Here is a 72,089-nt window from a genome sequence, read left to right as displayed (position 1 = left end):
GCTTTCCACATAATTTACACGTCTCTCCTTTAGTACATGCATATAAACACATTCCCCTCTAATTTACTTTCAGAGATGATTTTTCACTCTCTATAATGTGGCCATGATATGTAGCATGTGTAATCAGGACTCTTCAGACCTTGAGAAGAATGGCAGCATCTCAGTTCATTTCCACACTTCAAAGTCTTGTCAGTAAAACAAAAGTCTGGGGATCCTTACAATTGGCACCATTCCAGCCGTTGGGTTAATAGTTGACTGGTCTCCTCAGTTGCTGGTAAGATAGGAAGTCTATAGCCTGTATCAAAAGCAGCACAAGTGTTGGGATAAGCATGTCAAACATCCATTCCCTAGATTTCTAAAAGGCTCTCACTATCTTCTCAGTTCATCTATCTTAGTCCGGCTAAGTCATGTAAGAATTTTCAAATCTTCTCCTCACTGAACTTTTCCCTAAGTTCTCTACATAATTGGTACAAAATAGCTAAATGTATGAATTCAGCAAGCTTTGTATCCTTTAGGAATGAGAAATGCTTCCCCTCCTTCCCCCAGTTCTCTCTGTAGGTCCATACAAGACAGTGTGGTGAACCAAATGTTACCCTAATTAAGGGCTTTCCCAGTAAATAAAGCTGGAATAGCACTCACCTGTATCCAGTGTGGTACAGGGATTGGGACCCAGTCCTCAGAGCAGACACATCTCTTGGTCCTTTGTGGATCAGCAGGTGAGTCCACAGGGCTGTATTTGGGTATGTCTGTGCTGCAGTGTATACCACATACTGGCTTGTGGACATGTGGAAACATGTTAGCAAAGCCTGCCTCAAAGAGTCCACATTGCAGAGCTACACATGACCGCATCCTGTATACCGACTGGTGCTGCAGTTACACAAGTTTGGTGCTAGGATTTGTGGGGACATATCTGATGGTCCTTAGCACCAGGCCAGCTGTAGCTGCTCTAGGAATTGGTTCACAGAGTATTGTGGGAGACCTTGTCAGTTCTATCTGCACTCCTGTTTGAAGATGGATTTAAACCAAAAAGCCATTTAGCTGAGGCACTTCCAACTCTACTTACTCCTTACTTCTGTTCCAACCAGGGGACAAACCAGTAGTATAGTCAAGGGTAAACACAGGTAAACACGGATTATCCATTTCTCATTTGGGGAATATGGAGTTTAGGTTAGTTTACCCACTCTTTTTTTTATCACTGCATCACTGGGACAAGCCAAGGATCCATTGAATGAGTTGCTCCTATAACTCTTATATTTGTTAACCTCTGAGCTCTGATAGGTTCTGCTCTCAAAACGTGTGGGATGTGCACGATTGTTTGACATAAATGAAAGCTTATACATCTTTAGAAACAGCTACCGGGCATGTCTAGTAACTGTCATAGATGTTTTGGGGCTCTTCTAGTTGAGCCCTGCACACTGCACATGTGCAGAGATCGTTTCTACCAATTCATGTATTCAGATAAAAATCCATCTCTCTCTTTCTTTGGACTTAAAAAAACCAAACATATACTACAGTATAAAGCAAATGGGAAGGATTAAAGACATAACACCAGTGGATGATTATGTTCCATATCTGCCCAGTCTCTCAGCTTGGTCTGTTTTCACATGGCTGAACTATGACCCTATGGTTTTTCATTTTTCAGTATGCTTCAAACTCTTTTTTCTTTCTAAACAGTGAGGAAAATCCTAATGAAAGAGCTAGAAAAGGCAAACTGGAAGCGAGGATTGTCTCTGACATAAAGTAGGCTCATGAGGAACAGCTGAAACTGATGCCAGAAAAGCTTTAAAAAGGAAACAGAGGGGTTCAAAAAGCCCTTGAAGAGTGCCAATGATCCACCTACAGTAAGGAGCATAATAGAACCAAAAGAAATATTAGGATGTCTCAAAGCAAATGGTAGAGAGGGAGAAAACAACCTCTAGACTTTTCCCTTAGGTGTTTTCTGCCTGTCTCAACTCCTTACTACTGTCTTCTCCACCATTTCCACAGATCCAAACACTTTTAACTATTTAGACGAGTGTCATCCTGATTCCCATGTTCTTTTTTATGTATTCTGTCACCCTTTTCTTGGTTGTTCTTGTCACAAACCCACAGGTCTTGAATCTGGGTCCACAGCATTCCCAGTTGACTGTTGCCTCCTTGCACCTATCCAGCAGCTTACTATGAACTAGCGAAGCAGGCGAGACCATGAAACCTGAAGTTACATTAGGGAGTGCTTCCCTGGGCCTGACTTGAAGGAGACCTGATTGGTCAGGGCTTCCTATTTAAATCCTAAGAGAGGCACAGGATTGTGGGATGTGTGTCAGTTACTTTGAGTTGTGTGTGGTGCATTTATTACAATACCTATGCGCATGCTACAGATCACTTCTAGTGAAATGCCAGTTACACTACGAATTAAACTACCAGACCTAATTTTCTCAGCCAAAGTTAGTGAGAACCACAGTGATGAACGTATCAAATAAATATATGAGGAATGTCAGGAATTCAGTCGGTGAACTGTAGCACACAATGTTAGAATGCCAAACACTGTTCAAGTTAAAGTGCGGATGAAGGAGTTGAAAGATAAGGAAAAGCTGAACAAAGTCAAAACTTTTAGTCATGTAACAATTAGTTATGAATGGAAAGTTGAATGACCAAATGTAGATTTAGATTTATTTTATAAACCTAAGGATACAAAAGAGACAGCATTAAAAATAAAATGTACCAGTATATAGTGGAGTCAGTTTTGTCAAATATATACAGATGGGCCCAAAAAAGCAGGGGGGGGGGAAAAACAACAAAAACCAGGAAGAGTAGAGATGGCAGATTGTATACCAAAATTGGGTATTGCTCAACGGCTCGATGTCTAGTTGGCAACCAGTATCAAATAGAGTGCCCCGAGGGTTGGTCCTGGGCATGGTTTTGTTCAACATCTTCATTAATGATCTGAATGATGGGATGGATTGCCCCTCAGTAAGTTTGCGGATGACACTAAACTGGGGGGGGAGAGGTAGATATGCTGGAGGGTAGGGATAGGGTTGGAAGTGACCTAGACAAATTGGAGGATTGGGCCAAAAGAAATCTCATGAGGTTCAACAAGGAAAAGTGCAGAGTCCTGCACTAAGGAAGGAAGAATCCCATGCACTGCTACAGGCTGAGGACCGACTGGCTAAGCAACAGTTCTGCAGAAAAGAACCTGGGGATTACAGTGGACGAGAAGCTGGATATGAGTCAGCAGTGTGCTGACAAGTGTTGACAAGAAGGCCAACGGCATATTGGGCTGTATTAGTAGGAGCATTGCCAGCAGATTGAGGGAGGTGATCATTCCCCTCTGTTCGGGACGGGTAAGGCCACACCTGGAGTATTGCATACAGTTTTCCCTCCCCACACTACAGAAGGGATGTGAACAAATTGGAGACAGTCCATCGGAGAGCAACTAAAATGATTAGGGGGCTGGGGCACATGACTTACAAGGAGAGGCTGAGGGAACTGCGTTTGTTTAGTCTACAGAAGAGAAGAGTGAGGGGGGATTTGATAGCAGCCTTCAACTATCTGAAGGGGAGTTCCAAAGAGGATGGAGCTCAGTGGTGGCAGATGACAGAACAAGAAGCAATGGTCTCAAGTTGCAGTGGGATAGTCTAGGTTGGATATTAGGAAACACTATTTAACTGGGAGGATGGTGAAGCACTGGGATGGGTTACCAAGGAAGGTGGTAAAATCTCCATCCGGTTTTTAAGGCCCAGCTTGACAAAGCCTTGGCTGGGATGGTGTTGGTCCTGCTTTGAGCAGGGGATTGGACTAGATGACCTCCTGAGGTCTCTTCCAACCCTAATATTCTATGATTCTATGACTAATGAAGTGATTTAGTTTGGAGTGCTAACTGGCCATTGTGGCTTAGACAAAAATCTTTTTCAAATAAAAGACAAAGATGGACTCTGTGTACTACGTAAGGTGGAAGAAACAATTTATCACCTTTTATCGGTGTGTAAGGGCTTTGATAAAGAAAGAGAAAAGCTTTTTGAAAAGTTCAAACATCTTAATGTAAAAAAAATGTTATTGAGTAAAAATTTCAGGGAAAAAGATTATTATTAAAAAGGCACTGTTACATTATCTGCAACGTTAGAGAGAAAGGATGTAAGCCACTAAGTATTGAGGAATTATAGTTGGTGGTGGGTATAGATTATTGGGGTAAATCTGCTTCACCTTAAAAAAGAGAAAAATAAAAAGAAAGGAAGGTGTCTGCACAACTGGGCTTTTCCTGGCTGGTATATTGGACCCTGTTTTCTCTCCTGACTCCTAAAACCAGTTTGCCTGCCTTGCTTCTGGTTCCTGCTTTTCTGTCTTGTTCCTGATTCTTGCCCCTGGTCTCCAGCTTTGACCCTTGGGTCAACTCTCAATGTTCTACGCTTTTGTATCAGATTTCTTTGGGGTGTTTTCTTTTTACTGTCACCACTTTTCTTCTGCTGGATCTTGCCCCCACCCTATAATCTATACTCCCCATTTACTCCTACCTACATCTGACCCTGCCTATCTTCTCACCACTAAACATTGGTGGGTGTGTCTTTCTGCTCCCATGCCTCACCCAAATGCCTGTCAACATTTCTTTGTCTCTCTGACATTAAATCTATATGTTTCTCTTTCTGTCCTAACATTCTCCTTGGATCATGTAAAAGCCCCTGAGCTGGACCTCCAAGAAATTGACTTCATGGAATTTTGGGCACTTGAGGGGTTGAAACAGGGTAAAAGCCACTTTTTACAACAGTATTATTCCTTGCAAACCACATGTTTTTTTTTTTAATCCATACAGGAATTGATGAAGCTTCAGAGTTTCCTCTGTGGCATCCCTTCCTACTAGCGTCACTGCACCTTTAGTTCTGCCTCTTTCCTTCCCCAGACATCCCCAGATCAACAGGCAGACCTTACCTCTGCCCACTATATAACTACCCACGCAGAAGGGGTAAGTCCCTGAAAACTTCACTCTTAAAGCACTTTTATTCTGAGGTGCTATGGAAACATATAAAGGGTGCCTTGTTAGTGAATTTCTCTTTTCCTCTCAATCCCCTTTCCCCCAGATAATAAAATTAAAATTTTACAGTTTTTGCAACATTAAGACTGAGAAATTAAGCATGAAGAATGCAGAAAGCCAAAAAGTTAAGGTTCCTACAGCAATACTCTCTTGGTCGCATTACACAAATATCATATTTTCTATTCCTGCTTTCCTGTTAAATTAGTACCTTGATATATCCCTGATTCTCTTATTAAAGGTATACCACCAAATAGATGTGTAGTGCAATATGGCCCCAATAATGTTGTTGTAATTGGAGTTTTGACACTGATTTCAATGGACCCAGGATTTCACTCCCAGGGTCAGTACAGTCCACTTGAAGGATTTAGTGTGTATGTGTGTATGTAGGGGGTAATAATGAAAATATTTCATAGTTTGCTCGTCAATGCAATTTAACGTCAACTTGGGAAAGCCACTAAACATGTGCGTAAGTCCATCCCTATTCAGAACATGCTAAAAGGTAAGCAAGTGCTTTACTGAATAAGGATACATTCCTGAATCTTGAGGCCCTTGTTATTATGTACTAAACTTTTTTTACTATGCAGTAAATCTTAATATTCGATATTAAAGTTTCAAATCTAATCAGATTTAATTATTATAATCACTACACTCTCATCAAATTATTAAACAAAGGGATTAAAAAGAAATTAGTACTTATGGAAATTAATTTATGAGACATTAATATGAATTTCTATTCTGTAAGATGAGTGACACAGACACTCAGTGACGCTAGGCAAGCTAAGAACACAGAAACAGCAAAAAGCTGGGAAAGCCAAAGAATGCCAAAAACTGAAGAGAGAGGAGGGAGAAAGTGAAATTTGAATGTAAACATCAATTCAGTGAACATATACAGGTTACCCATCTGTTCTCTTGAAGATGGTGATGTGAATGCTAATAATACACTTCACTATTTAAAAACAACAACAACAACCAAACACTTTTTGTGACTGATACATATCTGTATCAAATGGTGATGCTCAACTGACATCGTAAACAACATTTTGAAGAACATTACGTATATTTTGAGCATGTAACTGTAGCTGCCTAACACTGTTATGGACTGACCAAAAGCAGTTTTTTGTAATACCTGACACTCCCTGAAGGGCCAACACAAGAGTCAGGAGCTGTGATTGTCTGGCTAGGCCGAAAGAATGACGGGAGACGTTAGATATGGGTTTAATCAGGCCACAACTTTATAATTAGGTGTCTGGGACTAACCCAGCAGATAAAATGTGCAGTGCAGGTGAAAACCATCACAATTCACCGGGGCGGAGGGGATGACAGCTTTTTTCAGCCCCAGCCTCCCCCCTCCATTTCCGTTCATGTCCCTCTAGCAGATCCACTGCCAGGAACCCCGTGTGTGCCAACTGAGTAATGCTTCACCACCGAACCCCACATGAGAGCCCTCAAGCAACCTGGATGCATGCCTATGCACCCAAAACACAATACTGTGCCCACAGGTCCACACCCTCGTGTGTATAGCCGGCTGTCTCGTATCTGAAACAAGAGCCCAACCGATTAATATTGATTTTCCACCTGCGGTCTTACATACATTCAATATGCATTAGACTGCCAGCGTTCAATTGCCTGAATAGCCTCTGCTTCCATACCTATCTGTGCTGCTGCTGTAGCCACCCCTATTCTGAATGAGTGAAACCCAAATTTATGGGCAGGCTGCCCCTACCTCGTTAGCCCCCATCTCAACATGGTAATCAGTTAATGTGCTGTGAGGGGTCTCCTGTCTCCGTGTACAAAAAGGGGGCCTTCTCCCTTCCACCTTACTGCCATGTAGGCCCTCAGATCCTGAACAGGGCAGACCCCAGGCTCACCACCCTCCCATAGGGTAATGAATGAACCCGGAAGACTTGATCAGTCTTTGACCTTCGCAAGTGTGATATCACTGCATGCTTGTGCCGGCTTATGTCATGAAATTCCAAAGCCCTTCCCATAGAATTCTGGATGGACCCAGGCACTAGCTCAGTGATCCTGACAGCACCAAAAAGTGCTGTCAAGAATGCTACCCTGAATAGGGACACCTCCTGTGCACTATGGCATATGACACCGAAGATGTGAAGGAAGTCTCTGAGCATGAAAACCCTGATGGGACGACGGGAATCCTCCGTGGATCCACCACTACGTGACCATCCCGCCAAACACCTTTGAACTAAGAAACCCCGAATGGATCTGGGTAGCCATTTAGCCTACTGACAAATGTAATTACCGAAAGGCAATTCGCAATTATGGAGGATGCCAATTGACAGGTTGCCAATGACAGCATGTACCGCAGCACCTGTTCCTCTGTAATGGGCTACATTGCTGGCTGGCCTTCCTGCTCCTGAAATACTATGAATTCATTAAAACTTTTCTCGTAGCTGTGCCACGTGTGTGGTGCCACTGATCTCTGGACCACACTGACAACTGTCCTATGCCAAGGTTCCCTACCATGAACAGCATTTGTCTGGGTTTGTGGATGGTGATCCCTGTCCTGTGTGTCTACCATTGCTCCTGAAATCACCGGAGCGGGATGTTCTGATCTGCGTGACCTGTTCTGCTTTGTACAGCCTGTAGTGCTGTGGAAACAACCTCATATGCAATATATTTAATTAATCATATCAGCTGCATGCTAATTGGCCCCCCATCAGATGCTGCTAGCTCAGTTGGGTGAGCGAGAGCTGCACCAGGAGCCCCCACTTCCCCAAGCCTGATAGGCCGTCTGTGATAATCCAATGCACTCGGGTGAGCAACTGCTGCTCCTGGTGCCCCCATTTCCCCAAGCTTGATAGGCTGACTTTGATACTCTGGTGCATTACCCCAAGTGTTCTTATAATATTTGTCAAATAATAACTTACTATTATTCAGCAATGCATTTTTTATCTGTTGAGTAGTCACAAATTATTTTTCTTCCATACCAGTTGGATTCTTGGTTAGTACAGAAAGAAGAAAAAAATCCCAACCCTGAGAATATTTTTTTTCCCAGTTTAAACTGTATTGTGTATTTTAGCTATTTTCTTCCAAGTTGATATTTTAAACACATTTACCTGAAGAAATTGTTTCAGTATTTATAAAAATCTTCTTTGAGATTCTATCCCATGTTTCTGTCATTTTGAATTTGTGACCAAGGAAAAGTGTTGCATGTCTGGATACCTCTTGTTTGCTCTCACTTCATGTATCATCATTCTACCATTTACACAGTCTAAATCCTTTGCCCAGCCCTTGAATAGGGAAGTTCAAAGGAACCTCTCCTTTTCAAGATGCTATGAAGGAACTGAGCACAGTCATAGTCTGAGCACTGAAGTATGATTTCATGCTTCTAGTGTTATCAGCTAGCACAATGGGAGTAAGGGATCAGGGCTATAGCCCAGCCCTTCTCTTCACATCCACTATTAGATCTGACAAGCTAAAGAATGGGGTTCACACTCTACCCCCAATATGCACTAGATAACTCCATATTGATGTACATCCTCAATCTGCCTTTCTTTCCATTCTGTAAAGGCTCTTGAGCTTTATTTTCCCCTCTCCTGAGATCATTATTACTAGCTCCAATTACAACGATTTACCGGGTCCCATAAGATGAGCGTGGGAATAGAACTCTTCCTTTAACAACAATCCTAAATTAGGCTGCATACACTGGTCAATGGGATGGTATTAGAAAAATGGTTTAATATACATTCTGAAATTTCAGACTCCCCCTCAACCCCTTCTTTACACCAAAAGATATTGACAACCCCAGATTTCTTTCCAAAGACAGGTCTATTACAAGGCGCCATAATAGGGATGGATGGATAGCTTTAGTTACAAATAAGAAACCTTCTAAAGACTTTCCAGAATGTATTTATTGCTAATTATTTATTATTCATTATGAAGCACCGATAGTTTCTAGGTGCTTTTGCAGACTAGTATGAAGGCAAGGCATGAACTGAATCCATTCTGAGCCTGACATCCCATTTTCTACTGATCTCCCTGTTTTGCATTTTTATACTATACATACTCTTTCCAGGCAGACAAACAATGTCTAATGAACTGAAATAAATTGAAACTTTCATAATCTCTTTAAAAATGTATACAGTGTTCTCTTTCTGAATGTTTGATGACCTTCCATTTCACAGAAATTGAAAGAAAAATGTTTTAAAAGGTAAAAGTATTATAGTATGCAAAAATGACAGGTTTCAGAGTAGCAGCCATCTCAGTCTGTATTCGCAAAAAGAAAAGGAGTACTTGTGGCACCTAAGAGACTAACAAATTTATTTGAGCATAAGCTTTCGTGAGGTACAGCTCACTTCATCGGATGCATTCAGTGGAAAATACAGTGGGGAGATTTATATACATAGAGAACATGAATCAATGGGTGATATCATACACACTGTAATGAGAGTGATCACTTAAGGTGAGCTATTACCATTTAAAAATGTATACAGTGTTCTCTTTCTGAATGTTTGATGACCTTCCATTTCACAGAAATTGAAAGAAAAATGTTTTAAAAGGTAAAAGTATTATAGTATGCAAAAATGACAGGTTTCAGAGTAGCAGCCATCTCAGTCTGTATTCGCAAAAAGAAAAGGAGTACTTGTGGCACCTAAGAGACTAACAAATTTATTTGAGCATAAGCTTTCGTGAGGTACAGCTCACTTCATCGGATGCATTTAGTGGAAAATACAGTGGGGAGATTTATATACATAGAGAACATGAATCAATGGGTGATATCATACACACTGTAATGAGAGTGATCACTTAAGGTGAGCTATTACCAGCAGAAGAGCGGGTGGGGGGGGGGGGAAACTTTTGTAGTGATAATCAAGGTGGGCCATTTCCAGCAGTTGACAAGAACGTCTGAGGAACAGTGGGAGGTGGGGGGGGATAAACAAGGGCAAATAGTTTTACTTTGTGTAATGACCCATCCACTCCCAGTCTTTATTCAAGCCTAAGTTAATTGTATCCAGTTTTCAAATTAATTCCAATTCAGCAGTCTCTCATTGGAGTCTGTTTCTGAAGTTTTTTTGTTGAAGAATTGCAACTTTTAGGTCTGTAATTGAGTGACCAAAGAGATTGAAGAGTTCTCCAACTGGTTGTTGAATGTTATAATTCTTCACGTCCGATTTGTGTCCATTTATTCTTTTACGTAGAGACTGTCCAGTTTGACCAATGTACGTGGCAGAGGGGCATTGCTAGCACATGATGGCATATATCACATTGGTAGATGTGCAGGTGAACCAGCCTCTAATAGTATGGCTGATGTGATTAGGCCCTATGATGGTGTCCCCTGAACAGATATGTGGACACAGTTGGCAAAGGGCTTTATTGCAAGGATAGGTTCCTGGGTTAGTGGTTCTGTTGTGTGGTATATGGTTGCTGGTGAGTATTTGCTTCAGGTTGGGGGGCTGTCTGTAAGCAAGGACTGGTCTGTCTCCCAAGATCTTTGAGAATGATGGGTCGTCCTTCAGGATAGATTGTAGATCCTTAATAATACGTTGGAGGGGTTTTAGTTGGGGGCTGAAGGTGACGGCTAGTGGCGTTCTGTTATTTTCTTTGTTAGGCCTGTCCTGTAGTAGGTGACTTCTGGGTACTCTTCTGGCTCTGTCAATCTGTTTCTTCACTTCAGCAGGTGGGTACAGTAGTTGTAAAAATGCTTGATAGAGATCTTGTAGGTGTTTGTCTCTGTCTGAGAGGTTAGAGCAAATGCGGTTGTATCGTACAGCTTGGCTGTAGACAATGGATCATGTGGTGTGGTCTGGATGAAAGCTGGAGGCATGTAGGTAGGCATAGCAGTCAGTAGGTTAGTAGGATTCTGGTGTAGGATCAGAGGGTAATGGGAAAGATTAAGAATGAGCTCTCAAAACTGGATACTCTCATAAAAAACTAACTTTCCACACAAACTTCCTTGTGACTGGACTTTTCAAAAACTAGACAAGCCATTTACACACACACAGTTTGCTTCTCTACAAAAGAAAAAGGACACTAAATTATCTAAACTACTACATGCCACAAGGGGCCACAACAGTGGTTCCCTTAACCCACCCAGCAATATTGTTAATCTATCCAACTATACTCTTAGCCCAGCAGAAGAATCTGTCCTTCTCGGGGCCTCTCTTTCTGCCCCTCCACCCCCACAAACAGTTCTGTGGTGAACTAGAATCTTATTTTCGACATCTCCAACTCAAGCAATATTTCCAACACACCTCTGAACAATATACTAACCCACAGAGACCTTCCTACCAAGACTACAAAAAGAAGGATTCTGGGTGGACTCCTCCTGAAGGTTGAAACAACAGACTAGACTTCTACACAGAGTGCTTCCACCGACGTGCACGAGCTGCAATTGTGGAAAAGCAGCATCACTTGCCCCATAACCTCAGCCGTGCAGAACACAATGCCATCCACAGCCTCAGAAACAACTCTGACATCATAATCAAAAAGGCTGACAAAAGAGGTGCTGTCGTCATCATGAATAGGTCAGAATATGAACAAGAGGCTGCTAGGCAGCTCTCCAACACCACTTTCTACAAGCCATTACCCTCTGATCCCACTGAGGGTTACCAAAAGAAACTACAGCATTTGCTCAAGAAACTCAAGAACAAATCCACACAGACACACCCCTGGAACTCCGACCTGGGGTATTCTATCTGCTACCCAAGATCCATAAACCTGGAAAACCTGGACGCCCCATCATCTCAGGCATTGGCGCCCTGACAGCAGGATTGTCTGGCTATGTAGACGCCCTCCTCAGGGTCTACGCTACCAGCACTCCCAGCTATCTTCGAGATACCACTGACTTCCTGAGGAAACTACAATCCACCAGTGATCTTCCTGAAAACACCATACTGGCCACTATGAATGTAGAAGCCCTCTATACCAGCATTCCACACAAAGATGGACTACAAGCCGTCAGGAACAGTATCCCCAATAATGTCATGGGAAACCTGGTGGCTGAACTTTGTGACTTTATCCTCACCCATAACTAATTCACATCTGGGGACAATGTGTACCTTCAAGTCAGCGGCACTGCTATGGGTACCCGCATGGCCCCACAGAATGCCAACATTTTTATGGCTGACTTAGGACAAGGCTTCCTCAGCTCTCGTCCCCTAATGCCCCTACTCTACTTGCGCTACATGGATGACATCTTCATCATCTGGATCCATGGAAAAGAAGCCCTTGAGGAATTCCACTGTGATTTCAACAGTTTCCATCCCACCATCAACCTCAGCCTGGACCAGTCCACACAAGAGATCCACTTCCTGGACACTATGGTGCTAATAAGTGATGGTCACATAAACACCACCTTTCAGAGAACAGACGTGTTAGTCTGTATTCACAAAAAGAAAAGGAGTACTTGTGGCACCTTAGAGACTAACCAATTTATTTGAGCATAAGCTTTCGTGAGCTACAGCTCACTTCATCGGATGCATACTGTGGAAAGTATAGAAGATCTTTTTATACACACAAAGCATGAAAAAATGGGTGTTTACCACTACAAAACGTTTTCTCTCCCCCCACCCCACTCTCCTGCTGGTAATAGCTTATCTAAAGTGATCACTCTCCTTACAATGTGTAAAAAGAAAAGGAGTACTTGTGGCACCTTAGAGACTAACCAATTTATTTGAGCATAAGCTTTTGTGAGCTACAGCTCACTTTATTGGATGCATACTGTGGAAAGTGTAGAAGATCTTTTTATACACACAAAGCATGAAAAAATACCTCCCCCCACCCCACTCTCCTGCTGGTAATAGCTTATCTAAAGTGATCACTCTCCTTACAATGTGTTTGATAATCAAGTTGGGCCATTTCCAGCACAAATCCAGGGTTTAATAAGAACGTCTGGGGCGGGGGGTAGGAAAAAACAAGGGGAAATAGGTTACCTTGCATAATGACTTAGCCACTCCCAGTCTCTATTCAAGCCTAAGTTAATTGTATCCAATTTGCAAATGAATTCCAATTCATCTATCTATAAATTCATATCTATTCAGGGGACAGCATCACAGGGCCTAATAACATCAGCCACACTATCAGATGCTCGGTCAATGTGATATATGCCATCATGTGCCAGCAATGCCCCTCTGCCATCTACATTGGTCAAACTGGACAGTCTCTATGTAAAAGAATAAATGGACACAAATCAGATGTCAAGAATTATAACATTCAAAAACCAGTTGGAGAACACTTCAATCTCTTTAGTCACTCGATTCCAGACCTAAAAGTTGCAATTCTTCAACAAAAAAACTTCAAAAATAGACTCCAACGAGAGACGGCTGAATTGGAATTAATTTGAAAACTGGATACAATTAACTTAGACTTGAATAGAACTGGGAGTGGCTAATTCATTATGCAAGGTAACCTATTTCCCCTTGTTTTTTCCTCCCCCCCCCGCCCCGCCAGACGTTCTTGTTAAATCCTGGATTTGTGCTGGAAATGGCCCACCTTGATTATCATACACATTGTAAGGAGAGTGATCACTTTAGATAAGCTATTACCAGCAGGAGAGTGGGGTGGGGGGAGGTATTTTTTCATGTTTTGTGTGTATAAAAAGATCTTCTACACTTTCCACAGTATGCATCCGATGAAGTGAGCTGTAGCTCACAAAAGCTTATGCTCAAATAAATTGGTTAGTCTCTAAGGTGCCACAAGTACTCCTTTTCTTTTTGCAAATACAGACTAACACGGCTGTTACTCTGAAACCTTACAATGTGTATGATAATCAAGTTGGGCCATTTCCAGCACAAATCCAGGTTTTCTCCCCCCCACCACACACAAACCCACTCTGCTTTTGGTAATAGCTTATCGAAAGTGATCACTCTCCTTACAATGTGTATGATAATCAAGTTGGGCCATTTCCAGCACAAATCCAGGATTTGATTATCACCTTGATTATCATACACACTGTAAGGAGAGTGATCACTTTAGATAAGCTATTACCAACAGGAGAGTGGATTTGTGTGTGTGCGGGGGGATTAAACCTGGATTTGTGCTGGAAATGGCCCAACTTGATTATCATACACATTGTAAGGAGAATGATCACTTTAGATAAGTATTGCCAGCAGGAGAGTGGGGTGGGGGGAGAGAAAACCTTTTGTAGTGGTAAACACCCATTTTTTCTTGCTGTGTGTGTATAAAAAGATCTTCTATACTTTCCACAGTATGCAGCCGATGAAGTGAGCTGTAGCTCACGAAAGCTTATGCTCAAATAAATTGGTTAGTCTCTAAGGTGCCACAAGTACTCTTTTTCTTTTTATAAATACCACCCTATACCGGAAACCTACTGACCGCTATTCCTACCTACATGCCTCCAGCTTTTATACAGACCACACCACACAATCTGTTGTCTACAGCCAAACCTTCAGCCCCCAACTAAAACCTCTCCAACGCATCATCAAGGATCTACAACCTATCCTGAAGGATGACTCATCACTCTCACAGATCTTGGGAGACTGGCCAGTCCTTGCTTACAGATAGCCCCCCAACCTGAAGCAAATACTCACCAGCAACCACACACCACACAACAGAACCACTAACCCAGGAACCTATCCTTGCAACAAAGCCCGTTGCGAACTGTGTCCACATATCTATTCAGAAGACACCATAATAGGACCTAATCACATCAGCCACACTATCAGAGGCTTGTTCACCTGCACATCTACCAATGTGGTATATGCCATCATGTGCCAGCAATGCCCCTCTGCCATGTACATTGGTCAAACTGGACAATCTCTATGTAAAAGAATAAATGGACACAAATCAGATGTCAAGAATTATAACATTCAAAAACCAGTTGGAGAACACTTCAATTTCTTTAGTCACTCGATTCCAGACCTAAAAGTTGCAATTCTTCAACAAAAAAACTTCAAAAATAGACTCCAACGAGAGACGGCTGAATTGGAATTAATTTGAAAACTGGATACAATTAACTTAGGCTTGAATAGAGACTGGGAGTGGATGGGTCATTACACAAAGTAAAACTATTTGCCCTTGTTTATCCCCCCCCCCACCTCCCACAGTTCCTCAGACGTTCTTGTCAACTGCTGGAAATGGCCCTCCTTGATTATCACTACAAAAGTGATATTTTGTTGATAATATTGATTATCACTTCCCCGCCCACCCGCTCTTCTGCTGCTAATAGCTCACCTTAAGCGATCACTCTCATTACAGTGTGTATGGTTTCACCCATTGTTTCATGTTCTCTGTGTATATAAATCTCACTGTATTTTCCACTGAATGCATCCGATGAAGTGAGCTATAGCTCACGAAAGCTTATGCTCAAATAAATTGGTTAGTTTCTAAGGTGCCACAATTCCTCCTTTTCAGTATGCAAAAAGAAATCTTGTTTCTACACTAAAGGTTGTCAGCTTTCTACTACACATGGGAGACATGTAGAATGGGGACACAGCTCAGGACTCCTGCTTCACTGGCAGGTGAAGACCACTGCCATGTTGAAGATGAAGTGACCTATATTTTTCTTTTAAGCCAGAGACTATTTCACACAAAATACTCCAATTTATATTCATATCAGCCTCAGTGAATGACAGAGGTATTGTATAATGCTACTAATGGTAGCTATTTAATGGAGGGTAATGGAGCAGAAAATATGTTCATTATTGAAGAGGTGGAGACGAGATGCTTTTATGCCTTTAGCCTCAACTTCCCAAATAGAATGACTAAAAGTAGTTTTCTGCAGTGTGCAAAAAGAGAAAAAAAAAAAAAAGAAAGCTTTAAGGCATTTGTTACTGCAAAATGACTCTCTTATTACTGCACTTTCCCCTGTCTCTTTTTCCTTTCTTTTCTCTTTGATTGGCTTAATATTTTTTTTAACAATGTATATAATCATTTGACTCCAGGACAACACTCGGTACTCACGCATACTGCCAATATCTCCACATAAATATAATTAATCATTAGCTGCCAATTTATTATGTTTAAAGTATAAAAACAAAATTAAACTGCATTTATTATTATTAAATTTATACACAGAATATTTATAGTATAGTTTGAATATTCAATATCAGTTTTGTGCTGTAGACAGCACCAAACCCTGAAAATATAGATAGCCAACAAAAACAAAAACAAAATAGATGTAAAAACATTTCCCCCTCTCTTAATTGATGGTTGTTACATCCAGTTATAGCTAGTTTCTGACTTCTAGAACGTATATAATACTTTCTTCTTTTGCAGCTGTTAAGGAGAACCAAATATGTCCATGTTAAAGTGAGCTCCCTGCCAAAAAAGGGAGCATGTAATAGACTTTGATGGAGTTGTAAGTGAGAATATGACATAACCTTGCTACACCGTCTATCACTAAAGTTGTCTAATGAAAGGGCACTATAATGTGTCTAGTTTCTGTCCTTTAGATCCTGCTTTCATTCACTTAATTAGGAACAGGATTGGGCCTTATATGTTTTTGACGGATAGTTGAGCCTGTTTATGTCAGTACTACTAATCCAGAGGCAGCAGTTTTCTGTGCAATGTTGTCTTAATCGCTTTTTAAAATCTTCTTTAAATGACTGTGGCAAGATACTTGCTGATGTCTCCCACAAAGATATATTAGCTCAGCGATCGTAGCAAATTAAACTGCCATCTTTTATGTTTGATGCAATTAACTGTGCTTTTCCTGCTAACATTTTGATGCTCAAAGGAGTCATTGAATATCACCACTTGTGTTCACCATCTCACAGCCATCATTAAAAATAAAGACTACATATGGAGACATTCCTTTCTCTTCCTTTAACAGCTACTAATAGAACAAAAATATGCAGGTCTAAAGAAAGCTGTAAAATAACTAATACAAGAAAATTTATTGCATTTGTTGACCCTGAGCCAATTTTTAGATGTATTTGTTTAATTTCTGTCTAAACTTGTGCACCTCTGTTAGTGTGTTGATTAGCACACATTAATCAGATAATAAATAAAAGTTAAATTCTAACATTGTACCAGTTTATGAGGCTCTGTGATCAGGTGTGTACCTCCACACAGGCACTGAAAGGGTCCATATGGGCCTGAGGCTAATTGGAGGATGGGCCAGATTTAATTAAAGATGAAGCCCAGAGGGGAAAGGTGCTGAGTCATGAGTATAAATAAGGGAACTACAGGTTGGAAAGGGGGTGCAGAGAAAAATTCTGAAGTCACTCTCTAAGACTGGAGAGGAGAGTGGCTGGCAGGATAAAGAAGAAGCTTGAGGGAGAATTGGCCCTGAGATCCTCTCCTTAGTAGCTGAGTGTGGCAAGAGGCCAAAAGAGACTTGGAGCAGCCAGCAGGGAGGAGGAAGCTCCAGTGGTGAGCCCTGATAATAGGGTAGTATCTGGCCTTCCAGGGAGATATTCAGCGGGGAACTGAGCAAGCTGGAAAGTTAAGCCTGAAGAGGGAAGAAGTGGGTTCAAGTTTGTATTTTTGTTTTGGGATTTCTTTATGGATTCCAGTGGAGAGCCCTGGCCCTGCGAGAAGGGTGAACTTAGAGAGGCTCTGGGAGAAGCCTGTTGACAGGCTATAGTATGAAGAAGTCCAAGGAGGCAGCATCAAGAAGACTGGAGGAACAGACCTTGGCTGCTGGTTATAGACTGGAAATCAGGGTAGTGGGAGTGCCTGGGTTCCCTCTACCAGCCACTGGGGAAGGTGATGAGAGGCCCCTAAAAAGGGAATAAGAACAAAGCCTTGAGAGAAGGATGTGGGGATCACAGGGACCAGAGCTGGTGGCTGAAGAACTTTTGTAAAAGCCTTAGTCTTGTACTGTTACACTGATATGGGTGGAACTAAACATAACCTAGCCAGAGGGCTGAGTCATGGAAGAGGTAGACCACTGTGGGGTCAGAGTGGCCCTCGGCAGGAGATGCTAGAGGAGGAGAGTTTGCTAGGCCACACCTAAAAATGAGGGGGTGCTCCAGCAGTGAGTATACTCTTCCACTGTCTACCATGGTGGGAGAGGTGAGTGTGAGACGCCTGCATTAGAGACTTAATTGATTATTATCCTTTCACTACGGTTCATATTTGGACCAATCTAATTCCCACTAAAATCAGTGGGAGCCTTTCCTTTATCTTCAGTGAAAATTGGAATGTGCTCATGGTGCGTATTGCAATAGATTGTAAACTGCCCATACTGGGACTTCTGAATGCTGCAACACCAAAATAATAGTAAGTCTATTTATGCTGAGTCTCTTTCTTTCTCTTTCTCTCTGTTTGTTTCAAAGTTTTCCTCTGTTTTGTGTTTTACTTTGGAAGTATGTCTGGTCTTCTGTTTTGCTAAAGGGAATTTGTGGATGAGTCACAAATAAACAATGGTCACATAAACACCACCCTATAGCGGAAACCTACTGACCGCTATTCCTACCTGCATGCCTCCAGCTTTCACCCTGACCACACCACACGATCCATCGTCTACAGCCAAGCTCTGCGATACAACCGCATTTGCTCCAACCCCTCAGACAGAGACAAACACCTACAAGATCTCTGTCAAGCTTTCTTACAACTACAATACCCACCTGCGGAAGTAAAGAAACAGATTGATAGAGCCAGAAGAGTTCCCAGAAGTTACCTACTACAGGACAGGCCTAACAAAGAAAATAACAGAACGCCACTAGCCGTCACCTTCAGCCCCCAACTAAAACCCCTCCAACGCATTATTAAGGATCTACAACCTATCCTAAAGGATGACCCAACACTCTCACAAATCTTGGGAGACAGGCCAGTCCTTGCCTACAGACAGCCCCGCAACCTGAAGCAAATACTCACCAACAACCACATACCACACAACAGAACCACTAACCCAGGAACTTATCCTTGCAACAAAGCCCGTTGCCAATTGTGCCCACATATCTATTCAGGGGACACCATCACAGGGCCTAATAACATCAGCCACACTATCAGAGGCTCGTTCACCTGCACATCCACCAATGTGATTTATGCCATCATGTGCCAGCAATGCCCCTCTGCCATGTACATTGGTCAAACTGGACAGTCTCTACGTAAAAGAATAAATGGACACAAATCAGATGTCAAGAATTATAACATTCATAAACCAGTTGGAGAACACTTCAATCTCTCTGGTCACGCAATCACAGACATGAAGGTCGCTATCTTAAAACAAAAAAACTTCAAATCCAGACTCCAGCGAGAAACTGCTGAATTGGAATTCATTTGCAAATTGGATACTATTAATTTAGGCTTAAATAGAGACTGGGAGTGGCTAAGTCATTATGCAAGGTAGCCTATTTCCTCTTGTTTTTTCCTCCCCCCCCCCCCAGATGTTCTGGTTTAACTTGGATTTAAACTTGGAGAGTGGTCAGTTTGGACGAGCTATTACCAGCAGGAGAGTGAGTCTGTGTGTGTATGGGGGTGGGTTTTTGGAGGGGGGTGAGGGAGTGAGAGAACCTGGATTTGTGCAGGAAATGGCCTAACTTCATTATCATGCACATTGTGTAAAGAGTTGTCACTTTGGATGGGCTATCACCAGCAGGAGAGTGAATTTGTGTGGGGGGGTGGAGGGTGAGAAAACCTGGATTTGTGCTGGAAATGGCCTAACCTGACGATTACTTTAGATAAGCTATTACCAGCAGGACAGTGGGGTGGGAGGAGGTATTGTTTCATATTCTCTGTGTATATATAAAGTCTGCTGCAGTTTCCACGGTATGTATCTGATGAAGTGAGCTGTAGCTCACGAAAGCTCATGCTCAAATAAACTGGTTAGTCTCTAAGGTGCCACAAGTACTCCTTTTCTTTTTGCGAATACAGACTAACACGGCTGTTACTCTGAAAAATGTGAACTGGAAGCTGTCTCAGCCCTTAATTGAAAGCATGACTGCCGCAACATTAACAAAGGCATCTTTTGATACATTGTTTAAGTTAAAATAGATGTTGACACAACAACCACAAAAAAGAGCTTTAACAGTTTGACTAAAAGCCTCACATTCTCCAGTTGTCCATTGCATTTTCTAATACTAAAAATATAAAATAAAAAACAAAAACAATATTTTCAAGACTTTTTACATGTAAATGAAGCAGAAAAGGGCGCATGGTTTTTTTTTTTTCCTTTTTTATGTTTTATTTTTATTTTGCAGATCACATTTAAAATCCTCACATACTTTCTTTCTGCATTTCTTGTGTCTTTGGTTTTTTTTTTTTTTTGTTTTTTTTTGTTTTTGTTTTTTTTTTACATTGTATTTTTGTAAGAATGTGTGTAAACTAAACATCAGTGTCCCATAAGCCTTGTGTGTGTTCTACCTAACCCTGGATTCAGATTTTGCAGTTGGTCGCCCCCCACCCCCTTTTTTTTACAGTGATAAAAAACTAAACCAAAACCCAGGATTCAAATTCCCCTAATTTTAATGGACTTATGATTCAGATTTATACATTGAAGCCCTTGCCCATCCACACATGAGACACATCTTTTCAGACTCCTTTCATAAATGAATTTAGAAGAAATAAATGAAAATATTATAATGCATTCTTTCCTATAAGCATGAGAAATAGTTAATTCAAGGTCCCTTAGGTCTATCTGAATGCTTCCTCCAGTGATTTTTGCTTCTTTAACATATATATATATATATATATATATATATACTGCTCCTTCGTCCCTATGTGAGAGGAATATTTCAGGAGTTCCCCTAAACTTTCATTTTTCCATAGATTTTCCATAGATTTCCAAGAAGTCAGCAACAATCATCTAAAAATAGTATATATTATCTACTTATTCAAGCTGAATTCCCCATCTGATTTCAAAAGTTCTGCTTGAAAGTGAATGGCACAATATGCCCCAATATTAGTGTGTTAAAAAAGAAGGGGGGGGTCTAAATCCTGTCTTATTCTTTAAAATGTTCTGGTCCCAGACATATGAAAACCCATTTGCTGCAAATATATGTTGAATGGGTATTTGTTTTTTTGTGATTGTTTCTGAATAGCAGAAATATTGTAGGTAGAAGCTCTGTGAAAGAAAACATTAGAAATCAATTTTCTTTCCAGAGAAAAGGACTTAGCACTAACAAGAACAATTCTGAGCTGAAAGAGACTTACATAACTACACACAAATGAAGCAATTCTGAATTTTATAGCTCTCTGAACATGGTTGATTTGAGTATTTTTTAACAACTCGACTTTCGCAAGCTGCTTTGCTCAGTATGTTTGTGTGTATCTCAGTATGTGTGTATCTCAGTGTTATCGGTTATGGGTTTAGACTCTTGCATACTTCAAGAGGTAATTTGGCCCTTCCATGTGAGCTTGTATATTCATTTGCATCAAGTTCCATTCCATGAGTTGCATATCTTTGCAATTTCTCACTCATTTGTTCTTTCTAATATCAGGATATTTTCCATATCCATTTTTGTTAGCGGTTGGTCACTTATTTAGCTATAATTGCATGAGGAAAACCAGCTAGTCTAACATTTATGATAGAATTTCTTCTTAAGCAGTGTATTTCTACTTTATCACAGCTATCTGGTACTGCTTATCAAAATGAATATTGTTGTCTTTTCTATGCTGCTTTTGCTAAAGTAGTATTTCTGATCCACAGAAAAGTACTCGCAAATATATTACATGCAATCTCTAATCTACTAGTTGATGTGTTAACCAAAGGTCCTTGATCCTTTGTTTAGAGTGGTGTCTGCCTATTACATAGCTGTCATTTATTATAGCAGCTAGGCATCCTTGTCATGGACTAGGACTCAATCGTGCTAGGCACTGTACAAATGTAGAACAAAAAGATGGTCCCTGCCCCAAAGAGATTAAAATCTAAGTATAAAACAAGAAACAACAGATGGGTGCAGACGGAAGAATACAAAGAAACAATGAGACTACAGGTCAGCAGAGGCTGTGGTTTTAGCATGCCAGTGACCTAATCTCTTGCAGGCATCATGGCAAAGGAGAGATAATGAAGTAGCTTTGCAGATGTTAATGGGGAGTTTCTCCCAAGAGTAAGGGGCAGCATGGGAGAAAGCATGAAGGTTCTTTGTTAGAAAAGCTAACAAATGGGAAGTGGCATCTGGCATCACTGGCTGATTGGAGGTGTGAGTTGATAAATTGATAGTGAATGAGAAATGATGAAAACAGTGGGGATAAGCTGTGAAGTGAAGACCAGTAGAGCATGTTTAATACAATGGAAAAAGAAGAGCAAGCAGAGGGATGCAAAGGAAAGGATAACATGGTCAAAGTGCTGGGTTAGGAGAATGATTGTTGCAGCAATGTTCTGAATGGATACAAGTGGAGCAGGATTGCTAGACTCTTGGTCTTTGGACCAATTAATATTAAATTATTTGATACAAATTAAAAATTAATTATGCCAGAGAGCAAGACTGGTTTTACAGGCTAGTGGTAGGGCACTCACTTGAAAGATGGCAGATCCCTGTTCAAATCCCTTCTCATCATGCTGAGGACAGAATTGAACCAGGATCTCCCACACCCTAACTACCGGGCCAAAGATTATAGGGGGAGAGTTCTCCTGCCAGTAGGGTGACCAGATGTCCCAATTTTATAGGGACAGCCCCGATATTTGGGGCTTTGTCTTATGTATACATCTATTACCGCCACCCCCTGACCCCAATTTTTCACACTTCCTGTCTGGTCACCCTACCTGCCAGCCACTTTGCATTGATTTAGGCAGGTACCTAAGCCACTCTTGGAAGAATGGATTTGGCACCTGACTCCAGTCTTGGATCCCAAGCAGAGATAGCCACCTAACTCTGAGATGGATGGGACTTAGCAGCCTAAACTAGCCCAGTGTGAGATGCCCTTTATGCTTTGCTTACAGGCTTTTGTGGATCCAATTATTAGGCGCCTATCATTTCCTGTGCATTGCATAGGGAGCCTAGGAACCTAACCCAGAGTTTGTGGATTCCAGTGATCTTTTTTTTAAATGTGCCTAAATGTTAGATATTGCAACACTGATTAATGTTTAAACCCCTTTTGGATACAGACCATATTATGTATACTATCCATTTTCATATCCCCCTTAAAATGTATAAAATAAATAAAAAGAATATTGAATAGAAGTAAAGTTATACAGGTGGTCTTTGTTTAAAATTAGATTTGAATCTGTTAATACCATTTGAGCAAAAAACATGTTTAAAGCTGACTTTTAAAGTCAATAGGAGTTGGGCACCCAATTTCCTTAGGCCTGTTTGAAAATCCCAACGTAAGTGATTACAGAACATTGTTTAATATCCAAAGGTACATCAGGCAAAAATTAAATCGGAGCCCTGAAAAGTGCCTTTGTGGATCACTCCAAGCTTCCATTTCACCACGCTGGGACCTGTCATAAATATAAAGGGAAGGGTAAACCCCTTTGAAATCCCTCCTGGCCAGGGGAAAGCTCCTCTCACCTGTAAAGGGTTAAGAAGATAAAGGTAACCTCGCTGGCCCCTGACCAAAATGACCAATGAGGAGACAAGATACTTTCAAAAGCTAGGAGGAGGGAGAGAAACAAAGGGTCTGTGTGTCTGTCTATAGTCTGTCTTGGCCGGGGATAGACCAGGAATGGAGTCTTAGAACTTTTAGTAAGTAATCTAGCTAGATACGTGTTAGATTATGATTTCTTTAAATGGCTGAGAAAAGAACTGTGCTGAATAGATAACTATTTCTGTCTGTGTATCTTTTTTGTAACTTAATGCTTTGTCTAGAGGGGTTATCTATGTTTTGAATCTAATTACCCTGTAAGGTATCTACTATCCTGATTTTACAGGGGGGATTTCTTTATTTCTATTTACTTCTATTTTTATTAAAAGTCTTCTTGTAAGAAAACTGAATGCTTTTTCATTGTTCTCAGATCCAAGGGTTTGGGTCTGTGGTCACCTATGCAAATTGGTGAGGCTTTTTATCCAACATTTCCCAGGAAAGGGGGGCGTGCAAGTGTTGGGAGGATTGTTCATTGTTCTTAAGATCCAAGGGTCTGGGTCTGTAGTCACCTAGGCAAATTGGTGAGGCTTTTTACCAAACCTTGTCCAGGAAGTGGGGTGCAAGATTTTGGGAAGTATTTTGGGGGGAAAGACACGTCCAAACACCTCTTCCCCAGTAACCAGTATTAGTTTGGTGGTGGTAAATCCAATCACCCGGCCAATCCAAGGACAAAGGGTGGAATATTTTGTACCTTGGGGAAGTTTTGACCTAAGCTGGTAAAGATAAGCTTAGGAGGTTTTTCATGCAGGTCCCCACATCTGTACCCTAGAGTTCAGAGTGGGGGAGGAACCTTGACAGGACCTCACCCAGTTTTGTCCTTCCAGCACTGTGATATTTAGCTGCTGTGCTTGGCTGTCACTTCCTTGCCCCTCGTTCATTCACTTCTATTCACTACCAAACTGAAAGGGTAGCATTTGATACCCATGCTGCACAAGGGCCTATAAAAGCTGCAAGGGAGTGAAGAATCAGGTCCTTTGAATGTATTGAGCCTGATTCTTCATTCATTACACCAGTTTTAAGCCAATGTAATTCACTGGCTTAAAACTGGGCCAGATCCTCCGCCTGTGTAATTGATGTAGCTTCATTGATTTTCAATGATGGAGTCACACTAGCCTGAAATTGGTGTAATGTGGTGGAGAAACAGGTCCATCATCCATTTTTTCCTATGCTGAACCATTCTGATATCATCTACACTTTTAATCCTTGTGTTCCTTCTTCTTTAATTTTTTGCACTGTGCTTACAGTAAATGTTCATCTGATTGGAATGGCCCTACCAAAACTGCTAACAGGAGGATGTAATGGAAGCATAAAACTCTTACTATACCCAGCACAATAACATTTTTACCCACTTGTGAAGTGTTAGCATGCTTGTGCCTCAATACAACACATGTTCCTGTCTGGCTCTAGACAACTGCTCGGGCAAACCGGAAAACCACCTAGCTTTGTCTACAGTTCAAAAAATTGTAACAGCTCTTCTAAAAATTGATGATCATTTATATTCCACTACCCCTATAATCTGAAATATTAAAAAAGAATCGGAGGATTAAAATGGCACCAAATTGCCTGGAAATTAGAAGTGGTTACAGTGATAGAGATTTGGAATACTTATAATTGTTTTAGTGCCTGGTTTTTATTCAAGACTGTCTCCTCCCAGATGAACACAGCTTTCCACATCCATTTTCCTGCACATACACTTTTCATGCATGAATACTTATGTATAAGGCTATGTTTTAGTCACCGGTATTTTTAGTATAAGTCATGACTTGTACTATATAACCCTAAATAGAACTTGGGCAGGGGAGCCATGCATGCCATATGTGTGTGTGGCATGCAACCCCTGCTGGTGCTGGGTGGGACAGACGGCGGTGTGGGGCCCAGAACCCTGCTGGTGCTGGGGGCAGGCTGGGTGGCAGCACGTGGCCCGGGATCCTTGCTGGTGCTGCGGGGGAGGGCGGAAGCATGTGTCCTGGAACCCCCGCTGGTGTTGTGGGGTAGGGGGGAAGGGTTGGCGGAGCTGGCAGGTTTCCGATCCGGCTCCATGTGTCCCTGCAGTTCCTAGGGGAGGGAAAGCCAGGGGGCTCTACGTGCTGCCTCTGCCAGGAGCTGTGGCTTTGCAGCTCCCATTGGCCAGGAACCCTCTGGCCCCTCCACCTAGAAGCTGCAGGGACATGCCAGCCACTTCTAGGGAGCCGCCCCTCCAATGTAAGTACCGCCCTGCACCCCAACCCCCTGCCCCATCTATGAGCCCCCTCCCACACACAAACTGCCCCAGCAGTAGCCGGTGCAGCTGGCCAGGGGCTGCCTGATCTGTTCGGGCAGCCCCAGAGTCAGCTGCACCGGCTGCTGCTGAAGTCATGGAGGTCACAGAAAGTCACAGAATCTGACTCCTGTCACCTCCATAACAGACGCACAGCCTTACCTATGTGTATATATGATATACAAAAGCAATTTGTCCAAGTGTCCATTTGTCTAAATTGATGCTCCACTGAAAATCTGGCTTAGGAGTGTTATCACTAATTTTAAAATTCGGAATCAGTTGTTGGGAAGAATGAGGATAAATCAAAGAAGCTAGTGTCCGCTGATAATCTGCCACATTGTCAACTTCTGCTGTCAGTCAGGTGCAGCATTGCAAACTTCCTCCTTCAGAGCTAGTCTCCTTTTGTTGTCGTTCACTCATATTGCATGAACTTCTTGACTTCTCTCTTCTCCCTTGACTTGCTTTCCTCCTGAGACACAGAGACCAATTCTGAGGTCCTTACTTATTCCTCTCTCAGAAAAACTCACTGGGAATTCAATAGTTTGCCTGAATAATAACTGAGGGCCAGACTGTAACCGGCAGAACTCTGTGAGGAAGAGATATGAGATTGATTTGCCATGAGTGATTCATCTACCTCCTTTCCAATAACTTCCTATCAGAGCCCCCTCTGTGCTGTGGAACCTCATTAAATATGGTGTAGCGAATTTCTAGGGGTTGCACTGGTTGTGGAGTCCCTGGCAATACAGTTCCATTGAAAGAAAACAAGAATAGTTGTTGCACTCACCATACAAACCAAATGCATACCATACAAAACCACAAACATATCTCGCCTTAGCTAGAACTTTAATAAGATTTACCACAAATTCAATATCCAACCCTACATTTCCAGAGTCACTACGTTCCATGGGGTGAAGCATATGTTGGCTCTTACTGTCACACCCATAGTAATGGAAAGAGTGGAAAATGACCGGGGATGTTGGTTGCCTGGAGAGATCCAGTGCTGCAGACCTAAATTTAGCCATCTGGATCCCCTACAAATGGGAAAGCAGAACAGCAGGGTAAAGAACCAAGGTTACAGTCACACCGATCCCAAATTCATAATCAACACAAGATTTTGGGCTTAGGTACATCCCAAAACACAAAAAGAAAATGCATGATGGAAAAATGAAATAGCACTATTAAAAAAAAATCTCTCAAGAAGATGCCCCAGTGAACAGAAATTAACATCAGATTTTTTACTGTAATCTAAAAGTTGTTTATTTGCTGATTAATAATACAAGGGTGAATTTTGTATTAAAATCCACTGCAAATAAATTCTGACCTAAAGTTATGCAAATACCAATGCTATCCCTTTTATCCCAAAGGTGATTCTATGGTTGACCAGATTCTTAAGACAAACAATCCTTTGCCAAGACAGTAAGGGGGAAGGACTGGTTTTATAGCTAAGGCATAAAAATCTGGGTTTAATTTTGCCAGCAAATTCCTGTATGATATAGAGCAAGTCATTTGTTTTCTGTGGGCCTCAGCTGCCCATCTCTAAGTTGTATAGTAATACTCCTTACCTTTTAAGGTGGTTGTGAGAATAAGTCCATGAATACTTGGATGGTGCCAGCTATAGAAACAGTAATTAAATAGGTTAAGACAACATCGATTGAACAAAAGTATCTTGGTGCACTTCACAGTAATAATTAAAACCAAGTAGTCTTAGAATATTCAAATATGATGTATATAACATGATTGTGAAGCACAACTCTCCATTAATTTCTATGGGGGGGTTCTTTCTCTAAACATCAGTACTATAATGCTGCCTTGAGATACTGTATGTTAAGAGGATGTTGAACATATGACTTCCAAAGTTTGTTGGCTGCAGTCTAGCCCACTGGAGTGAGCAAAAGGCATTACGATGTGGCAGCTGTTTGGTGGCTTATGTGAATGGAGTGATGCTTTTTTTCCAGTGGCCAAGGGTCCACATCACAAAAATCACTATCAGATTGGCACCCGTTTTGGTAGTCTCAAAAGACAAGTCAAGAATTAAGTGGGAATGGGGATTAAATCATTCTTCACTTCAGTGGAGCTAAGCTGATTTACAACAGCTGAGGAACTGGCCGTGTAGTTTTACTGTAGAACAACTGATGGCTTCAGATAAGACAGCTGTCAATTTGGCGCTTCTTGTGCCCAATTATTGCACTTTATAAAAGCAAAACAGAAATATACGAAAAGACTGAAAAAATACTAGGCATTATAGCTCTCAAATTTATCCTGTAAATCTGAGTTATGGTAAGAAAATATAAAAGACAGTGCCAAAAAAGAGGCAGAGCATTAAAAAAAAACCTTACAAATATTCAAAACCCTTGAGTCATAATTCTTTTTTTCCATTTGAAAGGAACAAAATTCACAAGACATTGATCAGAGGGGTGAAATTGCTGGTATGGTATATGTTTTGCTGGAAGTTCAGAGATATACGGGGATTCAAGTTCATTCAATGACTTAAAAATAGAATTAATACCTTGTAGATAATTCTACTTGAAACAGAAAGCTAATATAAATCTCCCAGGATAAAACTAATATGCTGTCTCTTACCAGTGAAAGTTACAATATGAGCCAAGGAGTTTTGGACATGCAGTAATCTGGAGATAGCCCTATCCGGCAAGCTGTAAATGAGAGAATTACAATAATCTGTTCTTGCAGCTAATAGGATGTGAAATAAACTGTACAGAAAAAAAAAATACAAAAAAGGGAGAGAGTAAAGTGCTCAGATGGCAGAACAAGCCAGGTGCCTTCTTTGCCAGATGGGAGATGAACTCACACTTCTGAACCCTGGGTCCTCATTGACCAAGGACAACCACTGTGAGTGGGGTATGGTGAGGGAGCAGAGAGGGGCACAGCAAAGGAACTGTTGGTTGTAGAACTCAAGAACATGAGGCAGAAGGCACTGCCCCTCACACTCTGGGATGGGTGTCCTGCTCACAGTTTTATGATTATGAATCCTGCTTGTGGCATTTTCCCTAATAAATGTTGTGTGACTTCCCTCATTTCATTAAAAGTTTCTTTTTTGCACTCACTCAGACTCTGTGCTTGTGAATGTGGAAGTTTTGCTTCTCAGAGGTGCCCTGGGGTATGGTGTAATTTTCCCAGGTTACTAGGTGGGGGCTCAAGGCAGTTCTGTTTTGTATTGTGGAAAAGGAACCCCTAGATATTGAACCCAGCTGTGGTTGCTGCCGGCTCCACCTGGCAGAAGAGTTACACATGTATTTCCCCTGCCTTACTCTACCTCCTTGAGCTGTTTTGCCTTGCTTTTCCTACCCTCTCCACATCCTCTCCCACCATACTGGGAGTACACGTTGGCCCCTGACTTCTGTCCTGTAGATTCCCCTTGTATCTTTGCTTTGCTGACTCCTGATTGCTTTCTCCCCACTTCCCCAATAATTCCTCTGCCCTTTGACCCTCTATACCAGATTGCTTGTGCCTTGCTGCTCCTTTAGGGTGATCCCCCATCTTATCCTTCAGACAGCTGTCTTGCTTTTCCTGTCCCCATCCCCTGCTTTCTTTTGTACTTCTGACTTACTGAACCCTTCTCAACTCCCCATCTTCCACCTCTGCTTTACTGTTCTTGAAAACCACCTTAGTCTTTCTGTCCCCTAAAGAATAACTTATTCAGCATACCCTTACTCCATAGAACTACTACCCTTGGCAATAGTGCCTGTGGAAGGAAAGACAGAGACAAGTAGGGATCCAGGGTGAACAAGGAGGGTGCATTAGCTCATTGCTTCTTTCTGAGTCTCTGCAGATCATAGCTGCCCTTTACCACCACAGTCTGATAATCCTAAGGATCAGTCATACTGTTGCTGAGCACACTTGTCATGGAGTAAGAGACCTTTATGTCCCAAAGCATTTGGTCATTTGAGAAGATTATTTGTGTATTATCCCTGCACTATCCCTGTTCTAATGGTTGTTGAGAAGGGGAGTGGGATCATTACTGATATTAGATACCTCTTGACTTTATATGCCACAGTGAATGTATCCAAGTTTGCACACTCTTCCCCCATCCAACTACCATTTTAACTGATACACTGGGAACTGAACCAAGGAACTCCATGACTAAAAAGCATGAGCTGGAACAGACTCATATCCTCAGCCCAGGAGGGAGCGGCAACACACACTCAACCAGGGGATTACACATTCATGTAGGGCCAGATACAATTTATATAGTTTTTTTTAAAAAAAAAATGAATGTTTTATTTTAAGTTTGAAAGTGTATTTAAAATATTTAACCCACTCTAACTGGAAACATCTGAACACAATTCTGGATAATTAAAAAAAAAACCCAACAGGTTAGCCCATATGTTATAGCTAAGATTTTATTAAGTTTGTGTTATCATTCATATACTGAGAAATGGATCTTCTCTTAACTCTGCTGTGAAACTGCTTTCTTTTTGTTTTTTTTCTGCCTGTTTGGGGAAATCATTAACTTCAACACTAATGTAATTGCACCCTAAAATGCAGTTCTGTTGGCTAAATGTCTTTTCTGTTGAATACCAAATAATTCTGTACAGATTGAATGGAGAAAAAAAGGCAGTCCAAGGGTGGGCATGAAGTGGTTTGCAAAGAAGGCAATAGGGCGCTCAGTAACACACACAGAGAAAGAAATTAAACATAAATGAGTACAATGGATCCCTTTGTGTAGATTAGAGTGATGGACTGATATCCTGATCTTGCACTTGAATCCAATTTCAGACTCTCCTTTCAGAATTAAAACATGAAGAACAGAATCTGCCTAAAACTAATTGTGGGATCTGTATGCCACTTCCATACTGAGCAAAGTGTCAATAGAGCTTTGGCATACAGATCCCACAATTTGCTTCAACCCAATTGCTATAAATCAAATATTTTGACACAAGTTTTACATGCTGCACTCTTTACTTAGGCGACGCTCCAATACGCCTGTATATAATGCCACAATGTTTATCCAGATATAGATCTTGGTAAATCTTTTCACATAATTTTTAATAACATTTACATGCTGTTATAGAACACAAATTGTTCATTGTCAGAGTACCATACTATTAAAGCCAATAATAATTCATTTTTGCCTAATCAAGATAACAGTATGTAGTTACCTTGTAGTACTAATCGTGTATCATAGCAATGCATATAATTGATGTACTATGTTACATTTGTAGCTGTGAGTGAAAGCAGTGATATCCTTTTCACTAAAGCTTGAGGCTATCATTATAGAACTGTGATTTTTACAAACACTGCATTTGGAAAGAATTGAGAGAGAATATAAAATGTAAATAGAAAATATTTTAAAACTTCAGAAAACATGATTGGATATATTTCTCTAAAAGTCTTTTTAGTATTAATTTTTAAAATGTTACAGAACTTTCCTAGGGTATGGTTGGTCAGACCTTTTGATTTGAAGATGTGCTTTGCTTTTTTATTTTAAATGCAATGCTTGTGTCAAAATATCTTAACAATTGGAAGCAGTGGAAAACAGCTGACAGTACAGTGCCAAATTGATGTCTATATAAAAATAGATGTATTTGAGAAATGAAGTATGACTAATTGCACAGCAGAACTGCTTACTAGAGCCAGTGAAAGCTTGGAATTTCTATCTTATAAGAAATTCTGATATTTCAAAATTTCCATTTCTCCTGATTCTGAATAAGGAGTCAAAATTTTCCCAGAAATGAAATTTTATTTCCAAAATCACTGAAACTTGTTAAAAGGAAACATTGATTTTTGTTGTTGTTGAAATTTTAAAGAAAATCTATATGTTCCCAGGAAATGTTTTTATTTAATTGAAGCTGTACTCTAGAATACTGCTCTTTTGGAAAATTGTTGACCAGCTCTTCTGTTTACTAATGATGCTGATTTGGGCGGGGGGCAGTTTTGTGTCATTAAGGTATGGGCCTATGTTGGGGTTGATATGCAGGCATATTGTGCTGCATGTATTTCACAAGATATTTTGCCTTAGAGAGCTGCAAGGATTCCCCGAGCTCCCAAGTGAGCATGGGGAATGCTGTCCAGCTGTATTGAAAGAAGGCCAAGAGACACTTAATATGGATTTAATCAGGTCACAACTCTATTAGATATCCGGGACTATCCAGTCGATAAAAGTGCACAGTGGAGGCAACTCCATGTTTCTGCAAATAACTATCCTGAGCTTCCACCAGCCCTCCTTCATTTTCCATCCAGGTCCCTCAGTCAACCCATGACTTAGACCTTACCATCTACCCTGGGGACTATAAGAAAGGGGGATTGGCTCCCTGCCCTAACAATCATAGCAGCCACACCCTCGTTCTGTTCCTTTAACCAGCATCTCCTTTTTAAGTCCTTTATCATGCCACTTATCTCGTCACTGGATGGCTTATCTATGAGGTACCTGCACTTGACATCTGCTTGGCTGCCTCCCTCCCCACAAACCCAGTCAGGTTGCCAGACATATCCTAATGGCCACTTTTATAGCAGCCAAAAACATGTCAGCCCCCAAGTCTGACAGGTGAACCCGCATCCTCCCAAAAGAACTCAATTGTCCCTTGCACTATGCCAGGATCATTGAGGATAACAGCAGCTGGGTTGCCTCATATACCTCATATACTACCTCAAAGATCATATACCACAGCACCCGCCCCGCTGTGATGGGCCATATCGATGGCCAGCATTCTGGATCCTGAAATTGGAAGAACTCATTAAAACTTCCTTCATAGCTCAGCCATGTGGCCAGAGCCAAAGATCTCCATGCCAGTAAGAACATCATACACCGAGGCTCAAAAGCACCAGTGGTATCCACTCAGGTTCTTTGCTAGCTCCTGATGTAAGTGCCTCAAATCTGTCAAACTGAAAACAAGACAAGACATCTGCTATGCCATTATCCACCATGGGAACATGCTTGGAATAAACAGATGTTAAGGTTTAAACATTTTAGCACAAATGCCCTCACTAAATTCATAATCCTGTGTAATCTGGATGTTTGGCAATTAATAACATGAACCACCACCATGTTGTCACACAAGAAACACACCCTTTTTATTAGCCAACTCAGGTCCCCAAATAACCCCTGCAAATAAAATGGGAAAAAGTTCCAGAGAAGTCATGTCACACATTACCCTGTTTTACATCCAGATGGTGGGCCATTTCTGGGCTCACCACCCACCTTGGTAAAACATCACAAAACCCATATCCCGTGAAGAATCTGAATGGATTTTCAAACTCACCTCTAATAAGCATTCTTTCCTCTATAACAACACCACACTAAATTGATTCAAAAACCATTCCTACACCTTCAGGTTTTCCTTCATCTTTTTAGTAACTTTTATGTAATGGTGTGACCTGGCTATTCCCACTGTTGCTGCCACAAGCCAGGTACAGAATACCTGCCCCAGGGCAACAACCCTGCAGGCATAGTTCAGGTGCCCCATAATAGACTGAAGAATTCGTACCATGAGTTTCTTGGCTCCTACAGCTCTCCCAAGCCCTCCCAATTGTTCCCGAAGCTTATCCTGAGGGAGCTGCGATATAGCCGCCCTTGTATCCAGCTCAATCCACAGATAGATCAATCAAGTGGAAGGGCCCTCTGTCTTCTCTTTCACTAGGGGTACCCCTAAATGTTTAGCCAGGGCGTAAAATGTGTCCAACAGCTGAACACACTCATCCAACCCTGCTTGTCCCACAAACAAAAAGTCATCTAAATAAAGCAGTACATGGCATAGTCCAGCTGCTTGTACCACTGCCCAGTGCAACATTGTACTATATTTTTCAAATGCTGAACAAGATTTCAGCCCATGGGCATAGCCTTGTCAATTGTCCCTCAAAAGGGAAACCCAAAAGGTTGAAGTCCAACGGATGCTCTGGCAGCAGTCAAAAAGCAGATTTGATATCACACTTAACCATTAATGCCCCTGGGCCACAAGACCTACCCATTCAAATGGCTTAGTCAGCAGAGGAATAGCGCACAAAACACAGCACTGGTCCATTCCATCATTAATAGAGTCACCTCGTGGGTATGAAAGATGATGAATTAATAAATATTCTCCTGGAGTCTTCTTGGAGATGAAACCCAAGGGAGAAACCCATAAGTTATCTATAGGTAATTGATTAAATGGCCCTGCCACACTACCCTAATTCCTGTGCAATCTTTTTTTGACCAACATGGCCCATCCCAACTAAAGACTTCAATTTTTTTCATGTCACATAAACCCTACTTCCCGAAAAGGGGATCCAAAATCCCACAGTAAACCCCTCCCACAAATATGCCCCATCAGCTTTGTTAGGGTAAACCCATAGGAGAACCCTTAACACCTCCAGCCTAACCGACGATCTGTGCCCCCAGCTCTCCCCACTCTGTTGCTTGCATTCCATACCAAGCTAAACCTGTCGTTGGCACTTGCTCCAGCTAAGCTAAACCTGCGGGTGGCACCTGATGCACTCCCAATCCTGTTTCCCCCCTTGCGACTGTCACCTATTTCTCTGTCAAGAACAGGCTGACTGGGTCCCAAAACTCATCTCACAAGTGTCCTTATTTTACTGGTGCTGCCAAAAACAAAATGCTGTCATTACACGATTCAGGCCCTTCCTGGGCTTGGTGTGGAATGAACAACGCACTATCCATGTGAACTCCTGGTTCCCATGGAGTCATCTACTCCAATCACAGCATGTGCTGAGGTATGTTCCACTGGATCTCAGTTTGTGTTGCAGCCCTCAATCAAAACCATTCATCGTAATTAAACCAAAGCATGCCCCTGAATGTATTATAAGTCCACCTGATTATATCCATATTCTTAAACATCACCTGCATAGATAAGGAAAGCAGCCTCCCAATTTCAACAAATTCTAGGTACCCTTGGCCACTTGGGCAGCTCCCTATTCTGTTTGCTCTGCCCTGGATTACTATCGGTCAACACCTCCCTATGCAACACAGATAATATGTCCACATATTCACCTCTCAGGATTTTATCCATTCTTAGTTGTATTGAGAAGGTGAACTCCCATCAGGTCAGCCACCCCAGCATAACTTACTCCAGACTGGGGCATCCTCTGTGCCCTGTTGCCCCACAGCCTTCCCCCTCCCCCCAGTCCTCAACTCTATCCCAGGACCAGTGAGTTGAAATGTGCACAGGGGTTTCATCCCTGCTGCAGGCTCTCATACCCATGCGCGGGGGGAGCGGGGGGGTTGCCCCATCTGCCCATCTCCTGCCTCCCAAATTCGTGCCCTCCTGTTACCCCATCCAGACTGCATCACACCTGAATGTTCGAAGTTGTTGCAACATGTGCATATTAGTTTTCAGAAGCTGTGTAATGCCATTAGTGTCCCTACCAGGGGTGACACATACCCTTCCACTCCGATGGGTCTGATACAGCTTCAGGGACTCTAACTCCTAGTCCTGGCCTATTTATTACCCATCCAGGACCACTCCTGTCCCCTCCAATTAAAGTCCTAGGGGGGCAATTTGAGCTCAGACCTGCACCTTACTGAGGTCCTGTCAAGGTTCCTCCCCCACTCTGAACTCTAGGGTATAGATGTGGGGACCTGCATGAAAACCTCCTAAGCTTACTTTTACCAGCTTAGGTTAAAACTTCCCCAAGGTGGAAATTAATTTTATCCTTTGCCCTTGGAAATCCACTGCCACCAACAAACTCTAACTGGGTTTACTGGGAAACATAGTTTGGACATGTCTTTCCCCCCCAAATCCTCCCAACCCTTGCACCCCACTTCCTGGGAAAGGTTTGGTAAAAATCCTCACCAATTTGCATAGGTGACCACAGACCCAAACCCTTGGATCTGAGAACAATAAAAAAGCATTCAGTTTTCTTACAAGAAGACTTTTAATAGAAATAGAAGTAAATATAAGTAAAGGAATCACATCTGTAAAATCAGGATGGTAGATACCTTACAGGGTAATTAGATTCAAAACACAGAGAATCCCTCTAGGCAAAACCTTAAGTTACAAAAAAGACACACGGACAGGAATAGTCATTCTATTCAGCACAGTTCTTTTCTCAGCCATTTAAAGAAATCATAATCTAACACATACCTAGCTAGATTACTTATTAAAAGTTCTAAGACTCCATTCCTGGTATATCCCCGGCAAAAGCAGCAGATAGACAGACACAGACCCTTTGTTTCTCTCCCTCCTCCCATCTTTTGAAAGTATCTTGTCTCCTCATTGGTCATTTTGGTCAGGTGCCAGCGAGGTTACCTTTAGCTTCTTAACTCTTTACAGCTGAGAGGATTTTTCCTCTGGCCAGGAGGGATTTTAAAGGGGTTTACCCTTCCCTTTATATTTATGACAGGTCCCTGCAACCACCACCAGTTGCCACACCTGTGGCACCTATGCTCCTGTAACCGTGCCTCCATGGGTTACAATTGAGAATATAAAATTCAGGACAAACTGCTAAGAAATAGGGCAGATACACCCCAAAACTCGAGGTTATTCTCCCATGAGATATACCAAACCAGCAATAAAAGTAAACTTCTGTTTCACCACCCTGGCTAACAGCTCAGAACAGCAGTTTCCTTAGCCATTCCAGTCCTTGCATCACCACCAAAAATACTAGATTTATAGATGAGTGGTTCTTTAAAACCAGTTTCATCAAATAAAAGGTTCTTCTGATCCCAAAGGACCAGCCATATACCCAGGTCAATATAAAACTTGGTTCTTACCCCAAAAATCACACTGTTGCCAATCCTTTGGTATCTAAAACCTAAAGGTTTATTTATAAAAAGAAAGAAAGAAAGTGAGAGCTAAAATTGGTTAAAGGAATCAAATGCATACAATAAATGCAAAGTTCTTGGCTCAGGCTGGTAGCAGTGATGAAGTAAACTGCTGGTTTAAGTCAAATCTCTGGTTGCTTCCAAATCATTGGAAGATCCCTGATCCCTTGGTTAGAATGCTCCCAATTAGCATAAGTCTATAGTCCAGAGGCTTGAGCAGGAAAAAGGCAAAATGGAGATGTTTCCTGCACCTTTTATAGCTTCTGCCATGTGGACGGAAATCCATTGTTTCAAAGAAAGCCCTCAGCAAAGCAAGTGGAATATAACAGGTAAAAGATGGAGTTTGGAGTCACATGGGCAAGTCACATGTCCATGCCTGATTCCGCTTAGTCATAGCAGGAAATCATTACCTATACCTCAAACAGCATATTCACAGGAAAGTCCATTCAGTGTAGGTGGGCGTCTTCCATTGTGAATTAAATGTTCTTTCGATGGGCCACTCAATTTTAATAGTCACTCCAAGATGTTCTGGCTAACTACCTAGTGGGAGCTACCCAGGAGCAAACATTTTGAAATAAAGTTATAGAACCAAGAGTCCTAACTTCAAATACCAAAATGGTACATGCATACAAATAGTATAATCATAACCAGCAAATCATACCCTTTCTATTGACACCTCACTTGACACTCTCTGAATATGATTTGTGGCAATTATAAATTATATAATAGTGGTAGCAACAATGATCTACACGGTCATATTTTAACCAAATAATGTCACACCCCCCAACCTCTGTCTGTTGCAGATTACTCACCCCCGCAGTCAAAGTCACCCCCATCTCCTGAGTTCAGTGGAGTAAGACGTCCCATTTCTGAGGGACCAACTATGCTTCGGAACCCCACAATTTTGTTGAAACAACCTCAGAAACCACATCACTGACCACTTGCAGCAAATCACTGCTGACTGTCCCACTAGCAAACATAGCCAGCTCACCTGCATGTGTGGTTGCTTCCCTTGGAGCATCCCCATCCTTCAGTCTATGAGGCTGCCTTGCAGGATCCAACACACTGCCCTGGGAATCCACCAGCCCCAACCTGGTAATAAGCCCTTGCCCCTGTTGCAATGATCCTATCCCTGAGTCACCATCTGCCTCTTCAACCCCACTTGCACTACCCTGTGCAGTGTTTGTCCCACCCCCCACCCTGTGAAGGTACTTTCCTCCCAGCCCTAATCTGCCACATCTGGAGAAAAAGTGAAACCGGATCCCTGGTGCCTCTGTTCACAGCAGGATTGTGAGGCGAGGGAGGAAAGCTCCCTTCCCCCTCCCTGGGGATCATAAACCACACCTGCAATCTTACTTGCTGACTCACCATCCCTGTCTCCTTCTTTTACCCAGACTTTGCCTGTCCCTCCCCAGAGAAGGGGGAAATCCCCCCTTCCTTTCCCTTCCCTACTTTCACCGTCCTGCATTCATGTGGTACCATGCTGCCTAAATTTGCCTGTATCCTTTGCTCCCTGCTGCTTATTGCTTCCTGCCTGCAGAAAGGGCTTCTAATGCCAGGGCTTGCATCTTTTCAAATCTTCCATCCTTAAGTTCCCTGGGGGTGCAACAGTGTCACCGAGCTGACCCCACCCACCTTTTTGCAGCAGTTTCTGACCTCCTTCCCCCACACCCATAAAGCACTGTTACCTTCCTCTGGCAAGTCCGGACAATATCCTCCCTGCTTCAGGTGCAGTGTGGTCATTATTGCTGCTGCACCTGTAAAGAGAGTGCTCCTTGTGCAGAGGGGATCAGAGCCATGGTTCTGTCCCCTCTCTACATTTCTGTTGAGTTGTTTTTGACCCTAGAGAGTGTTAACTTCATATATTTCTAGGGTTTAAAGCCATTGTGGTCTTCTAGACTGACCACCTATGTAACAGAAGCCATGGAAAATTTTATCCTGTGATTTCTGCATCTAGCTTAATTTCTAGAACTTGAGCTTGACCATATCTTGAAGAAAGAAATCAAATCTTGATGTACAGAGAAGAAGACACAGATAATTTACCTCACCCCTTGGTAATCTGTTAACAGTATATATTATTTTCATTTTAATAAACAAGCTCATAGGCCAGGTACGAACAAGTGGTCTTTTAACCAAACTTACAGTTACAGTTTCTGCAAGGTGATCAACATTTACCTGGTAAAATGGAGACATATAGAATGATTTTAAACTACAACTGTACTTTCCCCCAAAATCCTAGCTCACTAAAGATTTTTGAAAATGCTAAGATTCAATTTTGTAACATAAAGCAATTTTTAATTAGTGGTTAAAATAAGAAGAAAAATCAAAACCTATTTTGATCTATAGCAAAAATGTAGTTTAAACATTTGAGCCATTTTAGTTGAAATGCATCAAAATTGACAATTATGCCAAGTTCACTTCAATATTTTGAAATTTGTAAAGATATTCTTTTGTATTTACCCTCTGATAATCAGTTTATTGAAACACCTGAGTCCCTAAGCAATACCAGTGATAGTGAGTGTCACTAATTTTACTACAATATATTCCCAATTAATTAGAAGAAACTGTATTGAGTATATATTGCTGTTATATGCAACAAGCCAAGGAACTAAGTCACTATGTTAGTTTGTTACTTAAGAGTAGCTAGAGGTATTTTTTCATGTACAGATCTGAATTGGGCAGGGTGACAGATCTCATGCATAGGGGGATATGAAAATAAACTCTTTTTTCAAAATGTAAAAGTGTTTTTTATCATGCCACTAGAAATCTGAACAAAGTTCTGGGAAACTTCTGTATAGCTTTTCACATGGATTTAATGTACAATTTGAAAAATCTGTGGAATTCTTAATGGTAATTATTTCAGAATATACGTGGAAATACTGTTCCCCTTTTTGTACAAAGTGATTAGCCAATATTTGTGGAGTTGCTGTGTTGTTTCCATTAGAAGGAGAAACTGGTTACATGAGCCCTCTATTTCTTTGGTGAAATCCCGTTTATTTACAAAGAATGTACACAAGGTCCTGTTTTCCTGAACACAGTAAGAACAAACAACAGCAGGCAGTTTCCTTGATCAGACATCCAAGTATGACTTTCCAGTGTCTTCTGTGACAAAAGTAGTTCTATCTCTAAGCTTTGTTACTGGCACAGAGTGCCCGAGGCAAGCAACAGTTGGGTTCGTTGCCCGGTGTGCGTCGCACCAATGACCACTTCAGATAGGGCGCAGGGAGACTCAACTGTCTCAAATCCTGCAGCCCCAAATGCAGATTACAGTATACAATTTATACCTTTGCCTATTTCACTACACAAGCTTATACACAAGCTTCAGATAGGGCGCAGGGAGACTCAACTGTCTCAAATCCTGCAGCCCCAAATGCAGATTACAGTATACAATTTATACCTTTGCCTATTTCACTACACAAGCTTATACAACCAATTACCTGTTGCCCCATACAATACCATAGCCAATCAGCTAAAGGAGCCAGTTATGTTTTTCCTCATTAGCATTGCCTGAGCCTTGCCTTATTTGGTTCTATTTGTTACTAGTTTTTGCTAAACATTTCTGCCTTATCTATAAGTTTACCAGGCCGAAGCTGGTTTGGCTGGCGAGCCATGTGAAAACCTGTCTGTTTGTGTGCTAGCTTCCTCATAATTTTGCAGGGTCACAGAAAGTTCAAGGAGCGGAGGGGCTTCAGTTTGCCTGGGCCTAGAGCAAGAGGGCTTCATCGACACTCGTGGTCTTCCACCCTCCTGAGTTATCTAGAGTAGTGCCCAGTGTCACCAACAGCTTCATCCCAGGGCCACACTCATGACTGCTTCTCTCAGTGTATCTGTTCTGCTTCTCACACACACAGCTGCAACCAATCATTCCCCCAGTCTCTGTGTTTTAAAATCAGTCACAGGGAACCCATTCAGCCCACATGGCTCAACATCACTATATGTCCTGTTGTCTTGGGTGGTGGCTTACTATTGTTTCCAACTATCAGTACATAGATGGACATTTAATTGCTCCTTCCATTTAGTCTCTAAAGAAGCTTGACTAGTACAACCATCAGTTTTAATGAGCTTTGTGATTGTCTACAGATGAAAGACTCCCTTGATGATAGCCATTAACCTTCCAACATAACAATACTAATGAATAGCTGTGTAATTATTGGTACGTTTACTGAATAGCTGAAATAAAACTGATTTTACTTCATGTTTTGTCTTTCTAAAGCAAAATAGATATATATTCCCTCACCTCTCTGAAGCCTTTCATTGTCTTTCATGGCAATTAGCAAGATAGTAACATGCAAATCATATAGATCCAATGGTCAGAGGTACTGAGCACTCTTGTTTTCCACCAGAGCTCTCTTCAGAGCTTACCTTTTTCTTGATGGCTCCAGAACATTACTTCCTGGCAAAGGCTAAGCAAGTGACAAATTAAGACTGCTGATCATGCAAATACATGCTCATTTTACTGTTATCTCATCTTTCCCCTCCCTCTTCCTTCTTCCATTGTATCTTGGCATGAATTAAATTGCAATGTCTCTGCAGTAGGGACTTATGTTTATTACTGTTTGTATTAACCAGTACAATGGGGCCCTGATCAGTTCACCTATGCACTATTGTAATCTAAATTAAAAGTAATAATAAACTTCACTTGACGTTCTCCCCCAGCCCTGCCATTACTTGACTATATTCAAAGCTGAATTTCCACTACTTCACATCAATTTTAAATCAGCAATAACATCAATATTTTTGCTGGCAAGAGGACAGAATTCAAATTAACAGATTCTGAAAAACCCAGAAACTTGAAGAGGCCTATTCCTGACCTCTCCATAAGGAAAATGTGCTGCATTTTACTGGTCAGACAGCCTCCACCCAAAAGTAAATGTATCATAAATTTTAGCTTGAATAAAGCCTAAAAAATAAACCAACATAATACCATTGGAAGTACTTTCAATGCCTCTGCCTTTCTCCATGCCATAGTTTTCCATCATCCTTGTGGGCTTGGAATCTCTGTGGGTTACACAGTTGTGTAGCAGAAGCTTTTCAACCATAGTAAGTCTTTATCCTCTCAGGTACAGCTACACAACGATTCCTTATAACCTAAATAGGACATCATGAAGAACACATTTTCAGCTCACTCCCATCTGTAGAGACAAATCCATATTCATTCATTTTCTGTCGGCTATTTTTGATTTTCCTTCACAGGTCTTCTGCATTTGTGTTCTTCTAACTATTTTCTCTCTTGTGTGCCAGTTTCTAAAAATGGGGTGAACTTGTGGGTCTGTTAAAGTCAATGGCAAAACTCCCATTGACTTGAAAGTGGAGTCAGAATTTTACCGAGTCTCTTTTGTGATTACAAATATGTTGTGATGGGTTGGATCACAGAAACCCCCTTGGGAACTGCCAACTGATGTGCTAAGACTACTTTTGCCCCTGCTTTCCCTGCCAGCTTGGGACTCCAGCACCCTGTCTTGCTGAGCCAGGCATTCCCATCTGCTCCAACCCAGACCCAGGGTCTGAACCATGTGCCCCAAAACTGCAGGCTTAAACTGAAAGCAGCTCAAGAAGAGTTCCTGTCTTTCACACTCAGGTGCCCAACTCCCAGTGGGGTCCAAACCCCAAATAAATCCGTTTTACCCTATATAAGCTTTATACAGGGTAAACTCATAAATTGTTCACCCTCTCTAACACTGATAGAGAGGTATGCACAGCTGTTTGCACCCCAGGTATTAATACATACTCTGGGTTAGTTAATAAGTAAAAAGTGATTGTATTAAATACAAAAAGTAGGATTTAAGTGGTACCAAGTAATAGCAGACAGAACAAAGTGAATTACCAAGCAAAATAAAATAGAGCATGCAAGTCTATGTTTAAGAAAACTGAATACAGACAAAATCTCACCCTCTGTGGTGTTACAGTAAGCTTCCTTTTACAGACTAGTCTCCTTCTAGTCTGGGTCCAGCAATCACTCAGAACCTCTGTAGTTACTGTGCTTTGTTCCAGTTCTCTTGAGCCAGCTGAAGACAAAATGGATGGGTCTCCCCGGGGTTTAAATAGACTTTCTCTTGTGGGTGGACACCCCTCCTTCCCCCTGTGTAGAAGTCCAGCTACAAGATGGAGTTTTGGAGTCACACCGGCAAGTCACATGCCCATGCATGACTCAGAACTTACAGGTAGCAGCCATGGTTCACATGCTTCCTTGAAAGTCCTCAAGTAGACTTCTTATATGGATTGGAGCATTCCAAGATCCATTGTTCATTAAGTGCTTCTTGATTGGGCACTTAATTTGCACATTCCTTTCTGAAGAAACTGAACAAATTCTTTACTAAGGCTATTTAAAAATCAGCCAATATTCATAGCTTCGAATACAAAAATGATACATGCATACAAATAGGATTAATATATTCAGTAGATCATAACCTTTACAGAGATATGTGAAATGGCTTTTGTAGCTTAAAACATATTCCAGTTATGTCATGTATATTCATAAGCATATTTCCATAAAGACTTATGGGGAGCACCGTCACATATGTGTCTCCGTATGTAATTGTAAAATTGTTTTTACGCTTACCGATAATCATGAAAAGAGCGTTCAAGCTCTTATTGTGCTGGAATTTCTTAAAAGGAGAGGACCTTGTGTTTTACCCTGAACAGCAGCACCAAAAAACTTATCTCCCATGCTGGCCCATTTACCAACTAAATTACTGACATTCTGTTGTGTTTTCAATAGCCCTTTCTTTAGCATAGAAACTTCAGTAAAGGCCAGCAGGGATGCCCTTAAAACACCTAACATTGGAGAAACAAGAAATAAGGAATGAAAGCCAAAACAGAATTATAAATAGAAAAGAAGGTTCAAAGGTTTTCATCACTAAATGGTGGGTTAAAAATGAGCTGAATGCATTTTTGCATCCCAAGTATAAAGTAATCCTGACATAAGACGCTAATAGCAAAGTTTGTGCTGGATGAAATTATAAGCATGCTACATAATTATAGTTTGCAAGAAACTCCACATGATTACAATCTGAGGACCTTAAAAGAGCCAAATCAGTTTGTCACATTTTATGAAAAATCTTTGCTGAATGAAAACTGACTTTCTCTGACCTTTCAGAAGACAAGGTGATTATAAATGCTAAAGCATAAGTGATGGAAAAATGTCATACTAAGGAAAAAGTCTCTTAAATACAATAATTTTTATTAGTCACACAATTCTTAGTATCCCAATACTATTAACAAAAATCAAAAATTCACATAGCAAAAGTACTCAATTTACTTAATTAATGACTTTCAATGAGATAATATACATTCCCCCCCCCCCCCTTCTTACAATTACAATTGGTTTAATTAAGTGCAGCACTTCATTACTAGGGAGGACAGACTTGTGCTGGAGTAGCAGCCTGGCCTACAAATTTAGGTCAACAGAAGCTGCCTTATGTCAATCTAATAATGTATGCATCTACACTACCAGGTTCAGCTGACCTAAGTTGAATTTAATGTTGACTTCTGTACTCCATCTCTGAGAGAGGCATAGCACTTACTTCACTGTTCACGGTGTTCAGAGGTAATGTAGATGCAGCGTTGTATAATTCGACTTAATTGGCCTCCTGAAGGTTTTCCACAATACTCCACTGTGACCACTCTGGAGAGTCTTTTCAACTCTACTGCACAGCATCCAGGTACACAAGAAACAGCCCCTCCACTGGGAACTTTTGGAATTCCATTTTCTGTTTGATCATCATGGGGAGCTCACCAGCACAGCTGATCATGGAGATTCAATACCCCAAAAGCGCCCCCAGCCTGGAGTACTCAGGATCTTATTGCTGGACGGAGAGAAGAGTTTGTGTAGACATAGCTGCAATCCAGCAGAAGAAACACTGACAACTATGTAAAGATTGTGCAGAGTATGGGGGAGAAGGGCTACAACAGGGACATGCAGCAGTGCTGCATGAAAATAAAGGGACCTCAGCAAGTCAACCAGAAGACAAGGGAGGTGAACAGTCATTCTGGTTCTGCTGCACAGACATGCCTTTTACAATGAGCTGCCTGCGATTCTCAGCGGGCACTCCACCACTAGCCCTAAATGCAACACTGATTCCTCCCAGGAGTCTGAGTCCTGGGCCATGTCAGGCAACAGTAAAGAGGACATTTTGGATGAGGAAGAGGAGGAGGAGAATGGGAGACAGGTGAGCAGTGGATCAATTCTCCCCCAGAGCCAGAAGCTGATTTTAACCATGGAGCCCAGCCAGTTGTGGAACAGCATGGTGGCAGAGTGTGATGCCAGGGAAGGCACCTCTCATTAGTTTACATTTACAATCAAACTGTACATGCTATTAGTTTTTATGTTTAATCAGAACAAAAAATGAGATGTGGTGGGTATCTGCTTCCCCATGGCCACTCCAGCTATGCAGAGGGTGCCCCACAGAAAAGACTGTTTATGTACACATGGTTGCCAGGAATCCTCCATGGAAATCTCTAGGAAGTTTTCATGGAGGTACTCTGCAATCCTTTACAGAAGGCTTCTGGGGAGGGCTGCCGTATTTCTTCCACCATGGTAGGACATTTTGCCATGCCACTCCTGTATTAACTCTGCTGTCATCATTGTGGTACACACAGTGGCAGATTAGCCACTGGGCCAACGGGACCCATACCCAGGGGCGCCAGCCAATTGGGGGTCCCTGGAAAAATGGGCCCCCCCACAGCCTGACCTGCTCTGCCCACCCACCCAGCGCTCCTGCCGGGGAATGGGGTTGGGGCTCAGGGGCTTACTCCACCCACCTGGCCGCCCAGTGCTCGAGCCAGGGAGCAGCAGGAGCTCCAGCCAAGTGGAGCAGGACAAGGCCCCATGCCCTGACCCTGCTACCTGGCAGGAGCATTGGGTGCGTGAGCGGAGCAAGCTCCTGCTCCCTGACCCCATTTCCCCAACAAGAGCATGGGAGCAGGGGAGGAGACTGCAGGTGAAGGGGTTGGGGACGGGCTTCCACTTGCTTTGGCTCAGGGCCCCACAAAACCCTAATCTGCCCCTGGGTAAACAGCACAGCATCATAAGGACCAGGTTTATACCCAGATGCTTGCAACATCTGCTCCTTTGCGGCCTCTGTCACCCATAGGAGACTGATATCACATAATATCACCTAGGGAAAACGTGGGAAGTTCTCATTACAAGTGCTTTCACTGCAAACAATAGAGCATATGATCCACACACCCCTGCCCACACACACACACACACATTGAATTCTGGGTCTCTCAACCATGATTTCCCTAACATGCCATTGCTTTGGTTGGCATTGATCTATTACGAGCAGCATAAAGGGATGGGCTGGGAGGATTTGCTGTGTCTTCCCCTCTCCTGCAGAGCTGCCTTGGAAAAAGATAGCAATTTGGGAGTCTAAATGCTGTTCCCTGTTTTCAAGTAACATCCATGTTGCTAGGGGGAGGGGACATTGTTCAAATGCCCAACTGTACTGCTGATGCAGGTTTGCCACAAATTACATCATAAGGCCTGTTGGCCGTGCCTCGGGGCCATAATCACGATGGCTGAAACAGAAAACCAGTACATGGAATAGCTAGGGATTCTGATTATGTTCTGGCTTGCAGTGGAGTGTAGTAAGGGATTTTTTTTTTTAATGGCAACCTTAATGTGTTCTACATGAGGTAACTTTTTTAGACCATTACAACAAACTAATGCAGAATAGGGCCCACAGTTTAGTATACATAGTAAGATCAGTTTTAAGAAATATCAGTTCATTTCTATATACTTAAAGTAGGCTGCATAATATTCCTGAAATAAATTAACCTAATTTTCCTGAATCATTTTCCTGAATCATTCATTTGATCAAAATTTCAGGAATAAACTGATGTTTTCCCTCCCAGAATTTAAAGAAATTACCAAAAACTAATGAGCTAAACACTTGCTCAATCCCAAAATTACCTGGAATAATCCCACTGTTAATTATTTTTACAGGGAAACAGAGTTTTCATCAAATTCACAAATGGGTTAATTTTTTATCCTGCATATTTTTCAAAAAAGAGAATTTTTTTGGTAAGAATATTCCTTTCCTGATGCCTCTTTAAATCCCCAAATTGCCGTTTTATGACTTTAAAGTTATCTAGTAAAATATCCAAGTATGCCTAAAATCTATCTCCATCCCCCCTTGAATAATTTTCATGCAACTATCATATACATATTAAAACCATTTTTGAAAACTTAAGGGGAGTTGATGATACCTGAACATAAATTGGATTTAAAGCACAGGTTAAATAATTACATTTTGGGGGGATCATTCTCCCAGCCTTTCATGAAGGAAAACCATGTTTGCAATTGTTGTCAAAACTTTGAAATGTGCTTCATTTAACCTATGTTTTAAATCCTAATACATCCTGACCATGTTACACAAATCAATTAAGAAAGAGTAGGTCTTGGCCCCCAAACAAAAAAACCCCAAACAAACAAACAAACAAAAAAAACCCCTGACAGACAGTGCAGACACACAGTTCCATAGGCAATCAACAACAGAAAATAAAAAAGTCAATCTTAACCATCTGTCAAAAAATGAAAGTGAAATGGCAAGAAAAAGTAGTCAAATCTGGAAATTGTAAAGAAGAAAAGAAGCATACAACAGGTCAAAAACCAAAAAAAGCTTCACTAAAATTTGTGCTTTTTTTTTTTAATTTGGTCAACATTTCAAAAACTCTCATCTACTCTAAAGTGGCATGATAGTAGGAATTGCTCAACAAGCCTATCTTGCTAACAAAAAAAAAAAAGCCCACCAAACTATAATTAACCAAAGATATATCTACCAAATGTCAGGGTTTTTTTAATGTTGAGCTTTCTTATCTTCAGCTCCAAAGGGTGAAAAGTTTCTGCCGAGGTGGGGCGTGGAGGCAGATGGGTTGGCAGCTAATTTTGAGAGCCAGATACCAGAGCAATAAGAAGAGCCATGCAAGGCGCTCTGCATCTCCGTGAGGCTTTAAAAACCTGTTTCAGTAATGAGTCACAGTAATGTGTGAGGCTTATCTGTGCTGTGCCTTCCCATACCATCCCTCCATTGGATCAATTTCCATGTAACCCCCCTCCACCTCCAACCTCTGTCAATGGAAAAAAATAAAAAAGCATTTATTTCTCAAAGCATTTACTTGTATTATGCACACATGAAGAAACTGAAAAGAACAATTCTCCCCAAGAGCCAGAAGCCAATTTTAACCATGGAGCCCAGGAAAGTTAAGTACTGTAACAAGTTATCTAGGAAGGTTATCTAACCTGTTCTTAAAAGCCTGCAATGACAGGGATTCCATGAACATCTGCCCAGGATGGTCCAGGTGCACTTCATCCTGCCTCAGTGCAGGGAGGTGGAACTGGATGACCATGAACCACCCAGCTTTACATTTCTATGATTTCCATAGACAACATCCTTATTAACTATAGAATCCATATTCATTCCCAGAACACAGTTTATCTGTGTACTGCACAATGCAGGGATCCTGTGAAAAAAAAGAGTATGATCATGTAATTAAAAACTATCCACTCTTCAGTAAGAATGTTTTGGGTATTTTTTTTAATGGAGAGGTTCTGGAGAAGAGTCACAAGAATGATAAAAGCGTTGGAAAACATGTCTGATCGATTCTGCAAGCTCCATCTACTTAACTTATCAAAAAGAAAGTGAAGGAGTGATTTGATAAACCTCTATGTCAGTGGTAGGCAACCTGTGGCCCGCAGGCCGCACGCGGCCCGTCAGGGTAATCCACTGGGGGATCATGTGACAGTTTGTTTACATTGACCATCTGCAGGCACGGCTGCCCGCAGCTCCCGGTGGCCGCAGTTCACCACTCTTCGTCAATGGGAACTGCGGAAAGCATTATGTACCTATTTGTACTGCTCTATGTACCTACATGGGGAACAGAAATTTGCTAATGGAGGATTCTCCAATCTAGAAAACAAAAGTATAACATGGGGGGTTTATATATAATTTAATATATGTATTAGGATTCGGGCCTCATTTTGCTAGGTATTGTAGAAACACATCTGATGGCATGGACCCTGCTCTGAACAGCATAATATGTCAGTGATACTTGATGTGTCAATGATACTAACCTAAATTTCCTACATTAAAATAATAAATAAAGATCCTGTAAATGTAAAGGTGGTGGAAGCACCAGGACTGTACTCTGTAGAATCCATTTTCTCACATTGCTTTTTCACTGAAGCTAAGACGGCTAAATATGCCCACACAGTCATGTATAACAATAGCCATACCATTTGGGAAGAGATTACTTGTCACTTTAATTTAGGAATTACCAAATGATATCGGATATAATTTACACAAAGATTATGTGTCACTTGACTTCTAAAAATGCCCTCGTTCAAGAGTTTAAAAATGTTCTTTTTGGATAAGAGCTCACCATTATTTCTGACAGCTTTCCTGATATCAAACAAGTATGTCAAGTAAATGGCAAAGGATAATTTAAAATCTGAAAAAAAGAAATAATAATAATGCCAATCTTTCCCAACATTCTCTCCTCTACCCCCAGAGACACATTCTGACTAGAACTCTACACTTGTAAGAATCTGAGCACTTCAAAAGTAAGGATACACAGCACTTTGCAGAATCAGCCCCCTGATCACTTCACAATAGTCTAAGATGTCAGAGGGACGTTATATTTGTTACTGAAGGGATGGAATATTTTAAGATAGTGATGTGCTGCCAAATTTCTAACAAGGGGATGCCTCAAAAGCTTTTCAACTCAGCTTCCAATACATGTGATATAAAATATCTTCCTCCTTCCAAATCCATCAATTCCATATTTTCCCACAAGATTGTCTATTCTTTATTTCCTCTCCCTCCACACACACGCATTTCATTTAATTAATTCCTCACTGTCATCTATGTCTGAAGGGGGAGACAATTTCTTATTGCTGGTGTTGAAACTTGCATAGAAGCAAATGTCATTTGGCTGGGGGCAGTGTGTCAGAGGGAGGGAAGGTTGTATCATGTGTTTAGGCTACAGTTTGTCAAAAAACATTTTCCATTAAAATATTGCTGAAACTTTTTGACCAACTGTATCCAGAGCTTAAAATGACCACCAGATAAGGCCAGAAAGAAACTTCACAAGACTCTGGATAATGTAGGCTTTCTAGTGCTTTCTACTGAACAATTTCTGCTGGGCACTGTCAAAGGCTAAATAAGCCATTATACTCTGATACATCAGCTCCTATGATCCTGGATAGAGAGGTGGTCATGCCTGGAGGGAGTGAGATTCGAGACTGTCTGTTATTGCTAGCTTCTCAAATGCAGAACTGGACCTACAAAGGTAATTTTTCAGTTGAGGTATTCACAGCTATGATATACCAGTGAGGCCAAAAGTTAAGCACGTTGCAAATATAAATAAATAAAAATTGGCATTCGTACGGATAATAAAAACAGGCACACTTGAACTGTAGAAGGTAAACACTGATATGTCATTCAAGATGGCAGCAGTCACATAATTATGGGTTCATCCGGGACTCAGACAGCTCAGGATGAGCTTCCATTGAGTAGAGGTAGCATGTATCCCACTGGCAGATGTGTTACAGGGCCTCCTCTGTGCCAAATCACTGAGGTTCTGAGTTTCTACAGTCAGCAGCTTTTGAGCATTAGGTCAAGCTGCAGTGGCTTAGGCTTTTTTTTAACTCTGCAGGTTCCTGATTCAGTTTCTGGTGTATTGACCAAGATAATGGCCATCATGCTAGCATTTCAACTAGTTCCTGGAGGCATGAATCTCTTTCACCAGGAGACCTCTGCTGCTGAATATTTGACAACATTATGTCTGTGACAAAGCTCTGTCCTTGTCTCTGTGAGTCCCACATTTCCTGGTGGATTTCGCTAGCCTCAGAGGCTCACTGTGACCCTCCACATAACCCTTCTCTCTCTAGAGACAAGATCACAGTCTACTGAGCCATTTTCATCATAAGCCAGTGAGGGAGGTGGGGAGAAGCTATCCTCCCTTGCACAGTCTCTGTTGTCTCCCAGTCTCAGTGATTAATCGGGAGGGGGGGCAAAAGGGGGAGCCCGGGCCCTCTACTCTGGGCTCCCCCTTTAGCTGACCTTTTAGAAACATGACATGTACAATTCCCTGGGCTACTTCCCCACAGCAGCCCCCACTTCCTCAAGCTCCACTTCACCCTTACCTCAGGGCCTCCTTCCTTGTGCCTGATATGGTGTGTACTGCTCAGTGTCTCCAACAGCACAACTTCCTCCCACATCCTGACATCCACATCCACCTGACTAACTCAGCATTTAACTAGGTTCAGCCAGTCCCTGATTGACTTCAGGTGTCCCAATGAACCTAGCGTTCTCCCTGCCTTCTAGAAAGCTCTTAATTGGCCACAGGTGTCTTAATTGACCTGGAGCAGCTGCCATTTAACTTATCTTGGTACCAGGGATTTGTTTAGCCTGCAGCTAATATATCTGTCTCCCACTACTTTTCTACCTTGCCCCTTCACAGTCAAGTAGTCCTAATGTAAACAGTTGAATGAGGATGAGTCAATGTCCGTTAGCCTCTCCACCAGATTACTTGTGTTGTTTTTTCTCAAAAATTTCCAATAAAGGGGACAGTATTGTATTTTTAAAATATTTCTGCTGTAATCATAGCACATTCAAGTAGTTTGAGATATTGAGTACTTAGCTCTTGTCTGTATGGCAGCTTTGTTCTTTTGCAATTATCTATTACCGCCCTGGCTTTCACTTCAGTATCTGTCCCATTTCTATGAGTTGTCAAAATAGCACTTGCAAAGAACTTTTCTCATCAGTTTGTACAGCTGTTAAGTCATTTGAACTTAACATGGTCCCATTTTGATTCATGTTAAGGACTATATACTGTAGCTGGTTATTTCTAGCTTTCAATGGCTTGATACTACGTATTTGGACAATTTCCTGGTCTCCTTTCCAGTTTTAATACTATTCTCATCTTCTCAATTTTTTCATCTCTTGTGGTATTTGGCATATTTCTTAAGGCCCTAGCCCAGGATCCATGAGAATATCAGCTTTCATTAAAAATAAAATAAAAGAAAGTAAGTTTCTAGTCCTCATGGTTGTAGAGAAAAGCTTTAAAATGTGTCAAGTGCACCTAAAGTTTCAAATACAGAAGGTAAATAAAAAGAATCTCAAATGTAATCTAATATCATAATTTTTGAGCCAACCTCATGATTTGGAGGGAAGGGGGGAGGTGTCAGACAAAAATTTTGAATGCTTAGGGTTGGCAGTACTTGGTTTCTCTAATTTGTGAATTAGTATTTGGGTTGCATATTTGCTTGTTTATTGATGGATGTTTACTGATGTTACTTGAGAGGTCTTAGATAGATAAACCATATAAATAAGATGGCTTCTCTGACAGAGCAGCCACCAGTGCACCACTTTATGTGTTGCATCTTACTATCCAACCCCTCATGTGGATGGCCAACTTTGGGAGCAAGAATATAGGAAATAACAGAGCACTGCCTCCTGCCTGTTGTTTCATTTCCTAAATCACAGGGACTGCAATTGTGACTGGCCCTTCTACAGATCCTCAACTGAAAGGCATTATATAAAGCCAAATTTTTGTAATCAGTAGTTTTGATTCCTCAGTAGTCAGCTGTTTTTATTTCAACACAGCATAATATTATTTAACATATATAGATTCCATGCCTTGCAACATAAATATGATTTTGCTAAATGCCATTTTCCCTCCAAACACCTTCCCTTCCACATTTACACCACAAAAGCTTAAGGGAAATAATGCTGGATTGGCAGAATAACTGTCTGTATTTGAAAAGCAAATACACCTTGCACTGTGGGAAAGGTGTCTCCTTCCTCACATCTTCTGCTTGTGTCATCTTGATCTGTATGTATATCTTTGAATTTAATTAAACCCTGCACCTGCAAGCATGACAAAATGATACAAATATCTATGTATCCCTATTAAATAACTAATACCAAGTGTATTAAATTGAACTTTCAGTCAGGAAACAACTTCCAGGCCCCCAAAAGGAAAATATATACATAAAAACACATATTTATCCTGTGGTTCTATCAGTTAAGATTTTTCATTGCTAATTACAAGTTCTATAACATTAGCAACTAGTTTTCTCTAAGGCATAAGAGGCAATAAAACTAAGGAAATCAGACAATTACTTAAATTGTTCATAGGATATCTGTGATTTTCAAACATGGTTGAAAATTAAGGTTGGATCTCAATACTTCATGTTAACAAAAGAATGGATTAAAAAACATCCTAGAAAGTCAGCCTTAAGATGAATGACAGCTTGCCTTTTCTCAATGAAATGAGTTGGGTTTTCCTGGTGTGACTGAGAGGAAAATATGGCTTGAAAGGTAAAAACCAAGCTAAATCTGTTTTATTGAAACAGTTTTATTGAAAACTTCAGATTTTGGTTTTTCAGTTCCATTTTCAGCAGTGGGGAGAGAGATGATCTATTTTATTTTAAGTGCCATTATTAATCAAATGAAGTTGGCAAGAAAAAATCTTCAGTGTACTTAACTATTTGCATTTCTTTTACACATCTACATCCATTTATAACTTAAGTGATCTTGTAGTAGAAAAACTAATCTGCCATTAATCTAGAGCATGGTGGGTGGCAACAACATGAATAACAAACTTGATTTCATATTTTTGGTTATTTTTGGAAAGGAAAACCAAAGATAGATTTTATATTCTGACTTCAACTTCTCTGAAGCAAAACAAACCAAATAGACCCATAATGTAACCAGTCCCATTGCATTTTGAACAGTGATACTTTTGAATAAAATATGAGCTTGTAAACTTGGTGATCTGTGATTGAATTTGAAAGGACAATGTGTGGCTGTTTTTATATGTGAAACTGTTAGACCATGTGGCTGCATTCTAACTGGAATACGGTATGCTGTCAGTGTTAAATAATACATCCACATGATTGAAAAAGTGCCTGACAGGCCTGGCTTGCCAACCTCCCTTATTATCACTGAATCAAATAGGGTTTTGTGTATGGAACAGGTTAACTATCTAAACCTAAGCAGTCATGGTAAATTTGACTGAGACCAAATATTATATATGTTTAGTTCAGAGCAGGCATTAAACTCCTTTAATTATTCAAGAAGTCATAGAATGACTATCTATCTAAAGTGCCCAACCCCTATATATATATATATATATATATATATATATTAACATCATAGGGAATCCCTCAATTTGAGGATGATCTCTACCACAGATTTACATATAGGTCCTGGAACGACTCAGGAGTCCGATCCTGGAATCACAGATCCACCTGCAGTAGGTACAGTGATACAGCATGGCCAGAAGGCAGCAGGAGAGTGATATAGGAGAGATATGTAAGTCCCAGGATGAGGAGAAGCCTTATGCCCTGTAGAGGGAAGAAAGGTTTCTATAGATTAATTAAAAGCACCCAAAGCCAATTAGAGCATCTGAAGCTAGTCACCTGATAGAAAACCTCTGCTTCAATGAGCCAGGGGAAGGAGTTGGAGCAGAGTGGTTTGGAACTGGAGAAGAGTGCAGTTTGGAGGAGTTGAAGTAGAGGAGAGTTTGGAGAAGTGCCATAGCTGGCTAGAAGACCAAGACCCTAGGTAAAGAGACACCTGGCTTGTGCAGAGAGAGAGGGCAGGAAGCCCCACAAGCTGAAGAGCAGAAGAGGAAACTAGCCCAGGGGAAGGAAGCACTAGTTCAAGTGGTTTACCACTATCCCTAGGGCCCCTGAGGGTGGGACCTGGAGTAGAGGGCGGGCCCGGGTCCCTCCCTCTCCAGTACCCTTCTCTAGGTTATGAGTGGGACAGTAAATACCCTAGTTCAGGGGCAGGAAACTGCGCCCTGAACCTCCCCCCAAGAAGAGGAAGCGTGGGACCCATCTTAATCGTATCACAATTTGCCTCAGTACAGACATTTCCTGATGTGTCAGCTGCCTGCTCAGAGAAAGTTCTTTCTTTTTCCTTCTCTCTCTCTCTCTTTTAAGCTTTGAGGGCAAGGGGCTTCTCCTCAAAGTGGGCCACTGGCTGATGGAGGATGTGGTGCCATTGAAGTTGGTTGGTGGCTTGCTCATCCCCATTTTTTGATGTCCACATCAGTTTTTTTGAGATCCTTTCTTAGTGTGTCTTTGTAGCATTTAATCTGACCACCATGGGATCTCTGACCATGGATGAGCTGAGAATAGAGGGTTTGTTTTGGGAGGTGAGAGTCTGGCACCAACACAAAATGTCTAGTCCAGCAGCATTGGTGCATGAGGATCATTGTTTCAAGGCTGGTGATGTTTACTTCAGTAAGAATGCTAGTGTTAGTGCAGTGATCTTCCCACTTGATGCAAAGGATCTTCTGGGGGCCTGGTTAGTGGTACCTCTCCAGACTCTTGATGTGCTGTTGATAGGATACTCAAGTTTCGCAACCATAAAGGAGTGTAGGAATAACAGTTGTCTCATAGACCTGGATCTTGGTTTCCTGCTTTAGATCACGATCTGTCAAAATATATCAGAACAATTTCCCAAAGGAAGCACTTGCACACTGGAAGCTGTGCTGGATCTCACTGTTGATTTTGCATTTTGAGAAAGTTGGCCACTGAGGTAGCAGATGTGCTCAACTGTCTCCAAAGTCCATCCCTTGATGGTGATTTGCAATGGGTTATGTGCAAAGCCTGAAGCAGGCTGATGGAGCACTTTAGTCTTCTCAAGATTGAGTGAGAGTCCTAGGCTTTGGTAAGCGTGTGCAAAAAACTCCAATGTGGACTGAACGTCATTCTCAGTGTGCACGAGGATGGCACAGCCATCAGTATTCTGAAATCACTAATGGATGTCCCAAGGACTTTAGACTTCGAACAGAGATGTTGAAGATTAAAAAGCCACCCAACCATTCTGTATTGAATGTTAACTCCACCGGGGAGTCAGTTTTTAACAAGGTCCAAAATGACTGCTAAATAGATGGAGATCAGGGTTGGAGGCAATAATGCATCCTTTCTTAACCCCAGTTTTGATGATATCTCCAGGCCATTACAGAGAACAGTAATAGTCATCTGATCATGAAGAAGCCTTAGGACCTTAATAAATTTTGGAGGGCAGCACCTTCCACAGGCCTTCATGATTGACAGAGTCGGAGACCTTTTTCAAATCGATTAAGTCCATGTACAGGTCCTGATTTTGCTCCCAAGACTTTTCCTGTATTTGGTGGGCAACAAAGATCATGTCAATTGCCTCACAGAATTGTCTAAAACTGCTCTGAGATTCCAGCTATATTTTTTCAGCAAGGGGAAATAATCGGTTTAAGAGGATAGCGGAGAGAATTTCCCCTGTGGTAGATAGCAAGGCAAGGCCTCAATAATTTCCACATTCCAACTTATCTCCTTTCTTAAAGATTGTAACAATGTTGACTTTTCTCAAGTCTTCCAGAATCTTCTCATCAAACCAGATATGTAGAAAAAGTTTGTGGAGCTTCCTTAACATTCTTCACATCCAAACTTTTAGACTTCAGCTGGTACGCCATCTGGCCCTGATGCCTTGTTGTTCCTGGTTTGCATAATGGCTTGTGTTACTCAAAATGCTCCTTCCATCTGGCTTTCATGGCTTTGCTGTCCTTAAAAGAGAAGTGTAATTCAGTGACCTGATGTGTTTACCTGGAATGTTCCTGTTCCTGTTTTTAGTGTCTTCAGCTAATGTGCATCTTTTACTGTGATAAATATGATTTCAGTCTCCCTTTGCAATGCTCATTTGAAAAACAGAAATCCTGTTTAAATTAAGGATAAATAGTCCTCAGGAGTCCAGCAATATTCCAGCATATAAAGACAAAAATATCCCTAAAGACCCTCCTAATACATTGTGGCTTTCCTTGGGAAGCAATTATTCTGACCTTAGAGCAGAGGTGGGCAACCTGCAGCCCATGGGCCGCACGTGGCCCATCAGGGTAATCCACTGGCGGGCTGCAAGACAGTTTGTTTACATTTGCATGGCTGCGCACAGCTTCCAGTGGTCGTGGTTCGCTGTTCCCGGCCAATGGGAGCTGCGGGAAGGGGCGACCAACACATCCCTGCGGGCTGCAGGTTTCCCACCACTGTCTTAGAGCTTCCCGCATGCTTTCTGATTCTATACCTAACATGTGGGTTAGAGCTCACTGTTTCTGTATGTGCCATAAGAATATTGAAATACTGCCCTGTGTTTAAAACTACTTACTACATTATCTGGACACTATATAGAACACCTATTTCATTTAAAAATAATATTGAACATCAGTAATTACTATCACATGTTCAGTGACTTATTAAAGCATCCTGCTATGTCTCTAAAGTTATTTTCATGACACCATCTTAACAAATGGAAATTGATATCTCAGCTAAAGTGTCATAAACAAATGTTGGCTCACTGGACTACTGAAATCTGGCAAAAAGCAAGGAGACAAGAAAATCCATAAAATGAAATATTTGAAAGATAATCCATAGAGACTGAGGTTGACTTTCTAGCTTTTCATTATTGACATAAAGGATTTGAATGATGGGATATAAAGTGATATTTTTCAGTTTTTATCATGCTATTCATATTTAAAACTACATTGAAAAAAATACAGTTGTAGTTTAAACTTCCCAGAAGGATGAGCATTCAGTTAAGCCTCAAATATTCATTATGTAGCCACAATGGAGCACAGTAGAGTATATGAGCATTTCAATAATTTTGAAATAGGTCCTGGAAATGAGATATTTAACAGAGAACTCTCACCTGTCAATGATTTTCCTAAATTGAGAGTTTTCCAGGTGAATTTCCTTTTTTTTAATTTTAAAGGAATAGCACACATTATTATGCTATGTAGTGATAAATTAAATAAAATGCAAAAAAAAGCTCATCCCCTATCACCTTATAAAGAAGGGATAGAGATATAAGAAAGACAAGGTAAATATGGTAATAGCTTTTATTGGACCAACTTCTGTTGGCGAAAGAGACAAGGAAACACAGCAATTAACATGAATAAGGATTTGCAAGATATAAGCTCTTTAGTGTAGGAGTAAATACATTTTCTTGTATACGTTGGCTTTGTTGACTCAAGAGACCTTTCCAATCCCTATTATCTATGGCTTGATAGGAAGATTATAGGTTTTTCAAAGATTTTTTTTTTCAAAAACAAGACACATTTAATATTATTAACGGTGAGTATTACTGCAGGACGTAAAGGCCCCAGTCAAAATTAGGACCTTGTGCTAAATATTGTACAAATATGTACTGATTCTTGCTGCCCTATAATGCTGACAGTAAAAAAATGAATGGGAAGGAAAACAAGGACACACAAATTTGTATTGACTTGAACAGGTCTGTGACAGAACCAGGAATAGAATTCAGGTCACCTGAATCCCTTACCAGTACCCTATCTGCTACACCACATAGAAAATATTTTGTAATTTAGGGTATCGCTACCCTCTACAAATTCCTATCTTTGATAAAAATCACTCCAAAGCCGTTAGTTAAAGAATCCAACCATACTCTAAAAGTAAAGAACCTTCAATTAAATAAAGATGGAAGAAAATATGTATTGAATTCCCAATCAACAGGGTCTCACCGCAGGTTTGTAATAAATATAATATAATATAATATAATATAATACATGTTCAGCATAGTATAGACTATTTTAGTAAGTGTAATCCATAAAAGGCACCTCCATAATTACAAAACATAAAGAAAATATTGATACACTGACAGAGATGTCTGTCAATTTCAGTTATTACACTGAGATACAAATACCATAGTCAACATAAATGCTTGAAAGATGCCAACACTCACCTTTTTTAGACTCTTCCTATCTAGTTTCTGAACTGAGTTTGGCATGAATAATATGCTCTGCATAGTGACCAATTATTCCCTTAATGGTATGGACAAAGGGTATGACTTCCATGGAGTTATCACAATTTGTACCACCTGAGGATCTGGCACCAAATGTCCATGCTAGTGTTCTTAGACCTACTGGCACACTTTGGCACTGTCTATCACAAAGTTCTGCCTATACCTCTTTGCAGTATTGGCAGAGTTGAGAAATACTGCATTGGTTTCAGAGAGATAACTGCAGGGTAGCTGCATCCACAATTGAGGATAACAAAGATCTTAAATTGTGGATGCAGCTACCCTGCAGTCCCAATAAAGGAAAGAAATAGTGATTTAGATGAAAAATAGCAGGCTCATTTACACCTAGATGATACAAACAAAATGCTGGTGGGCAGGGAGAACCACTTGGAAGGACCCCATATGGTGTTTTTTAGGGGTGAGGGGAAAGTACATTTCCAGGTTAACCCAAAAGTCAGGACTATTTTTTTTTCTCTTTGTTTAATTTCCGGTGGCATGAGCCTGTACTTTTGGAGCATTAAGATTTGATTTCTGTCTATGCTAGAGTCCCAGGTAGCGAGAGTATGAAGGATAATGACAATCAATAAGTTGCTATATGGTCATGGATTTCTTACACTAATTTAAAATCCATCTTTCTATTTGTTACTTTCTCTTTCTGTTGTATGGCAATGAAACCTTCTTTCACATTTTTACTGGTTTTTTTCACCACCTTCTCCCATGAGTATTAATACATTTCTTAACATGGGAGCCAATTTACAGGGCTTGTGTTTATTAATTTAAACCTTGCCTAGTTTGTGTCTTTTTCATTGGAGAACATACTTGCAGATTTGAAAAAAATGTTTTAAAATAACTTTAAGATTTATTCTCCCTGCCCCCACTTTTATTGTCACCCTCTTTTTTGTCAGTGAGATTGCCTGCCATACTGAGGTCATAGTTCTAACATCTAATGCTGGAAGCCAGGCTGCACAGCTGGGTTTACATCTCGCTTGATGTTACCTGAAGGCGCAGTAACACAGACACCACACAGGCTCCTCAACTTGCATTAGTGCCATAAGCATCTCTTCAGACTGCTTTGGGGAGAAGGATCTTTTACAGCTAGAGTGAGTATTGTGATCTGACTTCGTGGGTTGATAAATGCTACTGTCTATTAAGCTGAAGCTCCTGTCTTCGGTGGCTTTCTGCCACCCTGCAAAGTGTTGAAATGCTCCTCATAGCTATAACAGACCGTTGCAGAATGCATCTCACTTATGTAATCTCTATTTTTCTGCCATGCCCAAAGGATGATTGACTAGTATTTCAGTAACAATTCAGGTTAAAAATAAAATCCCACTTCATTACTTGAAATGTGAAAATATTGCAATTAAAAATGCTGAACTTATATTCATGGTAGTGTGCCATCTGAAAATGAATGAGATGTCCAAAACTACAAACAGAAACCTACTTTAAAAATCATTAGGTATTCTACCTTTGCATATATTATCATGTCAACCCTCCACATGAACATTTATTACAAAATATTATAATCCCTTAAAATGAATTCTCATTTCTTATTCTCTTACCTATCAGTGGGGATTAATGCCAATCAGATTTTAATTTTAGTTAGCTGAAAGAATGAAAGAAGTGATACTTGTTGTTATGTTATCCGCAAGATAATTCAGAAACAATTTGTGATGCCAGACTGTTTTTTTCTTTTATATTCTTAGTCTATCTCAGTTCACAGACATTAATTTGGGAATAAAAAAAAAAACACAATCAAGGTTGAAAAGGCATTGCTTAGATTGTTTGTGAGATGAGAGTATATCTCATGAGTATAATGATATCTAATGAGATCCAAAACTCATAAAGACACAGCAATCTAGCTAATTCACAGCTGGAAGAATTCACTTGCTTAAAGGGAAATCATGGATGTTCAGGCACCTCCAGGGGAAAAAAAATACAGTAAATCATCCCATAATGTTATAACTAGAGATTAACATGCCACTCATGTCATCTAACACAGCAAGTAATTTGAAAGAAATGCTTACTCCTTATATATAACTGAGGGCAGCTATATTTATTTAATCAGGGTAGATTCTGAAGTCTTGTCTCCTGTTTACCTGCTATGGGTATATCATAGGGACACTGGTACTTTAAAGGCTCAGCTACAACTGGTGGAGTACGTACAACCACCATTCTTTTGGCTAAGAAAGAAAAGTCACACAATTTAGTTGCGCTTTTACTATTTTTAGCATTCTTTATTTGATAATATCCATGTCTAATCAGAATCACACAATTCATGTTATGAAAATCATACATATTACCATAATGTTAACATTTGATTACCTCTCCAAATTACAAATATGATTGTACAATACCTGTATTAGGATAATTAGGTATTACAGATGCTTAAATTGTAGGAGTATTAGTGTGCAATTATTAATCATTTTAATTTAGCATCCGATATTTTTGTCATTGTAAATTCCATGACTGGTGCTAAATAGTAATGACCAGAGACCAAATCGAGAAGGATTTATGGGGCTAGATAATTATCTGATTAAGTCCATCAAATTCAGTAGAGCTGTACTGCCATATACCTGCGGAGAACCTGGATCATGTAATCTAATTCTCTTTGGTAAATATTGGCATTTAAGAGAACTTTATACTGCAAATAATTTTACCAGTTTTCAAACATTATAGTGGGCTCAACTGATTCTTATTATTGTTAAGTTTGTATTAGGTCTATCATCAAAGCTCTTATATGTGGTAAATGCCATTTTGTAAATCATTTAGCCTCCCTGTCTTGCTGCACCACATAGTCAATGTTTCTGAACACAGGAGCTTGAAGCCTGCAGCTCTGGGTCTCCTCTATGTCACTCCTCTCCACCACCAGTAGTAAAGAGAGACCTCTGAGAGAACTGCCCAGGAATTCATAAGAGATTTCAGATAGGGAATGGATGAAAAGGCAGAACTCAGAAGGCAGGGATGGAGCTGGAGGGAGTGTCTGGCCCTGGAGATGCTTTCTCTTCCTCCTCCCCAACTCCCTCCTGTGAAAATCAGCAGGGACACCCTCTCTCTTTGAGAAGACCAGGCAGGATTCTCCATCCCCAAATGTCGTACCCTCTATCTGGGCCCCAAATGTGCATAATATGAAACATCTGGGTTTCATTGTGCTAATGGACAAGTTATATCTTTTTATGTATAAAACCTGTTTAAGTATTTTTTTTTATTTTGTGTATGAATCAAACCAGGTTTGGCATCTGTAACAGATTAATGGTCGAGGTTGGAGAGAAGCTCAAGGGAGGGAGCATGATGTGTTACCAATTCTAGTACTGTTTTATTTTATTAATGCAATGAGAAAATGTCCTTAACAGGTAAAACCCATTATAATCTGTTAATTATTGCCTGATGAACAAGAAAACATCCTTCTATATTTTGGTCAGTTGGCACATATTTCAACATCTTGTGTCACACACATTGGCAGGTGTGAAGGTTGAGATGTAATGACTGTCATTATAACCTCCTTTGTTCAGTTGCTCAGATATAGAGTTAGTTGAATGCAAAATTATTCACAAATACTGTCAGAAATGTAAGTAACAAGCTGAATTTTCTTTTATTTGTGGAATCACATTATTCACCATTTATGAATACTGGTATGTCTGCTGGCTGGTCATGAAACTGTTCACAACTCCCCCAAGTCTCACAACATTTAGCATGATGACTATTAATTCAATCCAAAAGAGTATTATTCCTTATTTGGTTTTAATTGCTAATCATTTGTTATTTTTATCTTAAAAGTTTCTTTTATACACTCAGTATTACTTAGTTGACCAATCACACACTACAAATAATAAATAGTGAATAGTAAAAGGGAATAACTTTCTTTTTTTTTAGGAAACAAACACAAAACAGAATGCAAAATAAATAAAACAAATGTAAATAACCCTTCAGTTCATAGAGAAATGTTGCAAAAGTAGTGTTGTTTATGCACTATATAATGTATGGAGGATAAAAGAGAAGGTGTTGTTACCCCAGAATTTGACATTCCTGCATGTACCCCGGAACTTGACAGTACTGCAGTCAGTCATTTTGTATATTCAGCTACTGCCATCTAAAAAAACAAACATCACATAGCTAGGATTAATCTTAGGCCTTTGTGAGACAAGGCCAGACAACTGCATACTTGCAGTTTTCTATTCAGAATGGAAGGATGGGATAGAAAGTTATGGAAGAGAGTGAATGAATAGCAACCTTGGTTTTAGGTACCCCTGACATATTGTTGATATTGCTATAAATATTAGAGATGTTTTGAGATAATGAGTAGTTTGCTGAAATTAGGAGAATTGGTGACCCAGTCGAGGTTGTTATGCTGACCCACTAGGAGTCACTATAGGTTATGTGCTTTGTTAGAGTTAGCTATAAAAAAAATTAGGTGAAAGTAAATACCTTGGAGCAGTCCGAAGGAGCTTTTGTTGGGGCAAGGAACTGTCATCTAAACTTTCCATCTGCTGAATGGAAAGAAGGCCCCTGGAAGTCCAGCTGGTGATCACTAGATCATCTCAGACTGTGGGCAACTATATATGGGATGTCCTAAACCTATTGTACACATGTAATAAATATTAGTTTTAGATAAGTGCAAGCTTGCTTGTATCAATCATTTATCAGACAGAAGTGCTGTGTTCCCACTGATTCATTCCCAATACTGCCTGGAGAGAAACAGTTAAATTACCACTGCTTTGGGTTCTGAAAAACAGTGTCAAATTCTTCTTGAAGTCTGTATTTAAAGTGTCTTTTGCTGTACTTTAGTTCTCAATATGTTTTTATTAAATCAGCACTTAGGTACCTAAATATGGAATTAGGTAAGTAGAGTGCCCAAGTGTGATTTACTTACATTTGTAATATATTTAACTGTCTCCGGTGATATAGCTATTAAATTTTGTATGTATGTGTGTTTGCTAAAACTCAACTTTCAACTGCACTAAGCTGCAATATATTATTTAAAATTAAAATGTCCTGCAACAGATACAATTCTCTATAGAGGGAATTCCAAGGCCTGTATCTACTAACTTAAAATTCTGAGTCCAAGAAAAGTCACTAATGTAGTACAGGGCCTATCTATGCCTTAACAGTATATTCTGTCAATAGCCTCCACAGCTGAACTTCATTATAACTTAAATATATTGCTAGCGGTAGTCCATTCTGTTGGCAGCTTTGTAAATCCTATTTTAATTTAGGTCAAACAGTTTTCATAAGACTGAAGCCTTTCTTTTCACTCCAATCTGCTTTTTCTTCAACATATGGGAAACAGCAGACACTCTGAGAATACTTTTTTTTATTACAAATACAAACGGAGGCATATGTGCACTTTATTTACTAATTTTTAAATTATGCTGGGAAATTCACATCTGTCATGGACACCAAATTTCTTATTTTTTATGTTTTAAGAAAGTATCTAACCTTTTTCACACTTTAAAATTTGCGTGCAGGAGAGTGGATATAATAATGGAGTTCACTCAATTTATTCGCGAGACCAGCACCTGGAGAAAAAATGTTCTTCTGCTGTAGGCACTTTGTTATGAGAAAGATCTGTATCTCTATCATAGAATTATCGAAATGTCAGTCTAGAACAGACCATCTAGTCCAGTTCCCTGCACCGAGTCAGGACTAAGTATTATCTGGACCATCCCTGGTCATTGTTTGTCTAACCTGTGCTTAAAAACCTGCAATGATGAAGATTGCACAATATCACTAGGTAATTTTTTCCAGGGTGTAACTACCCTTACAGTTAAGAAGATTTCCCCAATGTCTAACCTAAATCTCCCTGGCTGTAATTTAAGCCCATTACTTCTTTTCCTGTTCTCAGTGGATATGGAGAATAGTTTGTCAATCTTCTCTTTATAACAACCTTGTATGTTATAACCTTGTATGACAACCCCCCCCCGCCCCACCCCCCTACATACGTCCCTCTTAGTCTTCTCTTGTCTAGACTAAACAAACCCAGTTTTTTCACTTATCTTTAGGTCATGTATTCTGGACCTTTAAATATTTTTGTTGCTCCAGTTTGTCCACATCTTTCCCAAAGTGTGGTGCCCAGAACTGGACACAGTACTCTAGTTGAGGTCTTATCATTGCTGAGTAGAGTGGAAGAATTTCTTCTCATTTCTTTCTTGCAACTCTCCTGCTATAACATCCCAGAAGCATGTTTGCTTTTTTTTGCAACAGTATTACATTGTTGATTCATATTTAGCTTGTGATCCACTATAACCCCCCGATTCTTTCCTTCAGTACTTTTTCCTAGGCAGTCATTTCCAATTTTGTATGTGTGCAATTGATTATTCATTCCTAAATGTAGTACTTAGCATTTGAATTTCATTCCATTTATTTCAGACCATTCCTACAGTTTTTCAAAATTTTAAATTAAAATCCTCTCCTTCAAAGTGCTTGCAACCCCTCCAATCTTGTATTGTCTACAAAGTTTATAAGTGTACTCTCTATGCCATTATTCAAATCATTTATGAAAATATTGAATAGAACCAGACCCAGGACAGATCCTTGCAGGACCCCACTCGATATGCTCTTCAAGCTTGACAGTGAACGATTGACAACTACTCTCAGAGCATGGTTGTCCAACCAGTTGTGCACCTACCTTAAAGTAGGTTAATCTAGGCTATACTTCCCCAGTTTGCATATAAGAAGCTCATATGAGACAGTATAAAAAGCCTTTCTAAATTCAAGATATATCACATCTGCTGCTTTACAGTAAACACAAGTCATGTTACCCTGTCCAAGAAGGATATTAAATTGGTTTGAGATGACTAGTTCTGCACAAATCCATGTTGACTGTTATTTGCTCCATTATCTTTCCAGGGTACTGAAGTTAAGCTGATTGTTATATAATTTCTGTGTTGTTCTTATTCCCTTTTTTATAGACAGGTACTATTTTTGCCATTTTCTAGTCCTCTGGGATCTCTCCCATCCTCCCTGAGTTCTCAAAAATAGTAAGTGAATAAATAAAATGATAGTGGATAGTGCTCAGGAACATGTAGCATAGTTCTATGAGATTAATGAAACCTGTTCTTGAAATCTGCAGTGCACATGGCTTCCTCTGTGCATCTCTTAAGGTCAGGGAAGGAAGGAAGGTCAAATGCTTAGGGTGCTAGACTTGGGCTCAGGAGACTTGGGTTTGGGTCCCAGCTTTGCCTCAGACGTCTTGTGTGACTTTGGAAAAGTTGTTTCATCTCTCTCTATGACTCTTTTCCCTCTCCATAGAATGAGGATAAGAATACTTCCGAACCTCACAGTAAATTAAATATTTGAGAGGCACTCAAATGTTAATTTATTAGGGACCATATAAGTCCTTTAGATAGTTCTCAACAATGCTGGAATAGGACTCAGAAGATCTGGGTTCAGTTCCCCACCAACGATCAGGATCTGTCAGCATTACACAGGAATTGTGTAGGACAGCCATAGATAGCCCTGTAGAGACCCTCCCGTGAGCCCTGGTGCTCAGAGCATACTGGGAACAGAACCCCTCCCGAGCAGCCCAAAAGCAGGGAATGTTAAAAGGTGACTCTCAGTATTTAGGCATGACTATGGTGTCTCTAATGACTCTAATAAAAGTAGAGATTCCCTTGTAATCACATACCTCCAGATTCTTTAAGGAAAACCCCAAAATCACACGTTTCTAGATAAAATTGTGAGAGTTCACAGCACTACTGAAGCCCACTACTGAAGCCCATTGTCCTCTCTCCACCAGGACTAGCAAAAATGCCTCTTTATTAAAAAAAGCCCATGCCTCCTTTATTAATCAAAAAGGACAAAAAAGTACTCCAACCTGTTCTTTTAAAATGACCTTTAGGTCACCTCTCAGGGTATATTGCCTTACAGGATTTATATTTATAACTTTAGGAAGGAAACATGGTCCAGTTGTTAGGATACTCCACTGTGATTTGGGATACCTGGGCTCAAGTTCCTGCTCTTCTACAGACTTCCTGTGTGGTGTTGTGCTAGTTATGTAATCTGCCAGGGCACCATCTGTAAAATGGGGATAATAGCAGTGCTATACCTCACAGGGCTGTTGTGAAAAGAAATACATTCAAAATTGTCAGCGGTACCAGGGTGATGGTATTCTAAATAGTATAAGTATTCTAAATAGATGAATGCTTGTTTAACTAATTATTTTGTCTGGGAATGTTCTATTTTACTCAGTCTCCCTGCTATATTGTCGTATAGAAGACTGGTCCTGAGATTATCAAAATAAACTGCCTCAGCTGACACTGGACCAATGCTCATCTCTCTGCCCCTTTATAGTGATGGGAGCTTGTGGGTGATTTTTTTTCTGTAGTGTGTGTGTCATTTACTATGTGTGGTGTGTGTTTGGCTTTTGTTTGTTTGTTTGCTTTATGTTTGTTTCTTTTTGAGGAGAAAATGCTTGTTAGCAAGAATAACTTGTAACATTATCTAATGATGTGGAGACTTGGGCAGGTTGTTCCTCCTTAATGTAAATGCGGTTCACTCAGTGCAGTGATTTGTTCTGGATCAGCATTTTCTTATATGGGGATCCCTTATAGGTGTTGAAGGAAAAGAGTCTGGAGAGATGATGCTACAAAGTCTTCCCTTATTCCTTGCTCACAAACAATGGTCCCAAGCTCCTTTAAAACAACTGAGGAGGAGATTTCATGGAGTTGCAAAGGATGAAGCCACGGCTTAAATGTTGTCCAGTTCTGTAGCTCCCTTCCCCAAGGTCCCCTCCCAAGTGTATAACCACTAGATCTGGGATCCATTTGCTCACAGAAATGAAGGAATCTAGCTCATAGAAATGAGAAATTTCATCTTAATTAATCATGCCTAAACACAAGGTCTCAGATCCCTGTTGTTTCATTTAGGAAACAATGGCTCACAGTTAGCATAAACTATTTCAGGAAATTGGTCAAAAAGCTCCTATTATCCTACGGTTGGTAGACTGTTCATGTGGGTTGCCATGATAAATCTTGCACTAATAAGGGTATTATTAAGCACTAGTCAGGACAGGATAAGGTATAGAAAATTATGAGGTGAAGAGACACTACATGATCAGACTTGGAGAAATCACTATTTGGAAAAGCTGAGCTTACTTTTCTGTGTTCACGGGGAGGCAGATCAAGGCACAAAGGGAATTTAAGAGAGACATTAGATTTGATTAAAACGTTAAATGCCATTCAATGTCTCGCATCTCTCAGGATAAGCACAAAATGGATTCATTCAGTGCTCTGCAAGTTATATTACTGACACAATTGAAAGTCAGATAATGCATATCAAATGTATTGTGGCTTTAGCCAATATGTTTTGGCCTATTTCATGTCAGGCACAAATCAGTATTTGTGTCAGATATTGATTGATATCTGGTCACTTAGGACTCTCTACAAGTCTCTGTCAAATTGTTTGAGCTGGAAATAAACAGGCAGCAGTGATATCATCAAATGCTAGATCTTTAGTGTTTGTTAGCTCTGCAATAGCTTAGCCTTGGCCTTTTTAATAGTTTGATCATCTGGTCAGAAGAGAACTGAGAGGTACAGTAGACACTTATAACTTTTTAATTAAATGTAAAGCTAGTGGCATATTGTTCCCAGCAGACCTCTGACTCCTAAGTGAAGATGTATAAATATGACACCGGTTCACAAGGGCTCACTGTTTCAAAGATGTGAAGATGGTGTTGTCATACCCATGGTATTTTTTCCAAGACAGTCTAGAAAAAGTGACACGCGTTAGATTATTAAGTTGGCATTTCTGTGTTTTTTGCTACCCAGCAGGCCCAATCCTAAAAGATGTGCAGCATAAATGGGCCCAAAATGCTGTATGCACTTACCTTGCAGTGAAATCAAATGGGAGTTGAAGATGCTTAGTGATTTATTGAGCCCTACATGAAACAACAAGATATTGAGTAATATTAAATTGTATCTTGGCTACATGTATAAACAGAAAATACTGCAGTAGTAATAATCAAATCACAGTGCAGATAGTAATGGTCTTTAGAGCTATCTCTTTTGCAGGAAATCAAATCTCTTTCGTAGGAAATAACTGACTTTTTAAATTTTAATTCATGAAATAAATTATGGATTTAAAAATCAATTTATATATTTTGAGTATATAGAAATTTAAAATAAGAAATTTCAAAGATCTGAATATTTTCATTAGATTTAGAAATAAAATCAAATGTATTTACTATCCAAAATATAATTTGGTTAATGTTTGGTTAATTTGGTTATAATTTGGTTAATGTTTATCCAATGTTTATAATGTTTGGTTAATGTTAATCATTGTAAATGCTGTTACTACTGATAGTGAGTGACTAGCAGCACTGGACAGTGTGGGCAGGTATTGGGTAAGCGCCTTGGACATTTTCCCCCAAACCTCTCATTCCTGATCAGCAATGATACCCAAGCTATTCAAGTCCAGGGGCACTGTCTTGTACAAAATGGTGCAGTGGCTTTATGATGTGAAAAATGATTCACTAGAAAGAAACCTGAGACCATTACATTTACTTTTACTTGTCACCTAAATCAGATTTAAACTCATGGTTCTAGATATGACAGACAAGTGCCACAGGGCTGTGTGCTTCCATGGCTTTCATGCAAAAACAAGTGTAGCAACTTACTACAAATTCCCCATATTCTATGCACAAGCCCAAACTCCTATTCGTTCTATACATTTTGCCTTACACATTATCCTCCTTAAAACCCTTCTGCTGTGATGCTTAAAAAAAAATTGAAAATGATTAGAATGTTGGCATGCTGAGACCACTGCCTCTCATACTGACCAATATTCTTACATTTGTTCCTTGTAGTCCCATGTCTGTGGTCTCTTCTCCTGTACTTAGAATGTAAGCTTCTTAGGGCAGGGACCATCTTGTGTTCTGTGTTAGCACAATGCCTAGTGCAATAGGGTCTAGATCCTTGACTAGGACTCCTAGGCACTACGGTAAATATGCAAATAAATAAAAATAAATAAATAAATAAAATACCTAACTTTCACATAGTATTTTTCATCAGTAGATCTCAAAGCACATCACAAAGGGAAGTAAGTAGCATTAGTATATCCCAATTTTACAGATGTGAAAACTGAGACATGGACATTATTAATGATAATAATTATGTAAAGAGGAAGAAAAGGCCTATTCAGGAGTTATGAATGCTCAGGAAAATAGAGCCTGCTTAAGAGAATGGGGGACAAATCAGGGCAAAACCATAAAATAAGGTTCTGATCCTGTGCTGTATTGTGAATGGAACCCTCATATATTTAATGTTATTCATATAAGTGTTTGTAGTGTTGGGGCCTTAATATTTAGCATTAGAGATAATAAAATATATATGTTGTTTTTAGTAACTGATCACTAACTTAAAAAAAATAATCATGCATTTATAAAAGGGAGGGATTGGCATCTCTCCATTATACCCCCTCCATTGTTAATGTTGAAGCTACCTCTTACTGGCCTAATGTTTTAATTTCCTTCTCCCCCTTCCAATTTTACCACAAACAAACTGAACCTCCACATGCCACATATCAGGGTAGAATAGTTTAGGAACTGTCACAAGCCACTGAGATTGCTTGCATTCATGAAATTACCCATGTGCATAGGTGTTTTCAGATCAGGCCCCAAGTGTTCCCTGACTAATGGAAAAACAAACAGGATATTATAGTAATACAGTAGGTAAGTAATATAGGATATTATAGTAATATAGGTAATATAGGATATTATAGTAATACAGCAGTAGGTAAGTTGCTAGTTTTTTTGGGGGGGGGCGGTGATTTTTTTTTGCATGCCAAGGCAAGCTAGACTAGTTACGCCAGGGTTAAACCTGATAAAGTGTGTGCACACTAGGCGTTTCCATCAACTTAACTACACAGATTTTTTAAAATTCATTTTTGCTAAATTTAGCCCTTTTCTAGCATAGACAAGACCAGGGGTTCTCAAACTGGGGGTTGGGACCCCTCAGGGGGTTGCGAGGTAATTACATGGGGGAGGGCAGCAAGTTGTCAGCCCCCACCACAAACCCCAATTTGCCTGCAGCATTTATAATGGTGTTAAATATTTTAAAAAGTGTTTTTAATTTACACTGTGTGGGGGGGGTCCGCACTCAGAGGCTTGCTATGTGAAAGGGGTCACCAGTACAAAAGTTTGAGAATCACTAGAAGAGACCATGTTAATAGATAGTCCTTGTTCTGAAGGTCTTTTACACTCCTAGTAGATAAAGACAAGGAGGCAGGGGGAGGTGAAGTGACTTGCTTCCAAAATTACAAAGCTGGTTACTGGTTCAGTGAATAGAACCCACGTCTTCTGAAACCAAGTGCAATACCCTACCCACGGGACTACAACCCTTTCTTTTAAATATAAGTGTTCATGTAACAGTTGTGACATTAAAAAAAATATTGAAAAGGACATCTAAAATAGCAATGAAGACCTAAAATGCACAGATGTTTAAATATTTCTTTTGATATACACTAAGTGAAAGAGTAATGTGCTAACTTCTGATATTTTAAAAAAATGTATCTGAATACATTTAGAGAAATTTTCTTTGTTCCATAATTTATTTTTATTACAATACTGTGCCTAGTTAATTACCCTTCTTATACACAAATACTTGACACTATATAGAACAACCTTTCACAAAAATGAACTGAAATTAGCAGTGAAATATCTATTTTAATATGTATACTGCATATATACCTTGAAAGCTTTTCACCACCAGTAAAATACCAATGGGAAAAAAAAAAATTCTTTCAAACAGAAACAAAAAAATAATCCTCCCCCCCACCCCTGCACATTATGGTATTAAACAAACAAGTATTTCTAGTCCATCCATAGAAAGGAAAGTAGGAAAGTATAGGCAGAACTCTTTAAGCAGACATTAAGATGTTTAGCCTTTGGGATCCCTTTCTTGGGTCGTACACTTGTTGCCACATAGACCTAGTTTAAACCTCACAATGTTCAATGACAGCATGTCAAATCAATGTTCACCATTGAATAATGTTTTAGGGCATCCAGAAGATCACATTCCCTTGCAATTTATTGAGCATCTCATTTAAAAGTACTACAGGAAAGTATATTTCTTACATAGGGTTTTTTTCTTTTTAATGTAACCTGCATATAAGATATTCAATATATGGAAATAATGGGTATAGATAGTAATAGATTATCCTGCTAAAATATGTGACATCTCAAAGGGCATGCTTGAAGGATAAAGTTAAATTCAGTTTATATGGAAGGCTTTGCTTACATGATTGAAGGATATTGTTGTTGTTTTTTTGTTTGTTTGTTTTGTTTTTCTTGTTTATGGTTTTAAGAGTGGATATCATACTATGGTTCAGTGCTGGGGCAGAATATGGTAATTTAAATGTCATCGCTTTGTGTGCTTAGGGTGAAATTCCTCCAGGTAGGGACAGCCTGTGCATTGATGTAAGATCAATGGGGTGAAATGAGGAAGGAGTAGTCCCTCAGGTTAGGTGAGTAGTGGAGGGTACTGACATCCTTGCTAGCCCTGCACAGGAGAACATGGGAAGCTGAGAGTTAGAGACAGATAAGTTGAGTGGAGGCTGAGTGCACTCAATTTCAAACATAGTGACCCTAACACTCTGTGCTATTGATACAGAGTGATTGGGGTCATTACTCCCATCTGTATTAGGATCCATGGGGCTTCGGAAGAGGCAGAGCTTGTGCTTCAGCCCCATATTCTCGACCTGGACAGGAATGATAGTTTCCTTCCCCCCGCAGCCATCTCCAGGGCACTTACCAATATAAATCCTAATTACTTCAGCTTTTTGTATGAGAAATAAATTATGGTAGAGCTGGGATATCACATACCAGCAGAAGTTAGTGTAACTTTATATACTCTGGATATAGAAGAAGGGCCTGAACCAAAACTCGAGATCAAAACGTACATATAAATGGTTCAACATAAAGAAATTGCC

Source organism: Eretmochelys imbricata, chromosome 1 (assembly GCF_965152235.1).
Source record: "Eretmochelys imbricata isolate rEreImb1 chromosome 1, rEreImb1.hap1, whole genome shotgun sequence".
Taxonomy (NCBI): domain Eukaryota; kingdom Metazoa; phylum Chordata; order Testudines; family Cheloniidae; genus Eretmochelys; species Eretmochelys imbricata.
Note: the sequence above shows the minus strand (reverse complement) of the source record.